Consider the following 69,710-nt stretch of genomic DNA (forward strand, 5'->3'; position numbering starts at 1 on the left):
GCGTAATGTCTAGCAGTAAACGTGTATAGTGTAGCTAGTAGATCCTAGTTGCGCGGAGTACCGTTTAGTAAAAGCCCTACGCGATACCTTAACAGTACAGAGGTGTAGGTCCTGCTGTTTGCAAAAGACCTTTGTAAGGAGGTGAGCAATAGCAGTTAAAGTCCTGTTAGTCCTCTAAGGTTTAAGGAACAGGCAACGACCCTGCGCAACAGCTAAATTGCAGCTAAGAAGCGAGCTGTCGTTAGAAGTCCTATTAGTCCTCTATTAAACGGGGCATAGGCCGCGATACTAAGTTAAAGTACTAACTAGTACGAGATCGCGAGCGTAAGGTTAAAGGAACTACTAAAAGTCGCGACCACAACGGCAATTAAAAGCCGTTTAGATAAGCCTTGCTATTAAGAGCAAGCTATAGAAGCTCTGTACAGTAATAGGCTACAGAAGCCCTACTAGTCCTTACCGTAGAGGAGTAGGCTACAACGCAGAAGCTTACAAGAAGCTTAGCTACTAGACTAGAGCGATCAAAGGAGAGAATACCGATCGGGAAGCCCTGCACGAGAAGCAGGCACATACAGAAACGAGCCCTCTAATAAAGAATCAGAACATAGAGGACAACTTGCCTAACCTTAACGCGGAGGAGCTGTCTGCCTACGCGTTAGCTAAGCACCTTGCTGGAGTACTAGGCGATAAAATAGAGCAGAGTATCGCTTAGATGCTTAGGAATAACGGATAGAAAGAAGCTGCGATAACGCTAATAATTAACGAGATTGCGTAGAGAGTAAAAAGCGTAGCGGGAAAGAAAGGGTCACCTAGGAGCTTACCAAAGACCCCTCAGAATGCTACGGCCGAGATAATAGCCTAACTAGTCTAACTACTTACCCTAATAACTGCTTAGTTAGAAGCCTTAGAACAACAAGGTTCCTAATTAACCCCGCAGTCGTCTAAGAGCTAATTAGGGCTAGGAACACCGCTAACAGAACACACTACGAGGACGAAGTACCCTTATCTAGAGCTGTTCGACGGGGACAGGTCTAAGTACTCTGCCTTTAGATACAAGACTAAGGCAAAGCTGTACAACGACTACTAGGGTACACCTAACAGGATAAAGATCGCGTACGTAGTTAGCCGTTGTTCTAAACGAGCTTCAGACGTTATCCTCCCCTAGGCAGAACAGCACTAAGAATACAGCTCTATTAAGGACTTGTAGAGTTTCCTTAACTAGCAGTACGACGACCTGCACCTAAAAGCTAAAGCACTAGACTAACTCTTAAACCTGTAATAAGGAAAACGTTTAATTTAAGATTACTACATAGAGTTTAATTAATTAGAACTCTAGGTAGAAGTACAGATTAGCGATGCGCAGAAGAAGAGTATGTTCTCTAAAGGATTGAGCGTAGAGGTTTCGAAGGCCTTAATCCTCGCAAAGGAGGACCTATCGTTCGAAGAATTCGCACGTAAAGCGACTCGTGTCTTAGACAACCTGTACTAAGTAAATATAGCTACTCGTAGTTGAAAGGAGTTTAGCGCTTACTATAACTATAACTCCTACTAACAAGTTAACTAAAACAGTACGAGAACTCCTTCTCTGCCTGAGAACATAGACTAGGAGCTAACGAAAGTTAGTAAGGTAAGCACGAGAGACAGGAAACTAAACAGTAATTAGATAGAGTGCTACTCGTGCGGCAAGAAAGGACATATAGCTAGGCACTGTAGGAAGGGTGTTAAGCTAAGGAACACTAAGGTAAGCAGAGCAGCTTAGCGCGAGCCTTCGCCTACCTGTAGGTGTCATGCGGAGACAGAGGATAGTAGCAATTCGGAAGATTTAGAAAAAGAGTAGCTCTAAACTAGAGTCTTAGCTTAGAGCTACTAAAGATAGATTAGCGAACACGTAGCGAATGGAACCAGTTTCAACAAAAGCACATAAACACGAAGCCGCTTACGGCACACCTAATCGTAGATACAGTGAACAACGCAACCGCGTTAATAGACAGCGGTTGTCTGTGCTACGCACTAGTTAGTAGGAAGTTCGCTCGCCGAAGCCGCCTTAAGCGCTTCTTAGTTGCCCCCTAGCTAATCGAAGGAATTAACGGGAAGTTGTCAAAGATTAACAAGGTCTCTTAATTTAAGTTTAATATGCACGGCCACTAAGAGGTTGCCTACGCATATGTAATTAACTACATAGACGAAGACGTCGTCCTAGGGAAAGGGTAGATAGACTACCTAGACGTAACGATAGCTCCAGCTAAAAGGAGCTTATTTATCTACTTAAAGGGCATTTAAGTAAGGTGTAACAAAGGCGTTGTAAACAGGAACGCACCCTAACAAGTGAACGCAGCTACGTTCGCGAGCCTCCTAAGGAAATCTAGAGATCTAGAGGCTAAAGTGCGAATATTCGCTGCCTCTATCGCAGACATTAATAAGGCGCTAGCACTAAAGAAATTAGTAGACGTAAGAGCATTGTTACTAAAACACTATTAGAGCTATTACGAGCTCTTTAACCCGAAAGAAGCTGTAAAGCTCCCTCTTTATAGAGGGCTAGGAGTATACTACTAAATCGAGCTTGAAACGAAAAACAGTTAACAGCCCTAGCCGCTGTAGGGCCTACTGTACGGCATGTTAAGAGGTAAGCTCCTAGTACTCTAAAAGGAACTTACGTCTTTGTTAGAGAAGGGGTTTATACGCGTAAGTAGCTCGCTAGCCTTAGCTCTAGTACTATTCGCGAAAAAGCTAAGAGGAGGGCTGCGCCTCTGTATCGACTACCGAGCGTTAAACGCGATCACTAAGAAGGACAGATACCCGCTGCCACTTATCCGAGAGACGCTTAACAACCTAAGCAAGGCGAAGTAGTTTACGAAACTAGACGTAATCGCAGCCTTCTACAAGATCCGTATAGCAGAAGGAGACGAATAGAAAACAGCCTTCTAAACGCGCTTCGGCCTCTTCGAGTGGTTAGTAACTCCGTTTAGCATAGCTAATTCCCTAAGTACCTTTTAACAGTATATTAACTAAACATTAAGGGAACACCTTAATAATTTCTGCTTAGCTTACCTCGACGACGTGTTAATCTACACAGATAGCAACCTGCAACAACACTAAGATCACGTCCAAAAAGTCCTTAGCAAGCTACAGGACGCAGGCCTCTACGTAGACATTAAGAAATACAAGTTCGAGGTAAAGTCTACTAAGTACCTTAGTTTTATTATCGACGCAGGGAAGAGTATTAGGATAGATCTAGACAAGGTTAAAGCTATTAAGGACTAGGAGGCACCTAAGACCGTAAAAGGAGTACGGTCGTTCCTTAGGTTTGCGAACTTCTACTGAAGGTTTATTAGAGACTTCGCAAAGATAGCTGCTCCTCTTACGCGCTTAACGGGCGACGTAAGCTTTACCTAGGGAGATAAAGAACAGCTAGCCTTTGATAAGCTAAAGGAGACCTTTATTATAGAACTAAACCTAGCGACGTTTAACTCTAAACGAGACACAGTTCTAGAATGCGACTCTTCTAGTTACGCTATAGGAGGAGTGTTGTCTTAGTACGACGACGAGGGGATACTGCGTCCTTGTGCGTACTTCTTGAAAAAGAACAACGCCCACGAATGCAACTACGAGATTTATAACAAGGAACTACTAGCGATTATCTGTTGCCTAGAAGAGTAGGACGCTAAACTGCGTTTAGTTAAGAGCTTTAAGGTAATTATAGATTACAAGAACCTAGAGTACTTTATAAAACTAAAGATGCTAAGCGAACGTTAAGTCCGCTAGGCAGCGATGTTGAGCCGGTTTAACATAGAGATCCTGTACAGACTAGGGAAGCAGAACGTACGAGCTGATGCACTCTCACGCAGAGAGCAGGACCTACCTAAGGATGCAGACGATAAGCGCCTCTAAAAGCGTATTATTTAGGTCCTAAAGCCGACCTCTTAGTGCTACAAAGAGAGTAGTAAGGAACAAGATAATCTACTAGTAAGCTAGGTAATGTCCGCGAGGATACGCGTAGGACGAACGGGAGTACGTCCTAACCTGACTAAGGAACAGTTAGAAGACCTAGTTCCTACTGTAAGCGAGAGCAGCGTAGAACAGGTAGAGCGCTACGGTAAGGCGCTTAGAGAACAAGTCGAGCCTAAGGGCCTAGCTAGCTAGGGAGACAAGCTAGAACAACCTAATAAGCTCGAAGAGCTATAGTTAGAAGCCCTAAAGGACGATCAGCAATACAGGAACGCTATGTAAGCAGTAATAGATTAGGAACAAAGGTTCCCTCCTAGCCTAGGCGTAAAATGCTTAATCTTAGAGTGCTTAGTTAACAACTAAGGAGAACTGTTATACTAAAGTAGGAAATAGGTGCCTAACAACGAGAAGTTGCGCACCTAAATTATTAGCGAAGCACACGATTCCCTTTTAGCCAGCTACCTAGGCAGGGAAATTACGTACAGGATAGTAGCTTAAGACTTCTTCTAGCCTAGTATGTTAGATAATATTAGACGCTACGTAAGGAACTGCAATACTTGCAGAAGGACGAAGCTATAGAGAGAGGGTACCTAGGGATTCCTAAAACTATTGCTACTACCTAATAGGATATAGAAAGAAATCTTAATAGACTTTATTAAAGGACTACTAGAGAGCGAAGGCATAACCTGCCTTCTAGTCGTTACTAACTGACTAAGCAAAGGGTCTATCTTTATCCTATTACTAGATATTAGAACAGAAACAGTAGTCTGAGCGTTTATTAGACAAGTAGTGGCTTACTACTAGTTGCCTAACGCGATCACGTCCAATAGAGGCAGCTAGTTCGTTAGCGTCCTGTAGGAACGTCTTTACAAGATCCTTAAGATTAACTAACAGCTTTCTACTACCTTCTACCTACAGACTAACAGAGCAATAGAACGAATAAACAGCGTGTAGGAAGCATACATCTAAGCGTTTATTAGCTAGTTACAAGAGGATTAGGTAAAGTACTGCCTTATAGCTTAGATCGCTATTAATAGGAGGGATGCAACATTAACAGGAGTTGCCTTGTTCTTCCTCTAACATAGGTACAACGTAGATCCTCTCTAGCTAGACACCCTGCTAGGAGCTAAAAAGAAAAGGTACACTGCTAAAGAACGTTTAGACCGTGACAAGGCTAAGGCTATCGTAGCTAAATTCTAAGACGTGTTTAAGCTAGCATAAGCAAGCATAGCTGCAGCACAAGCTAAATAAGAAAAGCAGACTAATAGGCACTAGAAGGAAGCAAGGAATTATAAGGTTAGCGATAAGGTTTAGCTAAAACTTAACAAGCAATACTAAACAGGCCGTCTGTTACGAAAATTAGACTAGAAAAGCGCTAAATACACAGTAATTAAAGTAGTTAATAGCTATTTAGTTAAGCTAGACACCCTAAAAGGTTATTACCCTGTTTTCTATGTTAACAGATTACGCCTAGCAAACTCCGACCCACTGCCTAGCTAGGTTTAGGACAACTACTAGCTACTACCGCTATAGATTAACGGTAAGGACAAGTAGGTAGTAGAAGAGATCTTAGAAGAGCAACTACGACGCTGTAGACGTAGATAGAAACTGTACTTCGACGTTAAGTAGAAAGGATACTACTAGACGACCCTCAAACTAGTAGAAATCCTAGAGAATACAGATGTAAGGAGTAGTTAGGCAGGCACTAAGATATTAGTATAGGCTTGTATTAAGACGAATCCTTAAGGAGCTATCAAGCCTCTTAGAGGGATAATATATACCTACGTCACGTGATTATAGCTAGTGTAAGCCGACGGTGCCCTAAAGGGTTCCTAGTAGCTTACTAGTCTGTAGCTAGAATCCTGTAGTAATAGAACATCGTAACAATAGCCCCCCCCCTTCTTAAGAGTCGTCCTAACTCTTACAACAGTTTTTACAATGTTAGCGCAATACTTTTACGCTTAGAGCCCGTCTGCGCTTTACGTTACTGTGTTGCTGTTAGCGTTAGTCCGATTACTGCCCGTTGTTATCCTGCGACCTAAACGCTAGGGGCATGTAAAAAACCTCTATAAGGAAAAAATCTTACTATGCTCTGCGCACTTTAGGTTACTATAGCCGCAGCCACATTACCTAGCTATCTCCTAGCTTTACCGCGGTAAATAATAGGGTGTTTAGCCTGTTTGTCTTGTAACTATCTAGCACGTAGCTTAGTGTTTACGTAGTATTGTTAAGGTATTAAGCGCATTTTACTATGTTTGCGACCCTATAGTAAGGTAAGTAGTAAGGCACCGCTGCGACTACAGAGACCCCTTAGGCATGTAAGAGCGCGAGGTAATAGGGTATAAGTTGCAGTGTTTTAGAATCTTTTCTACATCTAACCTTTATTACAACAACAATAACAGTCTACTGCATTAACACTACAATAACTATCTACGCTAGCACTATCTCTAGCGCTGTCCCTTCGAGCAGCATCCCGTCCTACATCTATAACCTGCCTTAGCACCTACAAGCCTAGCCTTAGCTAGTAAGGTTCGCCTACTAGTCTTGCCTTGTAGCGCTAGTTACCGTTAGTAAGCCTAGGGTTAGCGACAGGACTATAAAGGGATTTGCCTAGGCCTTTATAGAGGACGAGTTCTGCAAGCGCAACAGCTCCTATAGTGTCTGCAGTAGTTGTTATAAGGCTTATAAGTTAGGTTGTTCTCCTGTAAGTGCTAGTTGCTATCGTAATAGTCCTTACTAATGTCTTATAGGTTAATCCTCCCTTCCGCCGCGCTGTTAACCTGCTTATGTACCTTATTAATTACGCTGCCTGCAAGAGCATTAACGCTATAAGGGATAGTAGCTACTTAGAGGGATAAGAGCAGGAGATGTTTAACGCTAACGAGAACATCTGCGAGTACTAGAAGCGGGCCTTTGACTACGCGAAGGAGCTCCGTACTGCGTTCTCTAAACATGCCGCCTAGGTTAAGCGTAAGATTACCTACTCTAAGATGTCCGACGTTAAGTAGGCTAAGGCGCGTTAAGTCTCCTGCACCTTTAACCTTAAGCGCTATACTACTAGCTTAGGTTCTTAGGGTTTAAACGCGCCTTCTAATGTTATAGTAGACGCTAGCCTTAAGAGGGCTTTATTCTCTAAGGATAGTACCGCGTTAGAACGAGAGAAGCGCTAGTACTACTATAGTCGTAAGGTTCTAGGCGGTTATAAGGTTTAGGCGCTATATCTAAATGTAAGTAAGGCCAGCAGCTCCCTAACTAAGCGCCGTTACAACTCTAAACGTTGTTCCTCTAATACCCTAATAAGAGGAGCTAGTAACTTCCCTAAGGGTAACTAAGGTCTCTAGTAGTTCTTCTAGGGTTTGTAGTGTATTTGTAGAATAACATCTTCTTCTAAGAACTTAGTTTTGTTGTCCTAGTAATGCTTTCTACTTTGCGCATAACATAGGGTTGCTTACAGCTTCCCCTTGCGTCCCCTCCCTCTCTTAGACCCTTAGGTCTAGTAACGAGTTGTTAGCGTAGCTATAGGCCGTCCTTAGGCCGTACGGCTCCTACCGCGTGCCCGTGATACGTCCCTTAGGTTAGCTATGTATTCTGCAAGGATTTACTCGCAGTTGTCTAAGTAGTCTTCTAGTTCCTAGGTGCAATCCTAGGTTAGCTATCCTAGCTACTTAACCTTGTATTCCTAGCCTCTTGCTATAGTCTCCCTGTGTTCTAGGATGCCTTCTACCTCGTATCTATCTCTTATAGAGACATCTTTTAGTATCTAGATTAGTCCTAGTTTAAACTTAGTAAACTTAAAGGGTTTATTCTAGGGTTCTAGGAGTGCAATGTTAAAGACAGGGTGTATACGGGCTATCGACGGAGGGAGGTCGAGTCTGTATGCTAGCTTACCGATCTTCTTAGTAACTGTAAATAGTCCTAGGTACCTAGCATCTATCTTCTTAGAGGGTTAGCTTATAGTAATGTTCTTTAATTAAAGCAAGACTAAGTCGCCTTCCGCGAAGTAGAGTGGTAGTCTAGACGTGTTGTACTATTTTGCGTTTATACGCTAGGCCTTTTCTAAACTAGATTTAGCTGCGCTGCTTATATCTGCCTACTTAGTAAGTTAGTAGCTAACCTGCCGTCGCAGTTCTAGTGTTAGCCCGCCTTCTGCCTATAATATAGGTAGTTTTTGTAACTAATACTTATTAGGTACTCTATTAAACCCCTTAGGGTTTGTTCCGAAGGCTACTCTTATAGGCAATTGCCCGTGTGCAGAGTGTTCCTTTAAGTTGTATGCGTACTCTGCGTAGGGCAGCAGGCTAACCTAGTCGTCCTACTAGTATCCTATGTAGATGCAGAGGTAGGTTTCTAGTTCCTAATTCTGTTGTTTAGTCTGCCTGTCTGTCTAAGGGTAGAACGCAGTGCTTAGGCAGTAGTCTATCTTTAGGTAGAAGTATATGTCTAACTAGAACTAGCTAGTGAAGACTAAGCCTCTATCTAACACTAGTGTGTTAGGCAGACCTATCTTTAGGAAACATTGCCGTAGTAGGATGTTAGCAACGCCCTAGGCAGTTATTGTCTTTACTACAGGGAGGTAATAGACGTATTTTAAGAACCTGTCTACTAAGACAAGGATTGCATTAAAAGTGTTTCCTTAATTATCTTGTAACTTTAGCAGGTTAGTAACAAAGTCTAAGGAGTAATGCTGCTATGCAGTATCTAGCACTAGTAGAGGGACAAGTTGCCCCTATAGCTTATGCCTGCGGATCTTGTTTAGCTAATAGGCGGCGCACCGCTAGATGTATTTACTAACGTCGCGCTTCGCATGTAGCTACTAGTACTTTATTTTAAGGACAGCGACTGTCTTGTTAACGCCGTAGTGTCCGCCTATAGGATTATTGTAATTCCTTATAAGGAGGTTCGCGCGGAGTGCTGCGTCTTCGGGTATCCACACTTTCCTGTTCCTGCGCAAGATGCTAGTAAGGTTAACTTCCCACATATTAGCTGTCTTATTTGCCTTGCCCTCCGCTTAACGCGTTAGCGCTTTATTCCCGTAATAGGCCTAATTACGTTCCTAAACTAGTCTAATGTGTTAGAGTAGGAGGTCTAAGGGTTCTAGTGCGAAGGCGTTATCGCCTTGCGCAGCTTTATGCGCTAAGCTATTTAGCGAGAGGTATTTGCTATTAAGGCTTTAGAGGAGGCTTTAGGCTACATTAAATTTCTCTCCCCTAGCTTCGTAGGTTTCCTCCTTACACTAGCATTCTTTGCCTGTAAGTTAAGTGCGAGGTAGGACGGGCGACTTATTGCTAGGGTCTAACAACGTGTTAGGGAATTCTAGCTCTAGAGCAAGTGTTCTAGATAGTTAACGGGACCGCTCTAGTCCTCTATTAGGGGGTTCGCTGCCCCGTACTTCTAGAGTAGTACTAGAAGCTATAGACATCTAGATAGTCTATATTTAAAGCTTTTGCTAGAGGGTTAGCAGCATAGCATCTTGCAGTGCTTTTTACTTACTAACCTAGAGGCCTTGCGCGTAGTTAGGTCTCCTTAATAGGCCGTCCGCAGGGTTGTTAGCCCTAGGTTTATATTTAATTTTAAAATCGAACCTAGCTAGTTCTTCTGCCTAGCGCGCTTGCTTAGGGGAGAGTTCCTTCGTAGTTATAAAGTACCTTAGGTTGTTATAATTAGAGAGTACCTAGATCGTAGACAGAGCATGTTTAAGGTAGTGCCGCTACGTCTTAAACAACTTAACTATTGCAGATAGTTCTTTATCGTAGGTGTGCCACCTTAGTAACAGGCTAGTAAACTTCTTGCTCTAGAAGGCCACTAGTTTCTAGTGCTTCTCTGTAAAGACATCTATATCCGTAGGTTAGAGGAGGATTGCTGCTATAGCGAAGTTAGATGCGTTAGTTAGCACTATTACTAGCTTAGTTAGGTCGAAGTGTTAGAGTACAGGGGCCTCCGTAAACTTCTGTCGCAGTGTTCTAAAAGCCTCTTAGGCGTCCTTAGGCTATAACTAAGGGAGGTACTATTTAGTTAGCCCTTTGCAACTCTTTACCTTTTTCTTCTAAACTTCTCCCGCTTTAAGATTAGTATAGGGCGTTAGTAGTAATTAGGCGCGTGTTATAAGGTCTACTAGCGGGCAGACAATAGCAGAGTAATTATAGATAAACTGTCTGTAGAAGTTGCAGAACCCTAGGAAGACTTAGATGTCTTTGTATCCTGTTAGTTCTAGCTATTCTTGTATTATCTGCACTCTCGCTAGGTCTATTACGACGCTGCCTAGGGTAACAATAAAGCCTAAGAACTCTACTAACTTCGTTAAGAAGGCGCACTTGCTCGCCTTACAAAATAACCCCTATTAGACTAGTTAATCTAGCACCTCTTTAACGTGCTAGTCGTGTTCTGCCTTATTTTTAGAGTAGATAAGGATGTCGTCTAGGTATACTACGTAGGTACAGTTAACTAGGCCTCTAAGGGCTTAGTAGACATAGGACTAGAACGTTGCTAGGGCGTTCGCTAGACCGAACGGCATTACGTTGTACTCGTAATGCCCGTATCGGGTTTTAAAAGCTGTCTTCTATTTATCCCCCTCCTAGATCTAGAGCCTATAATAGGCGTCGCGAAGATCTAGCTTAGTGTAGATAGCAGCTTTTAACAACTAGTCTAACATCTCGCTAACGAGCAGGATAAGGTACTAGTCCTTAATCGTGACCTTGTTAAGGCTATAATAGTTAACGCACAATTGCATTATGCTATCTAACTTTAGGACGAAGAGGATAGGTGCTCCGACCGGCGACTTGCTAGGTCTAATCTATCCCTTCTCCTGCGCCGCAGCGAGGTATTCCCGTAGTATCTCTAGCTCCCTGCTAAAGAGGTTGTATATTAGGAGGTTTAGGATCTTCTTCCCCTCCTTAATCTTTATCGCGTAATCGTATTCGCTGTTTAGGCAGACTATACGTGTCTGCCGCTTACTAAAGGCTAGCTATCTGTGATGTAGCTTGCTTAGGACGTGCTTTAGTTCTTTAGGATCTAGTTTATCGTCTGCTAGGTAGGGTTCTAGTAGACTCTCCTCCCTATTAGAGAGAGAGCAGCCCTTGTGTAGAGGCACTGCAGCACGCTAAGGGTCTCCGTTAAATACCGCTGCTACAAGGCAGTAGGTAGCCTCCTTAGGGAGGCCAGCTAGATCTAGTGCGTTAGCAATGCACTTGTTAAGGTAGGCTTTTGTCCTGTCTACCTAGGTTTTAACCTAGAGGATGCCTTAATAGTCGTACTAGTTATTATCCCTAATCTCGTCGCCGCTTAGTCCTAGCTGCAGGGTTAGAGTTTTAGGCGTGTGTTGCTTTTTAGCGTCCTTAAGCAGTTTCCTAACTTATTCTAAGATCGTTAAGCATAACAGTCCCCTAGAGTGTAGCACGTAGGCTCGTTCTCCCTTAGCAATGTCGTGTAGCAGGTTGCTAGCGTTAGTAATTTAGATTTAGTCTGTGTCGCCCTTAGGCTACTATTAGAACGTCCCCTTTAAGAAACAGATCTGCGGATTAGCATCGCGCAGCTATAGGTACCCTAAAACTATGTTGTACCCCTTAAAGTCTGCTAACTAGAATCTTTAGGGCCCTACGGTTTTAGGAGTGCCTTCGTCGTCGCTGCATTTAACAGTAACATCGTACGGTTTTTAAAGCTGCAGTTCCTAGTTGTCTAGGAACCCCGCCGTTAGGCGGGAATAAAACAGTAAGTGTTCTATCTTATAGCGTTGTACGGCTTAGAGGCTAATAATATTAATCTTAGCTCTAGAGTTGTAAAGAGCTTAGAGAGGCACCGCAGTGCCGTTAGGGAGTTGTACCTCTACATCTACGGCGATGCAAAGCTGCCTCCTGTTAGAGTTCTTCCCTAGTAGCAATTAGGAGAGATTTGCAACTAGGGGTTAGCTTTTCCTAAGTCTTAGGATTTATTAGATCTGCCTTAGTTGTCTTAGTTGCGCTGTTTCTAATAAGGTTAAGGTTGCTTACTGTCTTAACAGTCCTCTTGCTTATTAGTGTTGCGTCTACTATTGTAACTACTATTACGGCAACGATCTCTATACCCTTAGTTAGAGGAATATTAGGGGGTAAATAGACGGTTACCCTTTAGCCTACTGTTAGAGCAGCCTAGGGAGGTTCAGCCTAGCTGTGTAGAAGGCTTACGATCTTGCCTCTTACTACCTTAGTTAGTTTAGGCATTTAGACGCTTACCTTAACGTCCGCTAAAGCTATTAGAGCTACCCTAGGATAGCGACAGGGCGATTACAGTACAATTAGCCGTCTCTGCGTTGCGCAGTGCTCGCTCGAAGTCTATCTAGGTGTAAATAGTCTCAAACCCGCCGTGCCGCTGCATTTTACGCCTTATAATGTCTAGGATCTTAGCTTAGACAAAGGCGATCTTAGCTTTATTATTATCCTTATTATCTAGTGTTTTAAAGAAGCTGCGTAGGAGCAAAGACTCTCTCTTGCTAAGCTGTAGTAAGAAAGTGTTTACTAAATTAGTGTCCTTCTAGACAAAGTTAAAGAACTTAGTATAGTTATTATACTTTGTAAAGAGGGGATCTTAAACGAGGTTGCGCTCCTCGTTCTTGACCTAATCCTATCCCTTTAGTAGTCTGTCCCTAAACCGTTGCATAAGGAGTTCTCAGTGCACTAAATAGGAGATAGTACCTAGGGCCTAAAGGGTCCTAGTATAGCTGTCCTCGTAAACGGTAGCTATCTTAAAGACGCCCTTAACGTCTCTAATCTATTAGTCTACCTGCTAAGGGGTAGCTAACTTACTAGTGTCCCCTAGTTTAGGCTAAGGAGTAGCCGCATTTAGGGCCCTTAGCAGTTTAGATGCGTTATCTGTAGTGCTACTAGGTTTGCCCGTTGTCTCTCTAACGACTGCCTAAGCCGTAAGGAGGAGGTTATTAGTAGCTACTCTTTCGCGGAGTCTTACTAGGCGCTCTTTAGGTTCGCCTCTGTCTTTAGCTTCCTAAAGGGCGTTTGTTACTTAGGCTACCTAATCTTAGGTGCTAGCGGCTAGTGTCTAGGCATGCGACAGCCCATAGGTAGAGCTATAGGTTGCGCTGTTGTTGTTATTGCCTATCCTATTATAGGAAGGTATAGTAGTACTAGACGCTGCAGCATTATCGTAGTGCATATGCGCAGTACAAAGCTCTATTACTAACTAGGTGCGGTAGAGGGATAGATCCCCTACCGCTAATCGATGCGATCTAATAGGTAAGGTGCTGCGCGCCTTCCCGTAGTTAAGTAAGGGGTTGCGCAAGGGCTGCCCTTCTTCGCTCCGAGGGGTCCCTAGAGGGTTTTCGGGGTCGGAGGCTTCCCCCTTAGAGGAGTCCTCGCTATTATCGCGACAGCCCTTAGGCTCGTTGCGGTAAACACCCTTAGGTGTCTCACGCTAGAGGAGTTCATCCTCTTACGTGGTGGTTTCGCGTTAAGCCTGTTGCTCAGTCGCAGATTAATTAGCAACGCTGCGGTCCTAGTCTAGGGAGGTGTCGGTTGCCCAACAGGCAGCTTACTTACCTCGTGTATTGCGTAAAGAGCTTATCTTTTCGCGGCTTTAATAGGAACACTTATAGCGAAGTGTTTAAAATAGAGTAAAAAGGATATCTTAACGACTGTCCGTCCGACAAGGAGTAAGAAGGATTCGAATTGTGAGGAGTAGTTGGGCAGGCACTAAGATATCAGTATAGGCTTGTATTGAGACGAATCCTTAAGGAGCTATCAAGCCTCTCAGAGGGATGATATATACCTACGTCACGTGATTGTGGCTAGTGTGAGCCGACGGTGCCCCGAAGGGTTCCCGGTAGCTCACTAGTCTGTGGCTGGAATCCTGTGGTGATGGAACATCGTGACACTTAGCCTTCGTATTCTGTACTAGGCGGAACCAGCCTTGTATAACCTCAGGATCCTCGCAGAGGGCTCTACTATAGTCGTACTTTCGATTAAACTTAACTTTAAGCTTAGGGCGACGCTTTACAAAGTTTGCAGCCTACCTCTTGCCAACTAGCTTCTAATTACAGATCTTAAGCAAAGAATTAGCTATCTCTTCAACGTCAGCAAGCCTAGGCGGATATCCTTGCTCTATTAGCTTAAGAACATGCCTAACAATCGCTACCTCTTTAGATCCTCGAAGAGCTATTAATTTAGGCTCACAATCGCGTCGATAGGGCGTTCCAGCGAGTCGTCTTCGTAGTGTGCTTTTAGAGACGTTGTAGGTAGCTGCAGCGCGTCGCGGCTTAAATGTCGCGTCTTGTTGGATAGCCTGTAAGGCAAGCTGTATATTTCTTTCGTTTAAGGTCTTTTTAACATTGTTGCGTTGAGACATTACAGGTAGGCTTCAAGTTTGGTTGGGTCTTGGCAAAAAGGTTCCACTCGCTTGAAGGTTCCACTCGCTTGAAGGTTCCACTCGCTTGTGACCTACGTTAGCTATATAAGATCGCTCTAGATCGCATACTAAACATGATTAAGAGCATTAATCTTTAATTAATTACGACTCTAAAACAGCTTTAATTAAGTTAATCTTAATCGCGACCTTATAAAACTTCAATCAAGCTCAATCGGCTGCCTTAGATTGATTGACTTGATTGATGGCATGTCTGCTTCTGCTATGCCTTCGGCCCAGCCGGTGCTTACAGCTTGTGGCTGCTTAATACTTGGTGATGACAAAGGTCTGTAGATCCTAAGAAGGGCGAAAAGGGCTAGTACTGGCTATTCCCGAGTACATGAGCCTCTTCCGCTCGAAATGAAAGGGGATCCGCAGTTCTAGGGGAGTTTGGCCAGGTTGTTCAGGTTCTTAGCTTAATCAGCGTCCAAGAGTATGCACTAAAGTGAGTACTGCAGAGTACTGCGTTTAGTGTACAAAGGATCGAATGTGTTGAACGTTTCGTTACCGAGATACGGGCTCTAAAGCGTATAAAGCACCGCTGCGGAGTAGAGTAAGATTTGTCGGGAACTACACCGACACGAAGTACATAGGTCTGATGATGTCGCCCGTTGCTGACATAGACCTGTCTACCTAGTAGAGCAAAGTTTGTTCTAGTCATACATCTCCTGCCAGCGTCAGCATCTAGGTCGAACTAGAGACTGTAGATCTTGTAGCGACACACCTGCACCAGTAACCACAGTTGTTTCATCAAGACGACGCCTACCCCTACGCTCCTACACAGACCAGACCCCTCTATTCAGTAGAGATACCTCTTTGCTGAAAGTTCGTTAGCTGTGCCTTTCAATCCGAGCATCCGTAGGTGCGACCAAGCGAGCAGAATGGTGTTTCTCAAAACCTTGAGTCTAGTTCTTGCCAGGCGGCTTTGGCGGGCGATCGGTCTAGGGTCGCTGGCAGGTGACGCAGAAAGCTAGGAAACGTATGTACTTAATGCGCACAGGCTGTCCGAGATCAGACAACTATGAGAGAAATAGACGAGAGCGTCCTCCTCGTACGGAGTAAGGTACTGTTAGCGTTCGGCCTTTTCTTCGATCGAGCGACGGGTTGCGCTAGCACACGGCTGGCCTTGTTCATCGCGGCGGACTTGTTAGCAATAGGAAAGGAAAGACGAGGAACGTCTGCGCAAACTCCAAACGGGGAACAGATCACCCTGCGCACAACGGCTCTGCATAAGCGCGGTCATAAATGCTTCTAGAAAGCCAGCAGCATGCGCTACGCCTATTTTGAGTGGCATACAGGACTTGCACAGCGCAGTATTCTTTACAATACAATACATTAGGCAATAAGGGCGCTGATGCTCCGCCACTGGGTGCCAAGTTTCACTACCGTCTCTGTGCGCGTAACGAGCCAGTTCGCGTTACGAGCTACCCCAACGATAAGTTGACGATAGCAAAATAAAGCTGTAGAGCCACAGCAAATCGTGATAATATTGCGATAACTTCGTGTTGCACTAATTACATGCTTGCGAACAATTCGTACTATTCATATTTAACCTCCCGTCCTATGTGACGAGAAACCCAGTGTGCAGCGAACGACCAATAAGAGCGCGAGGATAGCAAACATTCCAGCACCACTTCATCCTCAAAGCAAGCACAAGAAAACAGGTTTGTCTTTCAATTTAGCAATACGCTCATCATACTATTTGCATCAGTGCAGCGCTGGTAAAAGCTCAAGATCTGAACAGTTTCTCGTCACACTGGGTTTCTCGTAACGTAGGGCGGGACTTTAGCTGGTAATCTGCTGTTGCGGCCGCGCTTAGTGATTTGGGGTGGGGGAATCGCAGCTGGAGGTTCAGCGTCAACACCACTGCGTGCAGCTACAACACAACGACAGTTTGTTAGATCTTTTGCAGCACTGTGTGTAGCTTTTCGCTTGGGTCCTTTAGGTGTATTGTGATATTTTTGTGCGGTTGCAGCAGCGCGTTGCAGCTTTTTAAGCGCCCAGCAAACTGGCTCGTTTCGCGCACGGGCACGGTATTCCAAGGCCCGAGGGAACGCCTAATCAGCACTAACACTCTTTCTTGAAGTTCGCAGACTTGCGAATATCGCTACTATAACATTACGACCATGCCAGTCACAAGAAGACATGCATGTGGGAGGTATGATAGTTGCTGGACGTGCAAACTGCGCCGCAAGAAATGCGATAAGATACAACCAACATGCGGAGACTGCGATAGCCTAGAGATTACCTGCGTCTACGGACCGAAGCCCCACTGGATGGAAACTGACGGGCAACAACGACGGAAAGCCGCCTTGCTCAAGGAAGAAGTCAAACGCAAAGCAGCAATGAGGAGGGAGAAGTTCAACAAGTCCACGAGCCGAGTTGCGCAGGAAGACACTATGCATCAGTTCAACATCATTCCCGATATTGTGGTATCGAAGGATACATTGTCCATCGACCTCGTGGGTTCTGTCGTACCAAACAATCAGTCATCGGCCTCAACAAGCATTTCGGCATCTCCCACTGTCCCCGCGCCATTTCCTTTTTCCCTGCTACCTAACGCTCTACAACACTATCACTACTCGCAAACCGTAGGGCCATCCTCACCCATCGAAGCAGACTTCATCAACAAATACATCAGCTTTGCGTTCCCAGCACTATTCCCCTTCTACCGACCTTCCCTCTTCCACACAGGCCGGAGCTGGCTCCTACAATTACTTGGGAAGAGCCACATCGCACACCATGCCGCGCTCAGCATATCGTGCTACTTCTTGACCATGGCGCTCGTCGACCTGGAGGGTACTTCTGGCGATCATGCGGACTGTAGACTGTTGCGGTGGGATGAAGTCGAGCAATATACTCAAAATTGTTTCGATAGCATGAGAACGAATATACTAACTCTCGATCTGAACACACAAGGAACAGAGCAGATAGTAAGAGTCGAAGCCTTGGAGAACGTAGTTCATCTCCTCATCTTCGAGATGGTTTTGGGCCATGCCGCCCCTTGGAACTCCCATCTCCCTCCTGCATATGCTTTGCTCAGGGATATCATGACCTGCGATAGCTCGTCCCGCGAAGGTCACATGCAGTCTACACTCACAACAGCCCTTCTAGAAATCGAGCTCCCGCTATGGACTAACCCCACCGATGGCACTCACATCTGGTCGCCCTCGCAAGCTGGGTTCAGATTTTGTGCAGCGTTCCTGATCTTCATCGATATCATAGCAAGTATTACTCTCCAAGAACCCCCAACGCTTCGTTCTTATCATGCGAAACTCCTCGCTGAGATAGACGACGGAATCAGTCTCCCCAGCGATGTCGAGATTCACCTCTCCACTGTCATTGGATGCCGCAATGGCATCATGCGGTCCATTGCCGAAATATCGATGCTAAACAGTTGGAAAAATGAACAGGTCTCTACCAACAGCTTGAATGTCATGGACCTTGTTGATCGCGCCTCGCACATCGCCCATTCTCTCAAAAGCGACGTCTTTGGTATCCAAAACGAGAATACCACGAGATTTGTACCTCATTCTCACCTTGGTGGACCGCTTGATACAGCTCCCAACCCCTCAGCGTCTTCAATGTCAACGCTGATATGGGCTCATGCAGCACAACTGTACCTTACAGTTGTGGTATCTGGTTGGCAGTTGTCCAGTCTGGATATCAGGACCAACGTTGCCGAAATTATCGTATTGCTCAAAGACGTCCCGCCGTACCAGCTGCGCACTCTCGTTTGGCCGATATGCGTCGCGGGCTGTTTGGCACTGGAGGAAGAGGAGCCATTCTTCTTGGGGCTTCTCGCAGGCCTAGGCAAGGTTCATACAGCTGGGGCATTGGATGACGCACGCCAGATCATGGAGAAGGTGTGGCAGAGAAGAGGGTTTCTGAGAATGACGAACTGGGATCTGGCGTCTTGTTTCAGCATTTTGGGGTTACCAGTCCTACTAGTCTAGCCACTCTCGTAGCATCCTATGCAGTCGCTTGACGGTAGAGCAGGTAGGTCTAGATTATATCCGTTCTAGAGCCTACTGCACTCGTACTTACAAAGGGTTCGCAAGCCCAGTCGATATCGAAGTCGAAATTGAATGCCAGAGCATCTAGTGGCACCAGTCCAGTCATACTGGGTATCTCTACCTCCTCGTCTTTTAACGCCAGCATCTCCCGAGCAATAATACCCATGTCGTGGTACTCCCTCTTCCCTGAAGGCCAGAATTCACCTAGCAGTACGAGATTAGCATCTCCTTTAAGCTATGTGAGCAGAGATTTTGCTTACCTAGCATCTTTAACACGCCCATCTTGAGCCGAATCTTCTCACGCTCCAATGATAGCCTCGGCTCTTTGAAGATGTAACGACAGGCGGAAAGATGCGCAATGGTCATCAACGTGATCATACATATGATGAAGGGGGTATGCTCGCTGAAGCGTGTTGGAAGCGTAAGAAGACTGCTGAGCTTGTCGATAGAGAGCAGAACCTTGGCGGTGTGGATGTGGGCTTCGTCTTCAATGGCCTCGTTTGAATCTGGGGGTGGAGGCGGCACGCACCTTGAGACTGATTCTATTGGAAAGTACTTGAGTGTGGATAGCTGACGGTGCAGATCAACAATGTAACTACAATGAATCAGCTGACGTTGCTCTGTTTCAAAACAAATGTCAACATACGCATGCATCAGCATGTTGGCCTTGAACAGATGTTCATCTACGCTCCCATCATCTCGAAGAATTCTTCGCTTTGAGACAGGTAGAAGAGAGCACCATGCCATCATTGTATTATCCGCTGTCTCCGCCATCATTTTCGCATTTTCAATGCCGCCCATTCGCTGCGTCGCTAGTGCTTGATTGATGCCTCGGGTGAAGCCAATCAGCTCAGCGAATGACGAGAACTCTACGTCAGAGAATTCACGAATGTCATAACTACGCAACGTTGCTGGCGGGGGAATATCCTACAGATACTGGATAAGTCTTACGCTCATTCGTCCCAGCATTCAGGTGGTCTTACACCAGACTCATACTTGTGCTCCTCACAGGGCAGTCCAACTGTCATCTCCACAGCTCCGCTTTGTGTAGGAAAGGAGTGAGTACTCCCCGCGATATGTGCATCGGTAACGTAAATCATCCACCACGTGCGCCTCCAGCTTTCTTGTAGAACCGGATCACCTTGGCCATATTGTGATGCGAAATCCATCTTCTGCATTCCCAACGTAAGCGCCTTACAGATGACCTCGTTCAGCAGGTCTCGTCCTCTTTCTGGCTCACTACACCAGTACACTGCGATAGCGTACAGAAGTAATGCTTGGATATAATACGGGCTAAGTGGTCTCGAGCGTACTCGTGCCGAAGAGACAGCTTGGGAAGCAGCTTTTGCCAAAGGACCTGAGTCGACCATGTTGTTGTATATGGAACCGATGTATAGCAAAACTGGAAGTAAGGTATCGGATACAATTGGCTCGCTGTCAAGCCGTAGCAGAAGTGACCATCTGGGGAGCACGCATGGATGTGCGACGTGAAAAAAGACGTAATATTTGGTCAAAAGCTGGTCGACCTGCGCTTGCGTAAGATGAGTGTCGCCAAGTGTAACACCGTTGACGTTCGATGTGTTTATCGCAGTGTCAGGATCGCTTTGCGACGAGCTTCCCCCTGTTCCTGTGCCAAACGAGTTGCTAGCTAAGGGTTCATTAGCTGTCGCGGAGATGTTGTCCCATTGCGATTGATGGTGTTGTTCAGAAGTGGCTGCTGGCCGACGGGGCCGCCCACCACGTCGCGACATTTGATATTTGCACGTCTTCGTATCGGCGAGACAGCGGTTGCAGCTCGGCAGTGTAGCGTCGCACCGGACTTTTCGTGAACGACATTGTATGCACGCAAGCGCAACTCGGGAAACCGGTCGTTGCAAACGCGATGTGGGATGGAGCTCGAGCGGAGTTTGTTCCATTATAGTGTGTTTGACTAGAACAAGTGCAACGATATCACGCTGGCGGACTATCGAAAGCCATTTAAGCTCCGCTCTATCTTAACGTCGCAATCTCGGCGTCCGGCTAACCGACATTGTTGAGCGATGAGCGGGTGGGGCGTCCGCCGAATGCGCGCAATGGCCACCATCATCACCACGAAGGATAAGGCTGTAAAGCCACACAGAATTCCTATTATCATGGGGTCTGCTGGTGACGCACTTTGGAAACCTATGCGACAAACATTCCTGTTCATGCTTTCTTCATCGATTGATTTTGTGGCTGCGGGAATTCATTTGGGTGGAGGAGTCGGGGGCGCTTTGCGGTCGAAGGACCACCTGCATTACCTACAGCACAACGCGCACGCTTCTTCTGCCTCATAAGAGGCATTAGAACTTTGCACTTGCCTTCTTGGAACTGCGGTATAGCTCTTCTAAATTCGTAAGCTTGCTTCGAACGCTCTGTTTGTTCCGCGCCAGTCTACGCCGATGTAATGGAAGGGAGTAGGCGCCGACAAGTCAGCGGACTCTGACTGGCTGTCGGCGGAGCGATCGAATATAGCACTAGGGTTGAAGGTATGTATGCCTTTGTTTCGATGGGGTCCAAAATTCAAGTTACTGTGAAGGAGAAGGTCCAGACAACTTATAGTAGGCAGAAGAGATTGCCTTTGTCGACAGAAAGCGCTGGCTGCCGTGGATGCGAGCTGCGAGCTGTGAGCTGCTTCGACTACCCGGTTGCGAGAGCAGATAACGTCAAACGACTAAAGCGAATAAATCTAACGCGCGAGAGAGAATGGTTATTATCCCGCTGTCGTTGCAGTATCTAACAAAAGCATCGTCAGATGTAACATTGGAGTCTCTAAACCTACTCCTCCTCCTCATCACTAACTTTGAGCACAACTTTCCCCCTTGCATGTCCTGTCGCCGTCTTGCCAAACGCCTCACGAAATTCCTCAAGCTTCCACACACTATCCACACTTACCTTCAGCATACCCTTCTCAAAGAACCTGCTGATCCCCGCCAACTCCTCACTCCTCGGTTCCATGACGAACCACTCAGTTCTCACACCGACCGGCTTGCCGCCTTCAGGCTCTGTAAATCCCGGAACGACGGAAACGTAAACTCCGTTGTCTTTGATACCGCTCCAACCATCAAGCATTGATTTACCACCTACACAGTCGAAGACGATATCGAATTTGTCGTTGGAGGAAACATATTCGGCGATGGAAAGTTTTGTGTAGTCGATCACCGCATCGACATTCAAGCCCTTCAGAAAATCCTCATTCTTCGCACTTGCTGTGCCAGCGACAAATGCGCCTGCCAGCTTTGCGAACTGGACGCCTAATAGGCCTACGCCGCCCGCTGCACCAAGTACGAGGACCCGCTTTCCCCTTGCTTGGTTGAGGACTGTTTCGCCGACAGAGTTGACATGCGGTACGGAAGTTGGCGTGAAGGAGCCAGTCAGAAGGCCTTTCTCGAAAATCGCTTGCCATGCAGTGTGTGCACTCATTGGGACGCATGCAGCACTGTCCATATCGAGACCCTTGGGCACTAGCGCAGCCTCAGATGGTAGAATGCTGGCATACTCCTGGGCTGCGCCTCTGCGGTTCGCCATGATTCTTCCGAAGACCCTGTCACCTTCTTTAAAGCTGTGGGATGGACCAGACACAGTCGGTATAGAAAGTACTGTTCCGCTAACATCATAGCAGGGAATTTGCTCCTCTGGCCAGTTGATGAATGACCCCCAATTGAGCTCGCCGTTGGTGATAGCAGTGCTATGGACTTTGATCAACAGCTCGTCTGCAGCGATAACGATCGGAGCAGAATCAGTAAAAGAGAGGCTGTTTGTTTTGGTGTTGAAGACGATTGCTTTCTGCTGTTTAGGAACGTTCATCATATTGATGGTTGAATTGTTAAAACTGCAGAAAATGGTTTCGACAAGCACTTTGGAAGTGACCGTAGTGGTAATCTTGGTGAATAGTCGTTTCGATGAAATGTTTGCAGCGAAAGAACAACTCTCGACCTTGTTCTGCTACCTGAGATATACTGTTGAGCATGCTTCAGAGCCTGATGTCTCCTGTCTAGATGCACTGTCAATATACCGACCGAGAAGCCGACTGAAATGCCGACATCTAGAAACAGCAGCTTGGGGGTTAGTCTCGTGAACGTGGTCATACCAACTTACCCAATGCACTGTGATGGGTGTTATCTGTCATCGTCCGCCACGGACCTGCAGTAGCATAGGTGGTATGATTCGGAAGAGTGGATGTCATCGAGATCAGGCAAGTGAAGGAGGCACTAAGCATGACAGCACTTGATCTTTCCTCCCACGATACCGAAATTGGGCCGTTGCTAGTAGGGAAAGAAGCCGGCAATGGGGTGTATGAAAGTCGCTACAATTAGCCTCTCGGCTAGTTTTCGGTTTCTAGAAGGTGCACGGCTCAAAAAGAAAAGATGTTTCGGTACACTAAAAAAAACAAAGCGCAGTGAGGCCATTTGTAGCTCCTGCAGCACAGCTCCAGTCCTGTCGCCGCTTTCAAAACCATTGTTCTTGCAAAGTTAGGAAGAAGAGAGAATTGCCGAAACCGCGCTGTTGATCTTTGGTGGTGCAGCACGGTCATACCGGTAGAGCCTGCATGCGCTAGCGTGCACTACCTAGGTATCCTCTCTGACCTTGTGATCTAGAAGCGAGTTGCCAAGCATATCATCATCATCTCAACGCCGCCATCTTCGCCTTTGTTCTATCTTCTGCTCCCCACTACAAGCCTTACAGTCCTTCGTAGTAGTAAGTTGCACTCCTTCTCGAAATGTCTAGATCTCCTCCATAGTCCCCCGTTCTTTCGTGTAAATTATAGTGTGCAGCTGCCCTGACAACTGCCTGAAGATGAGCAACTTAAATGTGCAACAAAGTAGTAAGTGACTCGTCCATCATCTCCTCACCTTTAGCCCCACCCACCAAATGAGATCTACCCCGTAAGGTAGTAGGCGATAATCATGCCTCGGAATCCCCTTCAGAGGCCACTTTAATCCGAAATTCATTTTATTGGTGTCGGGGCGTAGCAACCAAGTTCGTGTTCTAACGTACAGCGATCCCTAGTACCTGTTGTCGCGCAGCGGCAGTTGCACGCAAACTGTAGACTCAGTGTCCTCATACCTGTCATGAATCGAGGCATGAGTCTTGATTGCACTTCGTCTTATTCATCGATAGTACACCAACGACTTCACTTTTCTAAGGGTCTCTCGGGCTTCACTTCTGTCCTCGCTGTTATATCTACCCAGTAACTTCCTTTCACGTCCTCTACATCGTGATCATCACTTGCTTGGGGCTTTCTCACCCATCTCGACCTCCTTATCTAGCACGAAGATGTTCCCATACTCCTCTCCAGTCTTTCCACCTAAAGTCTCGTCATCCACAATCAGAATAGCATAGAACTTCGCTGTTTCTGTCAAGCTGGGATTTTCAGACCGCTGGTGATGACAGCCAGGCCCTTCGTACCAGAATTCTCCCGGGCCAAAGGTTTGAGCGTCTTGATTGTTCATCTGATTGAGCGAAGTGCCAGAAAAAGGAATCGCGATGGCTGTCGCGCCACCATGACGATGCGATGGGGTGCCGCCGTTCGGTGGGATATCGATAAGGAGGACGAGGATTGTCTTTCCGGGAAGATTGGAAGGATTGTATCGAGCGCAGATTTTGAGGTCTTCGCGAGGCTTGCTGATATTTATGTTAGCAAATTGCTTCACTGTGTTGTTTCAAAGTGCAATGACATCAAATGTACGGGGGAAAGCCCATGTAGCAGTGGAAATGTTTCATGTAATACGTACCCTTCAATTTGCCAGACACCATTAATCTTCACGACTTTGGGGCTGACGAATGTTGCGGCCATGATCAACAAAGATGTGTGCTTCCCTGATTCTGACAAGTATGGTTACCCATGCTCACCATGTCTGCGTTATATAAGTTAGCAGATATTGCGATGCTAGATTAGGAACTTTGCAGTGTGGACGTTTGTTTACCGACTTCCAGTGACCGAGTGGCCGAGCGGCCGAAGTGGCGCTTTTCGTGGGACTGGATTGGATAGACTTCGTCCCAACATATGGTTCGCGGGGTCATATGCTCAACCCTATGCGCGAGACAGAGTAATAAGACCTCGCTGTATTAACATTGCAATGCATTTTCAAAAGGCTAGTGTGAATTGTACTTTCACTATTGACACATGTTCTTTCTTTCGAAATTTAGCCTGGTAGCTCCGGAACTCGAAGATAGGCAACCCTTCGCGACTTGCCAAGGGTAGGCGGTCGCAATAGCATAGTCGAACCGCTGCAATCGTTGATTGAAACGCACTAGCTAGTCTTATACATATAGTTGTGTTCGATGCATAGCAAATGCAGATAACCTCACCTCCCTTGTGCGCAACCGCCAACTTTGCAGCTCAACGCTTAGTCAGAACACACACTCCCTTTGAGAACGCAAGGCCTCCTTCACACTCTAATCTTGTTCGAAGCAATCGGACGCCTGTATTCCTCGGATTTGTCAGAGCCCTTGCGTTCCTCGGAGCCATCGGAATCGTCGGAATCACCGGGTTCCCCGAGGTTCACGGATTTCTCAAAGTTCATAGGTTTCTTCAAGTCCTTAAGGAGATCTAAGCTTAGCTGTAGCGGGATCGATTCAGATACCGAACCTTTCCGCCTTTGCTCCTCTCTGCGCACCACGAACGTCACACAGCTCGGCAGAATTCTAGCTAACACAGAATTGTCACATAATTGTGACGTAATCTAACGGAGGGGCTACTAGCCGTAAAGCGGGGTAGTAGCTATTATGTCTATAGCTGTGCTAATTTGCTAGCAAGAGTGCTAACTCTACCTATCATATGCAGTAGAGCGTAACTGTTGTGACCCTCAGCTGAGGCTGAATACAGGACAAATACTATAACTAGTTAACAAGCAAAGCTAGATATTCTAGAACTATGCTAGCAGGTCAGCACTAAATGTTGTTGCGGCTGCATGCAAGGGTAAAGCCGCATTCGCTAAGCACTGTAGACTCAAGCGACATTGTAGATTATAGCAAGCTGAATCATTCGCTCTCAGTGGAGCCACCTACCAACGCTAACCAAAGCCCTAATTACCCCTCTAGTAACGCCAACGACAGGAGCTTCTATCCGCGGTTCCTACAGCTTGATTAGAACAAGAAGTGTCTGTGAGACGCTAATCGCTAGTGCATTTAGTTCGGCGACCGTCACCAGAGATAGTTCCCGTAACGTTGGCCCTTTCTCGTCTTTGGTGTCAGCGCTTGCGTGTGTAATAGCAATGTTCTGTGCAATATTAGTTTTGTTTCTGTAAGCTTGATATAGCTTTTGAAGCCCTCCTCGAACAGCATAGGAATGTTTAGCCTTGTATATCTCTCTATACGGATGTTAGTCGTGTAGATAGCAAAAGAGTAGTATTTGTAGTAAATACACAACGAAAGGACTAATTTCGAATCAATTGAGCTGTATTATCAGTGCTAGAAAAAGTGCTCTGTAAGCTGGTATAAAGACTAGTTAGGATGTTTGTTGTGTAATAATGTCCTAACGTGTTGGATAAGCGAGTGACGCGGGCAAGCGAGCGACGCACCCCAAAACCTACCAAAAATCACGAACTGCAGGGGTCTAGATCTCTAGATCTACTTAATAGAAATCTCTAAAACTTCTATATTAGAGCTGTATCTAGACGAATAATCTATGTTTAGAATTTAAAGGTTCTAGCCTAAGTAGCTAAGTAGCTATTCAGAAAGTACTAGATTACAAGGATTATTTTAGCGTAGTTTGTTATATCTTAATAAATCCTAGAGCTAGAAGCTTAGAAATCTAAAAGAATACTCTTTATATCTAAAGTATTAAGCTATTAAGTTTTTAGAAAATTCTATTTGATAGATCTAGAGATCTAGACCCCTGCAGTTCGTGATTTTTGGTAGGTTTTGGGGTGCGTCGCTCGCTTGCCCGCGTTACTCGCTTATCCAACACGTTACTGAATTTCTAAGAGAATAACTTAAGGCATGTTCCTATAAGCAGCAGTTTAGTAGTAGGTAAGCAGTGTATTAAGCGGATAATCTATCACGACAACGACAAGATACTTATAGAACTCTAACTAGGGTACATCTAACGTACTCTACAAGCGAGTAGCACTATTTTGCTAAGACTTAGCTAAACTTCAAGCACAGCGTGATCCCGCAACGCAACAACGTAGAAAGGGCCTTAGACGAAAAGGACATACAGCTTGCCTTACAAACTACCTAACAAGATGCTACACTTAAGCCGCTACGCGCTGCAGCTATCTTAAGCGGTGCTAAGGATACACTACCAAGTGTCACGGCGCTGGCTGGTGAGGAACGCCAAGAGTGGCGCCTACGCTGATTGGCCGCACAGAATCCGGGTGCTGACTAGCGCACCCGGATTCTGCAACACTAAAATTCCTGCGCGCACACGTCCCGTCGTAAGCTCCTTGAGCTACGTCCTTGTCTAAGCCTAACCTAGTGCTGTTAGTTATACGTAGTGAATACACTGATCACGTGCACCTATCTTCCCTGCCTGCCGTCCCTATAAGACGAAGACGACTTACTAGAACACCTTAATAACGCGATTGCGCGCCTAGATTAATAGCCTTTTAAGGATTAGAAGAAGGGGCGATTGTTAGGCATATTCTAAAGCTATTGGGGCAAGGATACCCGCTTAGGGTTCAGCTCTAGGGATAACTAGACAAGCAAGCTAATAGGCAAAAAACGCCACTAGATCTAATACAAATGACGTCGAAAGTTTAGCTTAGCCCTCGTGAGAAAAGCTCTAGTACTACTCCGTATTGAAGTTAGACGTCTTAAAAGGTTTACCCTAGGAAATCACGAATATTTTAATAAATATGGTAAGTATAAAGAGAGCTGCTTAGGTTACACTAGCCCTAAGCGGAGCATGTTAGTAGCACTAATATTCTTGATAGAGTTTGTTAAACTGATTAGAGTCCAGTTCGTTGCCCTAGGCTTTTAGGAAGCGCATTACGCAACACTATAACATGGGTATCCCTGTTCCCTAGCTTCCTTTCCTCGTCGAACTATTGTCTTTCTGCATGTTCGCTTAGCAGGACTCCTTTGGGGCACATGATCAGACAGCAGCTCTCGCTTACTTAAACGCAGTGATAGGTTGGCTGGGATGCGTCGCTGTCAGAGCTGATAAATAGATGTGGGAGGGGTAGATGAGCATAAGAATAGCGGAATCGAAGGCAATCAGCGCTTCTACATGCTTCTTGCATCCTCCAAAAAGAACAGGTATCTCCACGCTTTCTCTCGAGTAGCTCTTCGCTCTTATCTCGTTTGAGATGCGTTCTCCATCCCTTGTAACGCTGCTGCTACTCGTCGCTCACGCCATCTGCGCTCCTGCTCCTAAAGAACAGGATACAGATCACAGCGAGACTGTCAAAGCGAGCCAGTCGATCCAGCACGCCATCAACAAGGCCAAACCAGGGGACAAGATTATCGTCGAAAAAGGGATCTACGCTGAGCAACTGGAGATCACGACGAGCGACATTACTCTGATCGGCAAGCCGGGAGCCATCCTAATGCCGCCCCAGAATTACACACCGAACTTCTGCACTGGGCTCAATTACGACTTCTCCGGCGCTCCCACTGATGCAGGTATCTGCGTCCATGGAAAGGGCGTTAAGCTTGCCGAATTCAAGCAAGAGCACAGGAAGGTCGAATCAGTCCACGAGTACATCAGGAATGTCCAAATCACTGGCTTCGAGGTGCACAGCTTCTCCGGCATGAACATTGTGCTTTACGCTGGAATCGACTGTGTATTCGCAAACAACAAGCTGGTCGATGGCGGACAGTACGGCTTGCTGACCGTCTACTCCATAAACACCCTAGCCAAGAGCAACATGGTTACCTCCACTACTCCCTTCCCTAACTACATCGCTATGTGCATGGACGACCAGTCGGGTGCTAAGTTCATAGGAAATGACATCTCTGACTACATCATCGCACTCTGTACCCAGACCTCCGGTGGTCTTGTTAAAGGCAATACAGTCAAGAGTTGCTGCATCGGGCCTTTCGTCGATCCTGGTGTTAATGGTGCGAAGCTCCTTAAAAACACTATTACAAGCCGCAATCCCGCCTGTCCCGATGAAGCTGCTGCTGGAATCATCTTATCGGGGTCTATCAACACTCTGGTTGATAGGAACACTATCCAGTTTATAAATTCTAAGGACAAGAAAGCAGTTGGCCTATACCTCACTGATGATAACACCACCGGGTCAAAGGTATCAGGTAACACTATCGAGAAGAATTACTTTAAGGAGAATGATGTTGACATCGTGAATAATTCGACAATCAAGCCGGATACGAATATTTTCAAGGGCAACATTTGCAAATCAGCGTTCACGGCTGCTGGGTCAACTTCCTATTGTGGTAGATTCTGAGTTAAGGCACTCAACGCAGAGCATTATGTGTAGCATCACGCGTCTATGCACATCACGAGCCCGTGCACGATATGAACTACGTTAGTAATGCGGTAGTTGCGAGCGTCTGTAGGGTTATGAATGTACCTTCTGAAATACCTCTTTAGTTATGCATAATATCTAATTAACAATGTAAGCTAGCGCAGTCTATACTATATGCCTAAACTGTACTCATAGTGTAGGGTTAGGTTGCCCCTAGGGGTAAGGAACGAAGAAGGCTACTATCAAGAGCAAGTAATAACAGCTACCTCTAGAGGTAAGGAATAAGGAGGCTACCTTAATAGGCAAAGAGTTCTGTACAACTAGTCTTGTACATTTAAGCTACCTGTAACTCTATTAGTAATGTATATGTGTAGGATAATATAAAGACGTAATCCCTACGAGCTAATTAGTTACTAGTATAGTAGGTAGTAGAGAAGTTAGTAAGATGCGTAACCTTATTTAAGCTTTAGGTACAAGAGAAGAGTGTTAACTCGAAATAAATATAAAACAATACATGCAAAAGGAGTAAGTGTGTAATTAATTAACCAAAAGAGATAGTGTTCGCAGGGTCAGGGATAATGCTAGTACTAGATAAGGTAGTGCTTTGTCTAGGTATTTATAATTGCACCTTAATGTAAGGGGCTACGCTTAGAGAGCTATCGCACAGGTATACTAGAGTTGTATTCGATAGAGAAGAGAACTACGGGTAGCTAGGGTTCTGAAGGTCGTTTAGGGGGCGGCAGCTCGGGATAACCTTCTGCCGGGCTCGCTTACGCAGAATCCGGGTGCTTAGGGGGGGCACCCGGAATCTGTGCACAGTGCGCCTCGCGCACGTAACCAAGATATTATCAAGGACTTACTAACTAGGCTCCAGCCCATTACATAGGCGCTTCTCTTTAGCGAGAATCCTAATAGCTTTAAGGAGGAGAATTAGGAGTCTATAGTTAAAATCATCGAATAACAGAAATAGTAGCAGGCGCTAGGGCCTATTAGGAAGCTTTATAATGTAGTTGTTTAGATCTAGTCCTCTACAAAGAGACAAAGAGAGTTCTAAAACCGCTAGCGGGCTAGTTATATTACTACAGGCAATCCTAATGCAGCCACGAAGCCTGTATACAACCTAATTCTTACAAACAACACCTAGTAGAATTCAAACCTAGCTAAGTGTTATCTATACATGGGCACAAGACCTTATTACGTTACACGCTAACCCTACTAGGTTAGAACGGCTTAACGCGTTATCTTATATCGTTAACGCGTTATAACGACTTTAACGATATAAGCGCAAAACTGCCAAGACCTGCTTATACCTATTCTATAAGGTCTGCTACATCGTCATCTATTGCCTCCGCATCGTCCTCTAGCTGTAGTTCTACTAGTAAACCTATTCTATTAAGAGATAAAGGTTTTATATAGCCCTCTCTAAACTAGCTGCCTATGCACTTAATCTTCTTAATGTTAAAACAAGTAAGCCTTAACCGATCCCATGAACACGTCCGTCTTGCACCTAAGAACGTCCTCTCTAGCTCTAATAACTCTGCAGGAATAGATAGAATTAAGATAGCTATATAACTTAGCCTAGGGTAGCGTTGCCGCTGTTCTAGTCGGCACTACTACTTAAGAGAGCTACAGTCAATTTGTACCGCTGCATTATTTGCAAAAGCTCTTAGATTATTAATGCTTGAAGTTACCTCTCCTAATCCTTTTAACTGCTTAAAGATTTAGTTAAGTACAGCACTATGCTGTTTTAGCGGTAGAGGCATTAGCTTAGGAGTTGTAGACTCGACTAAAGACGTGTTATATTTAAACTCGTTTAGCTAAAAAGTATTAGCAGCATTAATAGCTAGTTTATACTATTTAGCTAGCTAGTTCCTCTTAAGGTAGGCACCTCTACTTAAGGGGTCGAGTAAGATTGCAGCAGCGTACACTAGAACGTAATCAGTTATTTTATAGTACTTGTCGAGCACAAACTAGCCCATTTTAATTAATTAAATTATGCAGAGATCTTTGTGTTCAGGCTTCGAGTAATGTTTCTATACTTAGCATTAGTAAAAAGGACGTAAGGTAAGGATAAGGTATTAGCACTAACCTTCTGCTGCTTATAATAAAGTAGGAGGGAGTCTATAAGGAAGATAGACTGTAAGATAGATGCTCTTTTCTCCTCTGCGTATAGAGTCGCTAATGCGAATAGGTCTAGGAATGCATGTGTATTCTATAGTATAACCTAATCGTTATTAGTAAAACGGATGTCGTTAAGAGATCTCTCGTTGTCGTGCATAAAGAGTTTGATTTTAGTTATCTTTTTTAGGGCTTAATTAATAACAGCGTACTATAACGACTACCTAGTTTAATTATTAATGCCTAAGCAGAGGCCTACTTAGCAATCCTATACTGCTGCATGTACAGTTAAACTGCGCAGCTAGGCACAAAGTTAATAGAGTTTCCGGAGAGTAGGAATATTCTCTAAGCCCGAGAAGTCCTTATTACTAGATCCTCAGCTCTTAACACTACGTACCTAGCAAAACGGTCTTCGACTCTGTAATGTCTCTAATGCAGCTTCGTGCTGCGCTCTAGTACTCTCTCGCCGAGACGTAAGAGCACTTAAGAATTGTGCAAGAAGATCTTCCCCTGTAGCATTAGCTACAAACTTAAGAGCAGCTCTTAGAGCTTCCTTTAAAGACGCAAGCAAGAAGGCTTGCAAGGACAAATTAATAATATAACTAATGCATTAAATACGGCGCGTTTTAGCATTAAATGTGAGGAGTAGTTGGGCAGGCACTAAGATATCGGTATAGGCTTGTATTGAGACGAATCCTTAAGGAGCTATCAAGCCTCTTAGAGGGATGATATATACCTACGTTACGTGATTGTGGCTGGTGTGATCCGACGGTGCCCTAAAGGGTTCCCGGTAGCTTACTAGTCTGTAGCTGGAATCCTGTAGTGATGGAACATCGTGACATTAAATTAGACCTTTTAAGAGTTAGCATAAAGGCTGCGTTATTAAAGGCTTATACATCTAATGCTATAATATACGTTATGCTTGCTTTGGAGGAGAGACTTAAGATAGTCTAGACAGGTGTCGTTTAAGGTCGCGTTATCCCCTGTGTGCCAGCCAACTCTAGACTGTATCCTATATTCCTTAAGGGTTCTAAGAAGTAGTTGTGCTTACTGTTGTCTAGAGTAACTGTAACGACATTCTAGTAGACCTAGAAGAGCTCTCTAAAGCTTGTGTTCGTAATTAACCTACTATACGCATATAGTAAGGAGAGATAAGCGAAAAGGCGATGTCTATAGATCTGTTAATATATAGATAGGACTTATAGCTGTTAATAAGCTCTCCTTAATAACATAACCCTTGTAGAACTAATAGTTTAAGGCGATAAGACTACGGCTATACGCTAATTTGTTATTAGTTAGTCTTGCACGTATAGGTTGCAAGCAAGTGCAAGGTCTTTTATCTCGGCCTACTCGACTAATAAGAAGGGCATTCGACGTTAAGTAAGAAGACCTGCAAGTGCGTCGTAATACCCTTGTTAATTAAAGGCATTGCGAATAACGTTCTAGTCTATAGTCGTTCGGGATATAGAGGTAGTAGCTTGCAGTATTGTAACTAGTGTACAAGGGGTGTGCAGAAGCTAAGACGATTTAGGCTAAGCATAGTATCTTAGAACATAGGCAATAGTGTTACTACGATAAGTATTAGACTAGGAAGGACATTGTGTACAGACATACTAAATCCTTATACGCTTGCGCTTAGAGTTGCTAGTACTCTAAAAGGTCTCTATTTGTATAATAGCGTTAAAGTATAGAGGAGATATACTACGAGATAAATACTGTAGCGTTAGAGATAAGCTTTCAGACGAGGGATTGAATAACATTGCACTAGTATATGTGTAATACACGACATATTTAGTAGGGTTTTAGGTAAGGTCTAGAGCATCTAGACAGCAGATTCTCTGTTTCTCTATGCGCAATACTAGCGTACTTAGCGCTAAGACTCTTATCGCGTTATAACCGTTATAACGTAATAAGAGCTTACGTAACAATATAACGATTTAAGAACCTTAAACTGTTATACGCTATAACGGTTTAGCTTAACGCGTTAAGCTGCCTAAGTATAGTGTTATAGGCGGAAATAGGCCTGCTAACGAGTATGCATTTGCTCCTATGTACAGAAGAAGAAGGATAAGAAAAAGAAGAGTAGCGTCCTCCTTGTATAGTATTTATCCTCTGTACGTTAATACAAAGATAGATAAGCAGGAAGTTCTTCGGCGTAGCCTCTTGTAGTACTTAGGCGTAGCCCCTTACACTAAGATGCAGCGCGTAGTTAAGCTTCAAAACGTAATTAATAAAATAATAGCACTAGAAGTCTACAAATAGAACTTGCACTGCTCTGCGCAGAAGCTATTAATAGCCGAAGACTATCTAACTACTAATAACTAGGCTGTTATTGCGATCTACTTAGATATTCTAAAGCCTCTTAAAAAGGCCACCTTAAAGCTGCAAGGTAGACCTAGCCGCAGTTTAGATACTAGTATCTAGCATGTACTACCTACAATAGAGTAGCTACTCTATAGGTTCAAAAGCTTTAAGGATGTAATAGGCTAGAGCCTAGTTAGTAAGTCCTTGATAATATCTTGGTTACGTGCGCGAGGCGCACTGTGCACAGATTCCGGGTGCCCCCCCTAAGCACCCGGATTCTGCGTAAGCGAGCCCGGCAGAAGGTTATCCCGAGCCGCCGCCCCCTAAACGACCTTCAGAACCCTAGCTACCTGTAGTTCTCTTCTCTATCGAATACAACTCTAGTATACCTATGCGATAGCTCCCTAAGCGTAGCCCCTTACAAAGGAAGAGTATTAGTCCTATCCAGATCCTTATTTCTAACGCAGTATTACCTAAGCCTAGGCTAAGCTTAATAAATACTATCTGCTTACTAAGAAATTACCTATCTACGTTACTGCAGTAGTCTTAAACCTAAAGTAGAAGTAGAAGTACTTTAAGAAGTAATAGGCTAATTATAAGGACTAGATTAAGGACGCTAAGAAAGCAGTTAGAGAGCTTTAGACTGTTAACTATAGGAACTAGCTACTACTAGATAAACTTAAACTCTGCAAGCCCTAGTAACGCGATATAATCTTAAAATCAGATCTAGTGTTACGGGGTCGGCAGGCAGGGAAGGTAGGTGCACGTGATTAGTATATTTACTACGATATCGCTAATAGTACGGGGTTAGGCTAAGACAAGGACGTAGCTTAAGGAGCGTACGACAAGGCGCGTTCGCGCAGGAATTTCAGCGATCGCGCAGCTGCTCGCTTAGCAGCTTAGCGCGCTCTAATAGGCTATCTAGGTTAGCGCCGTAACATCTAGACGATTTTATTAATTCTGTTATAGGCCTATATTCCCTAGCCACGGATTAGCCTAACAACTACAAATTATACATATTACAAGGTGTTACACTTAAGGACTAGGCTTGTAACACCCCTATAGCATACTAGTTAGAGAAACAGCGTGTTTAGCCTTAGCTTGCGAAGATAGCGCTAGACATACTATCTATTCTACTAATAAGTGATAAACTAGAGCGCATCTTTAGCCTTAGCGGTCTTCTAACAGTAGCTAATTAGAGAAGGCTTAAGACAGATGTTATTAGTGCGTCTATCTGTCTAGCAAACTAGCAGAGATTAGGTATAGTTCCTAATAGCTTTTCTGTAAGCACCTCGTTAAGTTAATTACATTTTGCTAAGACTAGTTACTAAAATGTAATTAGTTCGCTTATATTGCATACCCCTGTCCGTATATCTTAGCAATATGTTGTTAATCAACACAGAGTTGCTTTAATTTAACTTAACTTAACTTATCTTTTTGCAATTACATAAGCAACTTAATTTAACTAGGACTGAAATTAAATTAAATTAATTAATTAGCAAGCCTGTTAACAACTAGAGTATCTCCCTTCTTCCTATAACACAGCTATTACAATACTCCCTTCTTGCAAGCTAAGGCATTAGACTGTACAACAGCGAACGCTACAACGACAATAAGCACACAGGACAAAGCTAAGGAAATCGTAAGAGTTATTACAAAGGCAGCTGACTAGGCGATCTCCGCAATGTCGTACGCACAACAAGAGCAAGAAAGGCAAGCGAATAAGTTAAGAAAACTAGCCCCTACCAACAAGGTAGGAGACTAGGTATAGCTTAACCTACGCGACGTACGGACTACAAGAACGAGTAAGAAACTTAACTAGAAATGTGAGAAATTCTAAGTATCGCGCGTACGAGACCCGTACTAGGTAGAGTTAGCAACCCTATAAGCAACAAAGACCTACTACGTCGACAAGTTAAGGCTAGCAGCGGAAGACCCCCTCCCTTCGCAACAAACTAACAACTTAAACCCTGCAGTAGTAGCTATACGAGATAAGGGCGAATAAGAGGAGCACCTTAAATAGCAAGTAGAGACTATTACACATAAGAGGACACGTTAAGGAGCAAGGTAGTATCTAGTAAAATAGGTTAGATTTTAGGAAGCTACTTAGGAACTAGAGAAGAACCTAGCTAATACAGCAGCCCTGCAGTTATAGCTAACTTGTACGCAAGCTGTATAGTTGCCTACAGGATCTTGTTAGAGAAAACAGAACTAGTAGTTACGCTAACTTAGTCGTTAGCATTAACAAACTACTCCGCATTAGCAGAAGGAGCGCGAACAGCACGACCGCCTGTACGAGAATAAGAACTAAGAAGAGCTCCTCTGCTGTTAGTAACTCTGTAACAGGGAAGCTAACACTATGCACTGTGCTTAGACTAAACGTAGTTAGAGCAAGCACTATTCTACTCCCCTGCAATAGATACGCAGCTAGCGAAAGCGGTAAAGGGCTTATTACTACGTACGGCCTAAGCGTAGTTATTAGAGCACAGGGAAGCGTTAAGAGCACTACGGGTATAGATAACAAAGGCCTTAAGGTAGGAGTCGCGTCTAGTTAAGATTTAGCGAGCGTAAAGAGTGCCGTAAGCAACGAGAGGAGACTAGTTGGTGTTGCCCGGGCCCTAATAAGCGTCGTACAGCAAGTTTCCTACAGAACGAAGGAAGAACTTAGCGACGCGGCGGATAGGAAGCTAAGAGACGTAAGTAAAAGGACAGGAGTAGAAACGTTAAGCAATACGTACGGAGGCCATTAAAAGAACACGGCGAAGCTCGCTAGCAACGTCCCTGTTAAGGATGTACTAGACCTAGTAGTTGTTTATGTTAATAGGACTAGTAACGTTAATAACAGGTACTACAGCACTAGGGTAGGTATGAGTAAGCAGACTATAAGCGACATTCTAAATATCAGCGGTAGCTGTAGCGTACGAGCTGTTAGCGTTACTACTAAGAGCGAAAGAGAGGTAGTTAACGCTACTAGTAGCCTAGGAGCCACAAGCAGGAGGGGGAGCAGGAGCGTTCTTTAGAGGTATTGTAACAAGTTGCTGTACAAGGAGTTATTATAACAAGACAAAAGACTAAGAAAGGGCAGAGGTGTAGCTCTTATATACCTTAGGAGGAGCCCTAGATTCTACCTTTACTACACGAGCAGAATTAGCGAGGCTAACAATCGTACAGTAAAGGACGAATTTACCGCTAATAACCCCACAACTAAGCAAACAAAACGCGAGGCTAGGAATAGGCAGCTACCTAATTACTAGTCTCGTACGATAGAAACTAGATTTACTTAGAACTTAACTAGCCGTAAGACCTAGGAAGAGGGAGAGGGGAGGTATTGTAAGGGGCTACGCCTAAGTACCACAAGAGGCTACGCCGAAGAACTTCCTGCTTATCTATCTTTGTATTAGCGTACGGAGGATAAATACCGTACAAGGAGGACGCTACTCTTCTTTTCCTTATCCTTCTTCTTCCGTACATAGGAGCAAATGCATACTCGTTAGCAGGCCTCTTTCCGCCTATAACACAGGCCTCTTTCTGCCTATAACAGGTAGAGTATATTGTGTGTGTTGTATGTGTGGTGTGTTATAGGTAACACAAAGGATTCTCTCCTTAACGAGGGATAGCGAGGTTAAAGACCAACTACGCCCACGTTAGAAGCTAGCAGCTATCGAGGGGCTTAGGGTCACGTGATGCGCTATCCCGCTAAGGCTAGCCATCTGGGATAGCAGCGCATAAAGGGATAGCAACGTCCTCCCAAACCTCCCGCTAAGATGGGTTAGTTAGGATAGTAGGTATAGATCGCAATAGGTATAAGAATGGGTTAGATTTCATTATTACATTCGTTGTGGTCAACTTAAATAGTTTATCTCTTACACAGATTGTTAACTAGTTATTCTATCGTTTATAGAATAGGATTGTCTTTACCTTTTAGTTAACTTTGATAACTCTTTTCTACTACGAATCGCCAGACAAACCTCACGGCTTACCGCTTAAGTCTACCTCGCCTTAGTACGGACCAAGAATAGAGAAGTATAGCCTAACCCCGTGTAACAGATACATTCATACTGCAAAGCTGCCTAACCACAACCACTCGGAATCGAGAGTACGTACCTCGGCACTTCTTTCTAGAAAAGCGTACACGCCTTGCGCACTAGTAGCGAATGTACAAAACTGTGTATATTCTCGCAAGTAATTAACATCTGCGCTAAATGCCGCTAACTCACCACGTGTAGATTGTGTTAAGTAGAGCCGCCCGCCCGCCCGTACGAGATATATACCTTATTGGAGACCCACTAAACCAAAGCTGGTAGAGCTCGAATTTAGTGAATTAAAAGCCCTTGTCCAGGCCATCGGACGTGAAGACACCCAGCACTGCACTTCTTTACCTCCGATAGAACATTTGCTTAGAAGTTAGTGCGTCTATCTGCTCGAAAAAGCGTAAAATTCGTAGGCTACGCTTCTAAGGCGTCATTGTACGTACCTAGGTACTTACCCCTTATCCGGCTCGAAAACTGGAAAGCTCAAGTATGTAGAGTTTTCCACCGAAGCTAACGAAGTGCATCAAGTGGGACAATTGGACCCTAGAATCTAGGCAAGCTAGCAGCGTCCTTGCTTCCGCTAGAGCTCTAGCTTTCAAAGTCCACGCCGTAGGAAAGTAGGACAATCGGACCCTAAAATCTAAGCAGCAAGCTAGTAGAGTCATTGCCTACGCCAGATATTTAACATTCTAAGTCTTCACTGTCGATAGCTTTCCGATTCCTAGCAAGCTCGTTTCGAGGTGACTTTAGGGCTTCAAGAATTTCGGAGAAGTGCTGTTTTAATGTGAATGTGGGTAAATATAAGCTCTCCTTTACAGGGAAGACTACCTTTTTTATAGGAGGGACCCAATTAAATTCTATGAGCCCTCGCCACACAGGGTTCAGTAACATCCATTGCCTTTTTCCTCGAAGCTGCCTTTGCAGGGATGGTTTAGAAAGTCCTAAACAGGTATGGCGAGGTGATTATCGCACCACCCCTTTCAATCCAATGCTTGGTAAATTAGTAGTCATCTCAGTCTGGATCGGTTTGGGTCGTTCCCCTTGTCTTCCCGGTCCAGCAAGAGAGCATTCGTGTTCCTCCTCATCTACTAGTAGTCCTCCTTACTCTCTCTGTCCCTTGACATCTTCCACCACAACCCGCATCATGAAGTTCTGGGCGCTCCTGGCACTCGCTGCCTCCGTTGCAGTCCAGGCCTTTCCCCTAGAAGACTACAAGGCTCAACTGCACACACGCGATGGTGATGTAAAGAAACACCTCGGATATCGTGTGGTCTCAAGGGTTTGTTCCCCATTTCATTCCACCCTCTACTCCATTCTATATTCCATTCCACATCCTCCGTAACCCGGCGACCAAACCAACTCACCTCCCAGGCCGAAGCCGAAGCCATTCATAAAAACGGCGGCAAAGCCGTGCAGTCCTCAGGCAACGGGGGCCGCCAGATTGGCCCGGGTCTTTACATCTTGAATTCATTCCAAGCCTGAGGCGACAATGACCCTAATTGGGACGTTCAATGGGATTGCGTGGTGACGGTTGACGCCGACGAATGTGACAAATGGAATAAGGTCTACCTCCCCGAGCTTTTCACGTTCCCCGAGGACGCGGAGAAAAAAAAGGACACGTGCAAGCCACTTGGGCTGTGGAACATGTTTCCAACAAGTAGTACGTGTTCAATTCCTTTTCTTCCTTTTGGGTTCGCTGTTGATACTGACGCATCGGACACCGCAGGGAAGAACCGCCTACGCTTCATCGGGTACGTCTCTCCGGGCGCGACGATCGAGAACACGGTGATTTTCGCCAAGGTGAAGGGCTATCTACACATGACCCAAGGATTGCTTCCGCCGGCCCTTATCGACACTGGTAAGGTGCATCTCGCGCAGTGTGCCGAGCGGGGGACCGAGGCCAACAAAAAGATTGGCAAAATGGGTGCCGCGGATTGGGGTTTCGTGGAATCCGTTCCAGGCTACGGAATGGGGGCATATAACGAGGAGAAGCGCTAGTTAGGAGGAATCAGTTGTTAGGGGGCGACAGGTGAGGGTACGTGGGGATCGAAAGGGAGGCTTCAGGGTAAACATGGGTGGTGAATCGAAAGGTAGACTTACTACGGTAGCCGAGTTCTTTGTACGCAGCTGGAATCCTCACCGAATTTAAGTCCTATGCCTGGAAATCAGAACGAACACGAATGGCACACGGTCAGCGGGTGATTCCTGGTCCAGGCACGATAGTTCCATACCCGTAACTACGCAGGCGTTCTGCATAGAACGCACGTTGCTTTACATAATAAGATGATTCATTTATGTGGTCGTCGGCCCGCTCGAGAGACAATTTCTAAGAGCTGGTTAATAATTCTATCTGACTAAGATATCGAGATTGCATAAACTAGTTGTGAGGGTACTCACGGTTCTAAGGTTCAGAAGATGTTCCCCCGATTACGTGCGCTTTAGCGCGATTAGGCCTAGCACGCTTCGGCATCTTGTATATAGACCGCGCGATCGCCGACTTTGCCTATCACTCAGTATTGTTACATTCCCAGCCCTGGAGGCAAATTTCAAAACATCAACTCCAGCAACTGCATTCTGCGTACGATGGGCACTACAATGGATGATGAAGCTGGGGAATTTCTGGCTAATGTGGAAGGCGGAATCGTGCCAGTGACATGTCACGATGATGTCTTGCGGATCGCATACATTTATATCGATGAGGGGCTGTGGGACGGCCAGGGCGTATTCGATGTTGTGGAGAAGCTGCACGCGCATGGCTGGTCTTTTGGTGAGGGCGAGCTCCGCTTCAATCGGTAAGCTACATCCTCATATGAGAATCCCTAATACCGACGTACCTAGCACTGCATGTGTGTGACTAAAATAAAACAGTACCTTGGATATATTTTATCTCGCCCAGATCGCAGCAGCCTACTACCGCTGGACCTCCCAACTAAATGGGAACGACCCCCTCACCTTCTCAGACTTCGACGCCTTCTACACTGCGCACCATGCCCTCCTGCACCCTACAGCCTGGCGCACCTATTACTCCACCACATTCCTTACTCAACCCACCACAGCACGCTTCTACCGCATGCCCGACCTCCAGGACCTCCCGGACTCGTCCTCCCCGCTGTGCCTGCCGCGCGATAATCCGGTATCCGAACACGTCCTAAAGCTCCCCCGCTGGGCTTATACTGTTGGGCGGACCCGCTACAGGCAACCGCTCCTTCCATTTGACACGATTACTAAAATAGCCCTCCGCACGCTTGACGCAGTCTTGACACGCCTACACGCGGCCTACCCTAGCACACCACCCTTTTCGGAATCACATGCGCGCTTCTGGCTAGACGAGTATTACGAACCTCCCATCGCAGAATCGAAACAAGAAGCATTGCCTACGAACACCAACACCCAGCTTGAGGGAGAGGAGAAGAAGATCCCTTCATCTCCAAGCCCTACATCTGACCTATCACCTCGCAAGGACAACCGCGAAGCATGGGGGCCCCATCACTTTGGGCTCAATGTCGCGTCAGGATTGTATGACATACACAGTTTGGAAGCACAGTACCTCGTACAGGTTTCTTCGGGTAAGGTTGTCGAACCAGAACCTAGCAAGCCGGTGTTTTTCTGGTGTGGGATACCGGATGGAGGGACTGCATTTCAAGCGTTGCAGAGGGGGTGGCAGGAAGAGATTGGGAGTGAGGAGGAGGTCGAGTTCCTAACCGCTGTTGCGATGGAGGAGACAGCTGGACTAGGAGCTGGAGCAATCAAGATGGATGAGTTGGACTGTTCAATCCGGTCACATATCCTACTAGCGGTCATGCAGGCTGCGTTGGTAAAGAACATGCAAGAGAGGGAGCATTTCTTGGGGGAGCTGGAGAGGCGGATGGTGCAAAAGGGGAGGATTGGCGAGGAAAGAGCAGGGAGGTGGGTTAGGGAGGCCTTGGAAATTATGGTGCCTTATGTACGCGTGTGGCAGGGCGAATGGCCTGATACAGAGGAGAGGGGGGAAATGCTGCGCCGGATCTTGGTGGAGAATCCGCTGCTCTTTGCACGCTGGAAGTTGTCGCCTGTTTTGAGGCAGTTCGCTTTTGACGACGCAAAAGTTGACTGTCTCGGCTGCCACACGGCGTACTGTTAACTACTGCCAAGATCCCTTCACCCGGGTAGTAACTAACTGCTGGCATACCCTACTGGTAGATATAGTTGACCATAGTGTGGCACCTACTGTTAGCAGCGCTGCCTTTAAGCTGGGTCCTAGGGGAGAGTACGGGATTCAAGCGGTTTATCTCAAGCAAAGTTAATTCCAGTCCCTCCAAGTATTTTTTCCGTCGCATGTTTTGCATCACTCGTCTTCCTTTCCCCAATCGTTCAAATTGAGCATCAACCCAGTCAGTATACAGATCCCCACTGTAGTTTACAACGCATTGTCAGTTATAGCAGCATCTGACCACAACTCACCTCGCAAGTCAGGCTCGATTACAGTAAACACCCATACTGCTATAATGCTTCCCCGCTTCCTCAAACGGGTGATCATCGAAGGTTTCGCTAAAAAGTCTCGTCGAGGAAGGCAACAACAGCACCTGTTGAATTCTTTCTCACTTCTCCTAGGAAGACTCAGTTTTCAGCACGGTTCCAACGAGGTCATATTCGATATTCTCCTAGATCGTCGTATCAAACAAGAAGTTTTTTCTAGTTAACCATCGAATTTGCCGACGTAGCCATTTCAAGTTGAGCTTTTCAATTTCAGCGCGTCAAGGAGATTCTGGCTCTGACCTAGCCAGGCTTGCTAATCAATTAATCTCTTGGCAACATTGTTTCAACATGTTGTTTTAATGTTAATTTAACTGGCCTACTACTGCTAACATAAGCAATCACAATTTAACTTAACTTTACCCCTAGTTAATTAATAATAAGTTAAGATAACTAGTGCGCTGCATGCTATTAGCTGCGTCGCTAACTAAGGACGTCTTAGCTTTCGTTTAGACGCGACACAACGCGACGTGTTAACTAGCGCATCTGCTAGCACATCTATCAAGCATCTCATACATTGTTATAGATTTAGATATCGTCGACGCCTCCTCTATCGACACCCACTTCCGTACCGTGCAGTCTAAGCTACCTACCTCTACAGAAGCCCAGTTCAAGCCGTCTAAGTCTACCAATTCTCTTGCAGATAATAACTACTACTAAGATATCGTCTAGGCGCGACTACCAGGCTATATACGTCCACCAACTAGCGACAAGTTGCGCGCTTAGTTTTTGTAAGGACATAGCCTCTCCTTAGCTACTACTTACTACGAGGTTTAGAGCTAAGGAGTAAAAGGCTACGTCTTACTACGAAGGCGCAAACTACTAGACCTTCGAAGGCGCAAACTACTAGACCTTCGAAGGCCTAAACTACTACACCTTCTACGGTCTAGTACGCCTTCGCTTCGCTTCTCTCTCTAGGCTATATAAGTACGCGTACGCTCTGCCTCTTCTAGGCTCTGCGTCTGCTATTTTCTCTACTCTGAATACAAGCTTCTACTTAACTAGTTCGCTCTTCTGCGCGTAAAGTCTGCCTTACAGAATTAGAGTTAGAATTATTACTAGCACTAGCACTAGCGCCCTAAAAGAAAAAGTTAGTTAAGAAAACAAGCTAGGAAAATAAGCATAAGCGCATACTATCCTAGCAGCATAACTAACAAGCTGCTCTAGCGTGTAAGGGGCTACGCTTAGGGAGCTATCGCACAGGTATACTAGAGTTGTATTCAATAGAGAAGAGAACTACAGATAGCTAGGGTTCTAAAGGTCGTTCAGGGGGCGGCGGCTCGGGATAACCTTCCACCGGGCTCGCTTGCACAGAATCCAGGTGCTTAGGGGGGCACCCGGAATCTGTGGACAGTGCGCCTCGCGCACGTGACCGAGATATTATCGAGGATTCACTAACTAGGCTCCAGCCTATCACATGCATAGCATTAAAGTCTACGATAATAGTAGTGTTGGTGGCCCGAGCGCATAGCGCGAACAGACTTCTGGCACCCGATTGTAGCTATTACTTTGTGTAGCTATATACTATATCCACATAGAACCTCTAACCTAACCCTAACCCAACGCTTTGACTACTATAACCTAACCTTAACCTACGCTAGGGTTAACCCTAACCCAACCTATATCTAAGGTCCGTGCGACCCCAACCCAACCTATACCCATGCTTGGGTATACCTAACCCATTTGCCAGCCTATCTAGATGCCTGTGCAGTGCTCTTTGCATACAAGCAGGTGATGCTGCTCTAGAAAAAGAAGCTGGTCTTGCACTTTGTTAAGTGTTACTGCAGTTGAAGAACGTAGTGGAGCACGTTGCTGCTGCGTTGCGTTTGATGTTGGCGTTGTTGGCGTTGAGCTTAGCGGTTCTACGGAGGTGCCTTTCAAAAGTTTTGTCTGCCAAGAATAATTTAGCCGACGTACGGCCGCCTTAGTTAAGGCTTGTCTCTTCCCTCTGTGTACTCATTACCGCCTTGTAGCTCAATTATCTTTTAGATATAAACAAGAATTCGCTCAATCTAAGCTTAGATCTTAAGTTACGAGAGATCTCTCCAGCAATTCTGCGAGATTCTAACTGCCTCAGCCCTTGACTGCGGAGCTCCTTTCTTCGTAGTCTCTCTCTTCATGTAAAACCAACACGGCTCAATAAAGTTACAGTCTGGCGAGTTGCTACACCAGAGTAGCCTCTTAACGTCGTACTAGCTATAGATCGTACTCTGATAGTAAAGGGCGTGGGCAGGTGCCTTATCCTCCATCACGACAGTCTAAGGTCTATCTTAGAGGCACTCTTTGGCGAAAGGAATCAGCTTTAGGATCAGAACGCAGGTCTGATATCTCCACCAGTCTACGCCACTTCCAGATGCATGCACTAGCTTGCCTGTCTTCTCTGTCCATCTCCATTGAGGCTTCCTGCCAGGCTTATTACGCAGCCCTGTCCTTCTTATAGACTCTGACAGCTCCCATTCCTCTCGCTGTAGAGGCTCAAGCTCAGCGTTTAGCTGCTCAATCTTCCGAGCAGCATCCTCTCTCTCTGCCTTCGTCTCTAGCTAGTAGACATAGCATGGACCTTTCTTATCGTACGAGAAGCAGCCCCAGAACATAAACTCAGAGTATCCCTTCCACCTCTCACGGATACAGCTCTTAACTACTCTCTCGTCTGCCCTCCTCCAGACCCTATAGCCTCCACGTCGGTAGTTAATCACCACAGACGTCTCGTCTGTCCAGATAACATTCTTCCAGTCCTCCAACGTCCAGTCTCTATAGTCGATCGCCCACTTAAGACGAGCACTCCTCATCTCCTGTGTCAACCCAGGCTTCCTCGTTAGCTTGGTCTTCTTGTATCCTGCTTCTCTCAATACCCTCCAGACGGTAGAGGTAGAGATTTCGACTCCTTTGAGACTGAGCCCACCAGCAACGTCAGCGCAGGTCTTCTCTCGTCCATGTCTATCGCGTCGTACTTGTTAGAATATCTGCTCCTTTACCTCTTCTGTCTGCTTAGCGGGTCTACCAGAGCGAGGAGCATCCTGAACGTGGTGTAGGAGGATCTTAAGAGGGAGGACGTTTGGCTCGAAGCCAGCAGCGATAGCTCTACTATAGATACAATCGACTGTACGTAGATTAACACCAGTCAGCTCTGAGATCTGTGACGTTGACTTGCGAACATGAGGTAACTTTAATGTTACAATTAAGGTGCGGGTATAAGAATCGGTGTTAGGAGCCATAGTAGATAGATAACTACGACTGATTAACAGCTCAGCTCAAAGGTGGGGAGTTACGCCAAGAAGAGTTGCGCCGAAGCGCCGAGATTAGCGTCAGACAAAACTTTTGAAAGGCACCTCCGTAGCTCTATACCGTTTCGAGCGGGCCTTGACACCGATCGGGCCCCCTCGGTGGCATCCTATAGGTTAGGTTGCAACCACTTCGGCAGTAGTTTCCGACGGATTCCAACACAGGTTTCAGGCATCCTCCGAGCGTTCGGCACGCAGCTTACGCTTAGGTGAGATTTCGCAATTGAGCCCCGCTTCAAGCTTCTTTCCAACAAAGTGGCACGCAGGACAGCTCCGTGTACTCAAATGCACTCGCTCAATAATCTCTCTACTCGCAACCTTCGACCAATATGCCCTCTAAGAATACTTACCCTGGCTCTGCCGATTTCAAACAGGAGAGCTCAATTGCCCGCTCAGACCTGCGCGATAACGTAAACCTTGCAACCCCGAAGAATCCAACAGCACCCCAAGAACCACAAACAACTGAGGAATCACAAGCGGCTAAAGAATCTTATGACGACTACATCAAGAATCTGCCACCGCCATTCTGGGAGACCAAGACACCACAAACGAAAGCAGCGAACGACGAGGTGATCGCGGCTAGAATCAACGCTGTATGCGCGCCAGTCACAGCCGAGCAGCGTGAACAAGATGAGCGTTTGAAGACCATGTCCTGGCGCGAGCGGTGGCGTGATCGCAAGGCGAGACGAGAGGCTAAAGAGAAGAATAAAGATCCCGATTCAAGGCCTGTAGAAAGGGGGAGCCGAGCACAGCTAAACGTCTTTGGTGTTAATATTCAGGAGAAGAAAGGGAAGCGGTGACGTATATACACAGCAAATGTACTGTAAATTGTACAGGATATTACATAACTACAAAAGATCATAACAGATATAGTATGTTCGTAACGCAAGCGGAAAGCCGGGAAGCCATGGTGTCGAGGCCGAGGTTCTGCACGCTTGCGGCACAGCAGATTCGAGAACATCGAGAACGGCCCTCGTGATTCCTTTGCGCATACTGCGCTTGAACTAACAATCGTCGCCTATTTTAATTGGGAGAGAGGTCTTGAGATAGTCGCACAATGGTTTGTCAGAAATGTAGCACAGATGTGATGCGTATGTTGACAGTGGATTTTCTCAGGTAACTGGACACAGGCACATGCTAGAATGGAGCTTCGACATATATTAGAATGTGAGAAGAAAAATGTATATCCATCGATGCTCTATCATGATTGAGTTATGTAGATTTTACAGGTATCTCTACCTATAGAATCCATTCGTAGAGTAGTGTGCGCAGTTGCAAGGTGAATACATAGCGGCCTTACAGATACAATGGGTGAATTGAAGCCAGCTAAGAGATACGGTTCTAGCAATAATGCTGACACATTAGAGAACTTCGATTAATATGCTAACGTGTTTTATAAGCGAGTCGTCCTTACAAGCGAGTCGTCTACCCTACTAACTTTAATTACCTTTAAAAATTAAATTAGTTAACGTACCTCACGGGCGAGTCGGACACACGGGCGAGTCGGACACTCTGCCAAGACCAGATCAAAATATAAACACACCCACATTCTACATACGATGAGCCAACAACACAGCAATTTACCTGCTTAAAAGAGGCTCGATTACAGCTTGCACTTCAGGCTATCAAACGTGACGCGACACTTACCCAGCGACGCGCTGCAGCCATCTACAACGTCTCGCGATCAACACTAAGTGATAGACTCTCTGGAAAGCCGTTTCGACGCGACTGCGTACCCAGCTCAATGAAACTGTTCAAGACAGAGGAGGACGTGATTGTCGCACATATCCTTAACCTAGATGAGAGAGGATAGGCGCCCCGGCTTGCTGCTGTTAAAGATATAGCTGATTGTCTGCTAGCTGAGCGCTACCGCGACCCGGTCGGTCAGAACTAGGCTGCATCCTTCGTTAAGCGTCGCCCTGAGGTCAAAGTTAAATTTAATCGAAAGTACGACTACAGGAGAGCCCTGTGTAAAGATCCTGAGGTGATACAAGGCTAGTTCCGCCTTGTACAGAACATGAAAGCCAAGTATGGTACCCTAGACGACGACATGTACGATTTTGACGAAGCTGGCTTCATGATGGGCGTAATATCGACTAGGGCAGTAGTAACAGGAGCTGATCGTCGAGGACGACCAAAGATGATCCAGCAGGGCAATCGAGAGTGGACTACGACTATCCAGGGCGTCAACGCGATGGGCTAGGCGATCCCACCCTTCATCATCTTCCAGGGCAAGCATCACCTCTCTGCCTAGTACGAGGAGGGCGACCTACCTCACGACTGGGTAGTTAGAGTCTCTAAGAACGGCTGGACAACAAATGAGCTTGGTCTAGCGTGGTTAAAGCACTTTAACACGCATACAAAGACGAGGGTTGTTAGCAGCCACCGCCTGCTTATTATTGACGGTCATAAGAGCCACGACTCGCTTAAATTCCAGCAATACTGCAAGGATAACAAGATTATTACCCTCTGCATGCCTCCTCACTCATCCCACCTCCTGCAGCCTCTTAATGTTAGTTGTTTTGCGCCTTTAAAGAAAGCCTATAGACGCCAAGCCGAGAATCTAATGCGCAACAAGATCACCCACATCACTCAAACAGAGTTCTTGCCGTGCTATATTGCCGCTTATAAGGCCTCAATTACTAAGAGCAATATGCAAGGAGGATTTCAAGGCGCTAGCTTAGTTCCACACGACCCAGAGGCGGTGCTATCAAAGATCGATGTTAAGTTGCGCACGCCTTCACCCCTCCCTGTCGAAGACCTCCCCTAGCTCTCCCAGACACCAAAAAATACCCTAGAATTCAGGTCGCAATCGACGCTCCTAAAGGATAAGCTTCAAAGGCATGTAGATAGCTCGCCAACATCAATCGTTGATGCGATAGAAAAGTTTAGCAAAGGCGCGGTAATAATAGCGCATTCAATAGTGTTGCTCACAAAGCGCAACGCTGAGCTTAAAGCAGCTAACGAGGCCGCCACGCAACGTAAATTACACAAAAGAAAGCGGATACAGCGAGAGGGTACCCTTATAGCTGGAGAGGGCCTGCGGCTAACTACTCTTAAGGAGTTTGCGGCGCGTAGTAATAGGAAGAAGGCGAAGAAGAGAGCGCGCGTTGAGGCAGGCAAACCGTCGCAAAGACGCTGTGGACGCTGCGGTGAGACAGGACACAACTCGCGCACATGTAAGCAAGAAGCAGCAGTTGATTCTGAGTAGAATAGCCTATTACGATTTTCTATAACTGTCCTTGATAGTGCTGCACTGTCGTGAATACTCGTGCTCTTTGGTGTGGTCTTGGCAGAGTGTCCGACTCGCCCGTGAGGTACGTTATACCTTAACGCTAATAAGCTCTATTGCGCTTATTTAAAGCTGTTATACAGCTTACTATATTTGTTATAGGCGGAAAGAGGCCTGCTAACGAGTATGCATTTGCTCCTATGTACAGAAGAAGAAGGATAAGGAAAAGAAGAGTAGCGTCCTCTTCGTACGGTATTTATCCTCCGTACGCTAATACAAAGATAGATAAGCGGGAAGTTCTTCGGCGTAGCCTCTTGTGGCACTTAGGCGTAGCCCCTTACACTCTTTTGTTTATCTAAAATATATACAATCTGCTCTAATAATTCTACAAACAAGATATTTCTAGCGCTATTGTATTTGTATAACTTAAAGTATCTTTACAAGGCGTTATCGTCTCTAGGATAAAAAACGTTAGTAGTAACCTGTTTCACCAGCGAGCGGCCCACCCTACCGAGCGGCCTAGTTCCCCTACTAACACGCGTACCTAGCAACAACACGTAATGTCTTAACAACTACAACCTCTTAAGGCTTATACTAAAGCTAATGTGCAGCTTGCCCTCTTAGACGTTAAACGTAACTAAATTCTAAGCCTGCGGCGTGCGGAGGCAGTCTACAAAGTCCTAAAGACGACGATACGACGGCGACGCGACGGGAAGCCCTCTAGACGCGACTGCGAGCTAAACTTAAAGAGCCTAACAAAGCTAGAAGAGGAGGTAATTGTACAACGTATACTTAATGAGAATCTGCGTGGAGTACCGCCCTTAAAGCTACACGTACGAGATATAGCTAATAGATTGCTGCGCGATCGCGGCGTTAAGTCTGTTGGCAAGAACTGGGTTGACAGGTTTATCCAGCGTACACCTGAGCTGCGCACGCGCTAGAGCCGTCTATACGATCGCCAGCGAGCTCTCTGCGAGGACCTAGCAATTATTAAGCCCTAGTTCATGCTAGTTTAGAACATAAAGGCGAAGTACGGCATTATAGACGACGACATGTACAACTTTGACGAGTCTGGCTTCCTGATAGGCAAGATATCGTCGCAACTTGTAGTGACAGGCATAGACAAGCCTAGGAAAGCAAAGAAGCTTCAGCCTAGTAATCGCGAGTAGACTACGTTAATACAGGGCGTTAGCGCAATAGGGCGCGTTATCCTACCCTTCCTTATCTTTGCTAGCAAGGTTCTTATCTCTAACTAGTTTACTAAGGACCTCCTACGCAACTAGGTTATTTAAGTAAGCCTAACAGGCTAGACAAACAACGATCTAGCGCTTGCTTAGCTTGAACACTTTAATACGCATGCGAGGCCTATAGGCAGACATAGGCATATCGATATCGATATAAAATAGCAGATTTCATATCGATATCAATTCGAAGTTTTTTATATCGATATCAACGTCGATATCGATTGTTATCGATAACATAAGCTATAAAAAATCAATTAGCTAGCTAAGTGTCCTTAAACTACGTTATCTTATTAATCACTTCATCTATCCAGCCCTAGATAGCCTTATTTTCGCCTAGTTTAAGTTAAAATCCCCTTCTAGACCTAGATAAAGGCGTAATTAATCCCTGATGAAGCCAACTACTAATACACTCGATTTTCTTGATATTAGCACACGATAGCCTAAGTCGATTGTATCTACAAGTCCTTCTTGCACCTAAAAACACCCTTTCTGCCTCTGCAGATTTAGCAGGGATTAAGAGTATATTAATAGCTATCTAGCTAAGCTTTAGATATTAGCGTCTCTAATCCTTGTAGCACTACTATTCTAAAGCTGTACAGCTAATCGCAATGGGTGTAGCCTTAATAAACACGCTAAAGTTATCCTTATCCTTATTAGCTGTCGTTACAGCTAAGTTGCGGCGTAAACGATTAAACCTAGAGAGATCTTAATGTTAGGGCTGTTAAACAGGTTCAGAACTAGGGATTAAAGCCGTTTTATAATCCTCTACCTAAAGTGTATAAGCTTTATTAATTGCTAGCGCTATCTAGCTTTAGGTCTAGTTCTTTTTAATATAGGCTAACTACTTTAAAGGATTAAGAAGAAGGGCTGCGGCGTATACAGGTGCTTCGTCTGTAAGGCCGTAGTACTTACTAAGGACATACTATCCTATGTTAATAGCGTAGAGCATCTAAGGATCTTCTTAACTAGGCGTAGAGTATCTTTCCTAATAACTTATTAGTAAAGATACCTAATAAGACGTCTACTTTACCTTCTCTTGTTTATAGTAGTAGAGGAGAACATCTATAATCTTAAGGCTCTGTCTAATTAATGACTTATCCCCTTCTGCGTATAGAGTTGCACCTGTAAACAGTTGCAAGAATAAGTAAGCTTTGCTAAGGATATCCTAATCCTTAGCAGTAAGCTTAATACTATTTAGGTCGTCTTTGTAATTAACGAGAAAGACCTTAATCTTACTCTATTTCCGCAGTGTTTTATTAATAAATAGATACTACGATAACTACCGCGTTATATTATCAATCCCTATCTATATCCTAATAGCCTTAAGCTAGTCCTTATCGCGTTGTAGTAAGCGATAGATCTAGATACCTAGGTCGTAAAGCTTTTCGAGTGCAGGTAATCGGCCTATCCTATCGAAATCCTAGTGTTAAGGATTCTCGCTCGCCTGTCGCGATCTACGGCTTTTCGCGGTTGCTTGCTAAGTTTTACAGCCGCGAGCGTCGTCTTTTAAGTTATTAGAACTTTAGATAAGGGAAAACCTATTAAAAAGTTCCTCTCTATTAACCTTAGCTGCTGCAGACAACGCGGCAATAAGAGCTTCTTTAGAAGACGCGAGGAGGAAGGCTTAAAGGGATAGGTTAATGATATAGGCTATACAGCGTATACAGCGCCTTTTAGGGTCGTACTTAACCTATATAGTGTTAGCAAGGTACCTAGAAAACGTAGAAAACAAACCTAATGCTCTTTAAGTAATCGAGATGCTAGAGATTCTAGACAAGTGTCGTTTAACGTCGCGTTGTCGCCTGTATACCACCTAAGGTTTAACGTGATCTCGTATTGTTTAAGAACCTAATAGATTAAGGATGCTTAAGATAATCCTAAGTAGTCTCCTAGTAACTTAACTAGGCCTAACAAGGCTTTTTAAAGCTTATATTCGTGATTAATCTATTGCCCGCAGATAGCAAGCATGCCCTTTCGATAGGGCGACGTCTAGATATCTGTTTGTAAGTAAATCAGGCTGCGAGCTATAGTAAGAGTATCTTAAAGCTAATCTTGGTATATAACGTAATTAGCAGCTATAAGACGTATAATAGTGCGTCAAGACTAAATAAGAAAATAGCCACTTTTAGGATTAGCGGCTAGAAGTAGAGCTTACATCTCTAGCCACTTAACACTGCTAAATAGTAGGCGCTGTTAGGTAAGTAATCTAACTACTGCTTCTTTGTAGGCTTCCCTATTAAACGTACGATGTAGGGCCGCAGTTGAAGGTAAAAGGCCTTAAGATAATAACGTATCTGCGTCGTTTAAACGCTGCTAACGTAGCTGTTACTAAGATAATAGGTGCTAGGTGCGACAATAATATAAAGTATTAGATTTTGATGTTTGAGGGCCCTATTAAGGATGCATCATGCATATAAACTCTTAAGTGCCTTAAGATCCACGTTTCTAGCTTGGTACGGTACGTCGTTCTATAACATCTTAGAAGTTACTAGGTAACTTAATTAGGTTGCTAGCAGAGCTAGATAGTACGACATCTGATAATAAAAAGGACTCTATAGTGTAATAGACAAGTAGTACTAATTAGGTTAAAAAACGGCTTGTTAATAGATATTAAGAGATAAAAGTACGTATCTGCAGAGATTTTTAGGTTGTAAGTGTGAGGGGTAGTTATAGGCAATAGTATTTGCTTCACACTACAAGAGAATAGTAGGGGAAAGCTCTTATATTACTACACTAGGTAGGGAGGTCGTGAGAATAATTCTTGTCCATCTCCTAACGCGCGGAGCGCAGGTTATGAGCAGGTTCAGAGGCTAAGGCGCGAGCGAGAGAAGCAAACATGTTGGGACCATAATCGTCCTCCTCGCTCAGCCTCTGCCGTCCCGTGTTACAGTAAGGGCTGCTAAGCTTTTTTATCGATATATCGATATATCGAAAACGGGTGAGTTTCGATATCGATATCGAAATCAGCCTTAAAATCTATATCGATATCGATATATCGATATATCAACGCTAAAGCATATCGATTTGCCTATGTATGCCTGTAGGAGCGTACAGGCTGCTTATTATTGACGGCCACGAGAGCCATTGCTTAATAGATTTTCAGGATCGCTGCAAGGAGAAGAAGATTATCGCCCTCTGTATGCCTCCACATTCGTCGCACCTCCTGCAGCCGCTTAACGTTACCTGCTTCTCGCCGTTAAAGCGCGCGTACGGCGATAAGATCTCAGCCTTAGCACGCGATCGCATCTACTACATTAACAAACAGACCTTCTTACTAGCCTTTAAAGTAGCTTTTAAGAAGGCATTTACAAGAGAGAATGCTTGCGCAGGGTTTTAAGGCGCTAGATTGTGTCTACATAATCTACAAGCCGTGTTATTAAAGCTGGATGTGCAGCTGCGTACGCAAACTCTACCACAGCAAGATGACGCCGCTTAGGAGGCGCAAACACCGCGCAACGCTAAAGAAATAGAGGCGCAATTAACGCTGATTTGAAACAAAATGCAAATCTATCGAGGGTCTCCAGCAAGTTTACTTGACGAGCAGGTGCAACAGCTAACAAAAGGCGCGCAGCAGATAGCTTATAAGATGGTGTTAATGCGCGCAGAGATAGGGCGCCTTTAAGACGCAACAGAGACGCTTACTAAGCGTAAGAGTCGCAAGAGACGCTACGTACGGGCAGAGGAGACACTAACAGTTGGCGAGGTATTAGACTTAATTGCTAAAAAGGAGGGTAGCAGTCGTAAGGAGGGTAAGGAGCCGGCGAAGAGGGTGCGCGCAGGGCGACGCTGCAGCCGTTGTGGCAAGATTGGGTATAACTCTCGTACGTGCAAGGTAGAAATTGAGGATGCGAATAATAGCGACGCTTCTGAATAATATTATACTGTTGCAAGAGTATAAAAATTGTGTTGTGGTGCTAAGCTACGTCGCTGCGCGTACGCTTCGCTAGTGTTCATAGGCCGCTCGGTGGGGTAGGCCGCTCGCTGGTGAAACAGGTTAAGCTTATTATTTAGAGTAAAGGGCTTTGCTCTTAAATATTATCCTGTGTACTTACGTCCGCTACTCTTAATAAGGCGATAAATAGTATCTAAGACGTAGTCACAATCTACTACAACTCTCTTTTTACAGAGGGATATTGCTTGTTAGGAGTTGTCTTAAAAGTGTGTATAGTTTCCTATTAGGTTATTACGCCTTATTAGTTAACACTCGTGCTTAGTCGTATAGATTTACTAGTAAGTTTATCTTTCTTGCTCTAAGAGTAACTCTAACTTTACCTTATTATACCTAGAGCCTAACTCTTTGTCTTGCGAAATTCTTAGGCCTCTCTATAATAACAACAACTATTTAGTGAACGTGAGTGTCGTCTAGCGCTTCTGTCGCCTCTCGCACGGCATCTTCGTCCTCTTCATCGCTATACACACCAAGAGCCGCTCGAAATGCCTCTCGGTCCCAGTCCCGTCCTTCCCCATCTCCCGGCCACCCAGCTCTTCTCATCTTGCGCACAAGCCCCTTGAACTCGTCGTCCGCGTCATCAAAGTCACAGTCCATTGGTACCGCCTCAACGACATCTGTCTGGAGGCCGATCCAGCGAAGCTCGTGGAACCGCTGTTTGCAGAGCGCAAAGAATTCGCCTGGGTGATAGACATTGAACCCCTCCCGCCAATGCTCGGTTTCGTTGCCAGCGTAGTGCTCTTGCACCACGGCGTTGAGCTCTGGTGCTGGCTCGTCGTGCTGACCGTTAGGATCCCCCCAGTAGATGTAGCCATCGGCCGTGTTGATCACGAGATTGTAGCCGTTACGCCCGTTGCTGTTACCGAAGGAGATGCATGACGACGGTAAGGGATCGCATATGGGCTCCACGTAGTATTCGAGATCCCCGTCGCGGATCCGCTTCTGCATCTCTTCGCTGCGGTAATCCTGGATCCGTGTGTTCACCATGACGACGTGCTTGCCATAGGCTTTGTCTGGCTCAACAAAGTCTACAAAAGGCATGTAGCGAAGCAAGTCGATGACTGCATCAGTCTTGTGCAGGTTGGCCATGGTGGATTGTGTGATCGATGGCCAGCCATTGCTGGGCGCTTCCGCGACGACCGAGTTATCCCAGAACACTCGATTGCAAAACTCGTAGTAGTTCGTCAACAGTGTGATAAACTCGGCTTGATCAAAGGCCATGGTAGGGGAAAGTGGAGAAGGACACTAATCAAACACGTTGGAGCGTGGGCAGGGTTGATGATTTATGTTGACGGTTAAATAGGGTCTTCCAAGGTTGTTACCCGCCGACACCGACGAACCCTGCCGCCCAGGGGAGTAAGCATCTGCGCCGCAGTCTGCAGAACATACAATCTCGCTACGGATGCGTCCACATCTCGGCGTGGTACAAGGAGGAAGATGTAGTGCGCTGTTACGAAGCAAGTACTCCCAGCGCGTCAGAAACTTTGCACGCCGAAACGTCTGCCACATTAGCAAGGAAGGCTTCCTTCCCGCCTTCAAGGACGCGCTTTTTGCCTTGGTTACAGAGCAGAAGCTTCGAATGGTCTTTGAAGCAGCAGGGCTAGTTCCCATCAATGCGCAGGCTGTGTTGGATCGCCTTAAAGTGCGGCTGCGTGCCCCGCCAGAACCCCTCCTCCCAAGAACACCGTGGCAGTCTAAGACTCCAAGCAATACTCATGGGTGCGGACCTCAGTCAAAGCTTGTACATAGTCTCTCTACTCGTTCGCCTGTTACAGCCTTGGCTGGCTTCTCTCTGCTTATAAAGGGTGGTGAACTGATGCTGCATCAAAACGCACTCCAAGCCTCGCAGATCCACGAGATTGAAGAACAGTCAGCAGCGATACCCAAGCGAAAATTGCGTAAGCGCAAGCGGATTCGGCAGCATGAGACTACAGGTTATGGGAATGCTGTAGCGCAGGGAGCAGCTTAGGCTTCTGCAGCACCGCAGCAATCTAAAAAAGCTCGTGGTGGTGGTAACCGAGAACCAGCCCAACCAGCTCTACGGCGCTGTTGAAACTGCAGCGGGACTGAGTACAACGCACGTACGCGCAAACAGAGGTGGCAATATCTTGGATTAGATGCAAGCACGACGTAATCAGGCTCCTTGTTCGATGCGACGAAATTGAGCATGCGTCACATGAGTTGGTCGTGCCAGATGAGCCTCACTGTAACGGTACGGGACTGTGGTAGAAGCCTCTAATTTAAGGTACGCTACAGGTACACTACATTTATTACTAATTCTATGCGCCCTACTTTGCTTGTAATAAATACAAAGGATACAAAAAGAATAATTGAGCGATTGCTTGGGCGTGTTGATTCTCTATACATGAAACAAGAAAGAACTCTGCCGTGGGTACAGTTCTCGTCCCTGCCTGGGACCCATCTGATAGACACCCGTTGGTAGCGCGTCAAAGCAGTTGATCCATTCCAGTTTGCATCCAGCCGAGAAATAGCGAAAAGTATTTGCTGTTAAGAACGTGCATTGCAACGAGGGTCTTGCCGTGATCTTTATACATCTGTTGGTTGTATTCCTAGAGAAATTGGGGATCCTGGTGTCGCGGGCTGTATGTATTCGACGGCGCCTACGAGAGAGGGCTGAGCCATCACCTCGCGAGGCGTGGCGGATGGTGAGCGCGTCACAATAGAAGCATTGCCCAAGGCTGCTGAAGATGGGGCTTCATCAACGTCGAGCGCACGCACTACCTGGTCAGACCCGTCTGGTCCCATAGTAGACGGAAGTGGGCCCAGCGCTACGGAAGTAGCATTACCCAGCATGATATCGAGCAAATGCATTGAGCGGGCTGCAATCCAGGGTCGGTTAGCCAGCGTGCGATACTTCGACTTGCCGCTTGTCACGGCGTTAGGAGGCGCTGCATTGTACAAGTATGTGCTGATAGCGGCTGCTGCGTGATTTGAGTACCATGGGTCGTCGGTAAGCAGTGCGAAGCCGGGATCGTTAGGTACCAGAGTGCTCGGCCAGCATCGATTGACACTCAATCCATCGTCAGCATGAGAGGTCAATCTTGTGTGTTCCCAGTGTCTGATCTCGAAAACAGCGTTCGGCACTTCGACACCAACGCTTGTAATGTATGCTTCATGGTATCTTAGCATGGCGACCATCATAGACGGATGTCGTTACTTACTTGTTGTACCTCCTCCGACCCTTTGTGAGACTGTCGAACTTGTTGTTGTGGCTGCGCCATTTCTCATTGTCCTTTTGGCCGCGTCTGTCCACGCATCGTGGCTGGGACAGAACGCACTCCAGATCTTACCCGCTCCGCCATTGTCAGGTTGAGGTATCAAGCGGATGAATTGCCCGGCCTTCTTCCTGGGACCCTGTGAATTCTTTCCCCAGAAGTAGCGTGGCGGCCATTCATCTCGTTCGCAATCGTCGAACTCGGTCCATTCTTTTGACCATTCCCAGTGATGCTGAGCTGTCCTGGGCACGCTTGGACGACTACCCCAGAGACCCCAGTCATCTGTTGCCTTGCCGTGTTGACTAGTACTTGAAGTCGCCCAACACGTGAATCGAACCATATCAGGCGTGTTTGTATGAACGCTCATCACCGAACTATAGTGATAGCATGCTTGTGACCACTTCTCTGAGCAGGTCATTGGAGGCGTCGTCATGAACGTAGAGATGCTTGTCGTTGTGGTTGAGTCTGTCCTTGTGATGGGTCCGTTGTTGCAGGAGGTAGCTCTTTGTTGCAACCGGGCAGTAACTTCTGTGTAATGAACTTCATGGATGATCTTCATCGGGGAAAGTCGTGAATCAAAGCGACCATTGCTTGTGTCAAAACTGAGCTCAAGCAAGCTTCTCTTTGGTCTGCATGTGTTGTTGTTGGTGTCGTCATCTTTAGAACCGTCTTTGCGACAATTGCCGAGTACTTTTTGCAAAGAGTCATCGTGCTTCTTGAATGTTGCACCCATCTTGCTGACGTCGTACTTGGTCTGCGCTCGCCGAGCGGCGCCCAATTCTGCGAAGTCTCGAGGTTTGCGGACGCGTCCAGCACCTAGCAGCCCCATAATAGCCATGGCCGCGTTTTCCGGATTAGCAACTACGTCTGCGATGGTGAAAGCGGCATTCCCAATCATTCCGGCCATAGCAATCATGCGAGCGACGGTGGCTGCGCCCGCCGCAATCGCTGCGATTTCGCCAACAAAAGGAATCAAGAAAAGAAGGGCCGAGATAATCGTGATGATGAGATTCTTCTTCTCCTCTTCTCTGATCTCTCCGCCTTTCTCTTTCGCTTCCTCCATCGAGTCCACAGCTTGCGCGAAGAGAAAGACTGGCACTGAGAGGACTTGAACCACATCGCCGTTGGAGCCATCCCATATACCTGCCACGATATCGAAGAAGCGAGCGGACATGGCATTTCTGGTGGCTTCAAGATCGATGCTCTTGATGATCTCCTTAGGGTCAGGAATGCCAAAATCCTTCTTGAGAACAGGTATACCAGTGACAGTGACGTCTTTGTAGATGCACAGGCAAGCGGGTTGCCCTTGGCAACTTGAGCAGTCGTTCACCTCCTCGTGGAATTCACCGAGTTCGATCCAATCAGAGATGATGCCCGCTTCTGCTTCGAGGGCATCATAGAAGCCATCGCTATCTCTGATCGTCATCTTCATAGTCATTTTACCCTGAAAGATCAAAGGATCATCTTTCATCAAGTCCTCGCAGGGACCATTGTACTTGTCTTTCCCGCCGGATCGCTGAAAGTCACAATCAGTGTACTTTCGGATGTTGCCAAACTCCCAGTCCGCGAACTTCTTGAAAGCCGCCTCGGCACTCTTCTTGATGACTCGTTGATAAGCCTCAAAGTTCTTGTCGTAGCCATTGTCTGCGTCGTTGTATTTGGTGATAGAACCATCCAGCATCTTCTCAAGAATGCTGACAGCGAGAACGGGCTTGCAGTCGTCCGATACATCACCATCGTTCGCCAGAGCTTCAAGATCTGCGTATTCCTTGGTGAGGGGGCAGTTCTTACCACCCATTTGGTTGTCGTCGTCTTCGTCGTTGTTACCAATGCCGCTATCGCCATAGTCCTTGTCGAGGTCGACAGCCCAGTCCGACACTCCCCCGAAATTGAGTTTCGTGTATCTGTTGATTCGGTTTTGCTTGGTCTCGTCGGTCATCCATGCTACCCACTCCGTGTCTTGGTACACGAGATAGTCGGTATCGGTGTCATCGCTCCATTCCTTGACTCCAAGAAGCTCTCTGTTCCACAAAATCTCTCGAATTTCTGCAGAAGATATGTAGCCGCCCGTTCCAGTGCAAGGTCCCGGCATCGCATCTGACACAGTCCTAGTGCCTGTGTATCTGCACATCTCGCTCGTGCAACCCTCTTCGGCCATTTTGAAGCTGCGTCCATAGCTAGCTATACCAACCACAACCTTGTACGAGGGAACGCCAGCCTTTGTAATCATAGCTAGTGCAGTAGTTGTCTCGGTCATATTGATATGCGAACGTAGGCAGTCGCCTTCAGGGCAGCCAGGATTTGACCATTTGTTGCCATAGTCCCATTGTCCGTGCAGGTCGTAGGTCATGTAAATGATATAGTCAATGACACTAGACATCTCTTTGATTGGAAACGCCTTCAAATACCAATACGAGGCAGGAGCCGCGATCGAGACTGATTTGCTTCCCATACGACGTTTGACCAATTTCAGAAACTCAAGGTAGTTAGTGCCTTCGTCGGCGGCGCCGGGAACGGGCGTGATATCCTGGGCACCAGGGTACTCCCAATCGAAGTCGATACCGTCAAGGCCATGCTCGTTTACGAAAGCAACCACATTGTCTGCAAATGTAGCACGGTTCGCTTGGCTGACAGCCTGACGAAAGATGGTGTAGGTTGGTGCATCCGCAGAGAAGGCCCAACCGCCAAGTGACACTATCCTTTTGATGCCAGTCATCTTCTTCAGCTTGTCGAACTGGTCCTTTAGCGTACCGACGTCGATTTTGAAATCTCCAGCAGTAACATCTGGAAACGCAAAGTGGATATGGGTATACTTCTTGGTGTCGATATCTGTGACGTCCATATGCAAACATGGGCGATCCTGATTCCAGGCCTCGAAGTAGGCGACGTGGGCGAAGCTCGCTGGCCCTTTGGCATTGTTGGTGATATTCATCCCACAATTAGATATGCATCCGTTCATGCCCGGCTTCGATGTACCGGGTGCGCCTGTATCAGCTGGATTCTCGATGCAGAAGTCCTTGTCCATTCCACACTGGCCCCAGACGTTACAACAGACATTCAGGGGGCATGGGTTCATATCGGCAAGCTTTTTGTTGCCCCGAAGTTCTCCATTTGGCTTCTGCGGCCCACAGACGGCATTTTCGATAGGATTTGGCATTGGAGGTTCGCCATCGGAAAGGCATATCTTCTGGCCAGGCTGAAGGTTGTCGCAGCCAGCAAAGCCCCACGTGTTCTTGTTGAGATCTTCTATGCCCTTCGTGGTGAGATAATTCGCATCGGCAAGGGCCCAGCAACCGTCACCATCCTTGATGTCGTACGAAAAACACGAGCCATCAGCATTTTTCTTTGGGCGGACTACGGATGAATGTTAGTCCTCAAGTCAAAAACCATGACAGCGTTTTCACTTACAGTCAAGGAGGTCGCCAGCCGAACAGCAGACAAACTGTTTAGGTTTGAGCTTGTTGCAGAAGTCTTCTCCAGGGTTGAACCCGTAGAACTTCGTTAAGCTGATACCACATCGTTCTGCTAACGCATAGCAATCGTCACCGCTGAATACCTCTTGATAGCTACAAGTAGCCCTTCGATGCAAGTTGAGAAACGAAGTAGCATTAGAAGAATGATTCGTGGAGTTATTCGCCGTCGCATTTGAGGAGCTGTTCATACTTTTGACCAGCCAGTATTTGATGTCGAAGTCTGACCACCCAGAAGTCGTATCAGCGCCGGAGGGGCTTCTACCCTGACTCCAGCTAGAAACCACTTCCTGGGCTGCGGTGATATTGTTCTGAAGGTCTGCAACGATGCCAAAACCCAAGGAAGATGAGTGTGTTTCCTTGTAGTTTTGTACGGTGAAGCGATTGGTTTCGCCACTTCCACTGGACTGTATTGCTGAAATGAGGCGCTCAACTACGGGGCTGAAGCCCTCTCGATCGACCGCGTGACCAACAAAAGCTCCCACAGTAGCCGATCCGACCTTAGCGAACATTGTAATGTGTCTACAGTCACCGGTCTTAGTGATGTAGCTTTTCAGCGTTCGAAGGGCCGCAGCGGCATCTTCATCACTGGCCGTGCTGTCCGTTCCGGTCGGGTTCGTGTGCCATTCATGGTAGTAAATCGAAGTCTGATTAGACTTCGGACCCATGTTTGCCGGACAGCCTGGAGACTGCAACCTTTCGGACCGCTTCTTCGGTGTACCAAAGGTGAACGGCACGGGATCATAGTCGGGTGCCTGTTTTGTGTCATCCTCGGAATCCGTACAGGCACGAATGGTAATGTGCTTGTCGAGAGAGTTGACGGGGATGTCCAGCATAGTGCTGAAAAGCAGGGGCTTTTCGCATCGATTGAGTGCGACGACACCATGAAGATACGTCCACTTCAGAGCATCCAATCCAGACTTGCTACATCGAACAGGACATGGATTTATAGGACTCGCAGCGTCGCTCTCAGCGTGCGATCGAACACCAAAAATGAGTGTAAAGAAGACAATGAAGAGAGCGGATGAGTACATGGTGCAAGGACGTGCCGAAAAGAATAACCAAAATATAATGAGTGTATACGGTTGAAAAAGAAGAGACGATAGATAAGGTCCGTAATCACGAACTAGCTTTGCAGCAAAAGGAATGAATGATGGGGAGAATGAAGGAGATGACCTTCTGTGCAGACTAAAGTCTCCTCAGTGATCAATATAAGTAACCGCTCTGACAAGACCCGCATCAGGGAATTGAGCGATTATGCTCAAGATGTGCCCCTTGGGAATGCGCTTCGTGAATTCGCCACATGTATCATGCACTTCTAGCGGGAGTAATCTATTGTCAGTCAGATTTTACGAGCGCTGGAGGATTGTGGTAATATTCTTGCAGGGCCGTGCGGAGCTAGCACGGGTGAACAATGTATTGGTCTGGGTGTAGGGTAACATTGCCAAGATGTTGGCACGAGACTGTTGACTAGGATCATAATTAAAAGATGACAAGCTCGGAAATAAGAGTGAAGAGCGGAATCATTACACCTCTCCTTCTTATTTCGGACCGCCCAACGTGATTTGCAAGTAGTCCCCTCAGTTGCTTCTGACTATTTGATTATTCTTGACAAGAAACCGCAGACCTCATTCATCAACATGAAGCTTTTGTACCTCCTTGCGCTGGCCTTTGGCCCCATCTTTGTTCTTGCCGAGCTCAACGCATACGAAATACTCATGTTCTTCGACATGTATCGTGTCGATTACGAAAAGGATAACAGCAACTTCAAACTTGCTAAAGGATGCAAAGATTGCAATTTTGAGGACTTCGTTATCCATATCGACCGACTTGGGATGACTTCGAATCTCGATGGTCGTTTCGGAGACCTTATGAACCCCAGTCTTGACGACGTAGAGGGTTGGGAGCAACGAGACGATCTTGTCTACGATGCAAAAAAGCTCCTTGGTGGATTATGGCGCGACGAGGACGCGAAATCCCGCCCCGGTCATGCTATTGTAATTGAGCGGCTTGTTGACTACATGTCGAGCCTTCGCTCGAGTGGAGATTCTGAACGCCTCAGCAGGATTGTCACTGGAATGCAAGCCGCGCAACTCAGCAGACGCAGCCTGCAGGCCAAAGCCATGCTCGACTACATAAACGGCCGACTTAGCAAAGCCCGCGTGGGTTCTGCGAAAACGCAGTCCATCTCCTGGCAAGGCGGAGACTTCGATGAATTCGATGCCATAGCCACTATTGAAGGAGTACAAACCACAAAGCGAGGGGTCATGCGCACGGAGATTGTCGCCATTGCCAAGTCCATCAACAACAACGATCTCGAAAGCAGCCTCAAGAGAGATATCGGGATGGGAAGCGGCCGTAGCATCCAGAAGCGCGAATTTGGCGAAGGGCTGGCTATCATGGCGCTGCAAAGAGGCATCGATTCGTTGAGTATGCCAGCGCGCAAGAAATGCTGAAAAGGGTCGCTCCGAGGAACTTCTGAGAGTGTCTCCAACACATGCTTCACAAGCCGCGGTTGCTGCGGATTGTGCAGGGGAAGTGGGTGCCAACCATCGCATAAGCAGCCTGGCAAAAGGAATGTCGAGCCATCTAGCGAGATAGTCTGGTACCGTAATTAGATAATCGAGGAATGCGATACACACGAATGAAAGAAGTGATTCGATAACGGCTAAATCGATGTATGGCCCAAGCTGTCTAGACCTCGGGAGCTAAACGACCCGTGCTGATGTGGACCCCTGCAGCAAATCCATATGTAAGGTACCCGAACTCTACCCAGGTGTTCTCAAGATAAATTAAGCGGCTTCATATTGGGTTCATGCAGAGCCCTGTATATCTAACCACAGAAAGGCGCATCCATCTCCCGAGCCTCGGCGAGTGCGACAGTGTAAGACGAGCGTAGGATCCGTCATGTAGGGCGTAACAGACTAGTTGCTGGCAAACAAGCTGTCAGCTTACGCAATAAATATGAAGTGTCGAGGCGAGTCTCCCACGCTTGGCCTCGGAAGCGAGGTGGACGTAATCCAAGTAGAATGGACGTTGAGAAGGGCATTGATTGCACTGCTCGCCTATTAGAGTGAGTTACGGAACGCCTTACAAGATCGTAGGGTTCTTCAAAGTGTGGTTCGTGTTGGTGGCCAAAATCGAGCATTAGGCCGTCAGTCATCGTAGAGTGACTACTACACTGCGGCCTTGGCTCCCAGGATCTTGAAATCAAGGTCGCCATCGGTCTGGGCAGCAATTCCTAGAATGGTAGGCCGCAATCAACGAGGATAACCGACGCAGAACCTACGCGACTCTCCTATACCAGTTGGTTACATTCATCCTTCGATACGGACACTAGAAGATGAAGTCTCGTGCTGCTAAGGCTAGCGCTGCTAGGATGCTGGGGGCCAACACTTCCACCACTGCAAGTACCCACAAGCACATCAGGGGCAATACAGAATCTACACATAAAATACGGGGACCAGTCAAGTCCATCAACTCAGTCCTCTACTCGACCTGAGCCTTGCTTTACTCTCTATCACTAGTCAGTCATGTTTGCCTTCACGCTCGGCAGTACCGTGACCACCCTCTCTGTGCTTGGCCTTTGTACAGGAGGGCTGTCGGCGACCTCACGTATCCAATCACGCAGCGGAAAAACACCGAGCCTGGCTTTCGATCCAGCAACCACGTCCTACTGCTCTTGGTGGATCGACTACGATGGTTCCATGACCTGTCAGGAAGTCCTCGACGACAATTGGATTGAGCTAGATGCATTTCGCCGCTGGGTATGTACAGACAAAACACCACCCTCGATCTGCATGAACTGACTGCTGCTTAAGAACCCTTCTATCGGCGCTGACTGCACTGGCCTTGTGTCCGGCAATAGCTTTTGCGTCGAGGCTGTCAAGGAGCCCGCACCAACAACGACCCAGAAAACGTCCGGCACACCTAGCTCATCGAGTTCCAAAGCCAAAACGCCCACTTCCAAGCCCACGTCGTCACCTTCTCCCGTTCAATCAACCCCTACCAGCGTCGTCACTAGCAGTGCCACTCCGACTTCTAGTAACGGCGTGGCTACACCCTCGCCCATTCGCCCTGGGATGGTGAGCAACTGCAAAACCTTCCACTTCGTCGAATCGGGAGACAACTGCGGCACAATGGCTGAAAAGTATGGCATAGGCACTGCCGACGTTATTGCGTGGAACGGACTCAATAATGCATGCACCAATTTATGGCAGGACACATATGCCTGCGTGGGCATAATCGGTGGCTCACCCAGCCCTTCTCCTACAACTTCAGTTCCGTCTGGCAATGGTGTTTCGACTCCGACGCCTGTGCAGCCACGGATCGTAAAGAACTGCAACAAATTTTTCTTCGTTGAATCAGGAGATACATGCGACGTAATCAACCAGAAGACTGGCGCGCGAGTAGCCGATATCGTTGCATGGAATGGACTGAACAGCGGATGCACCAACATCTGGGGCGACACGTATGCATGCATCGGTGTCATCGGCCAGTCCCCGACCACAACTACACCATCCCCGACGCAGACGTCCAGCGGACCCACAACACCTTCACCCATTCAATCCGGGATGACTAAAGGCTGCACCTTGTGGCACTTTATTGGCGGTTCTACAACATGTCAGCAGGTCCTGAGCTACCAGAAGATCACGATGGCGCAGTTCTACAAGTGGAATCCGGCTGTCAAGGCAGACTGCAGTGGCTTGTGGAAAGATACCTATGCTTGTGTCCGCGGACCATAGTCGTGAGGGAAGTCAGCCAGATAATAAGATCTTCAGCTTCGCGAGCATAGAGACTTGATCATGTACTTCAGAAGTCTCCGATTCTCAACAGTTTCGCAGTGGTTTGCACGTTGTCTTGTTTCGTAGAACCTTCACGCAATTGCCCTCGCTCCTCCTCAGGAATGTGTTACATTGCGGATCTGCCGCGACGCTCTGTGATTTTATGCTCTCCAGCCTTGGAACGTCTTCTTTGAGGAGTCAACTTGTTCTTCTTCCATTGTCGTGCCCAGAGTCACGTAGCTTGACTGTTGGTTCGATAGTACTTGTACATCTATTTCCTCTTCTGCGCGCTTAGCCTAGCCGCAGAGTGCCTTTATGTCTACCTCGACACGCCGTCTAGTCTTGCGCTCAAACAGAGATACAGATACGTAGACTGGTTCAGCGCGGCTCTGTTTACCGGCTGCATAACTAGTCTGCTAGTCGGGACGTCGTAGAGCACCTAGCACCACTGGCTGTCAGCCGTGTGGTTGGCATCGTCGCCTTCTTCTTGTGGCAGGGGTTCTTGTGGCTGCGCAGCTTACTGCTACTGTCACTTTTTACCACCTGGAGCGCGTTCATTGCCTTCTACTGCGCACCCGTGCATGGCTTCGTGGTGAGCACGCCTCCGCCGCTCAGGCATATCTTCGCTCACAGTCCGATAGCTCCTCGCTGTACTCTACTATCTACCGCTCTGCCTCATGGCTCTTCGAGGCTATTGTCCCGTGTGCGCGGGCATCAGGTTCTTTCCTGCCGTCTGCCTTCTCGTTCCAGCCTCTATAGTCATTATTGTACCCCACGTAGTGTAGGAGGTAGTACGCAAATGCTTAGCCTTAGCGCGCAATCCTCAGGCACAGAGAGCAGTGTCTATTGAATGCAAAATAACGCATGGCTTAGAGATTGAATCGAAGCAGCGAGCTGTCGTCGTGATTTCTCGTTCATGCCAGATCCGCGAGAGAAAAGTTGTCGTCGCTCGCTGGATGACTGGTGCAAACTCATCGACGTAATCTTTGACCGCCTGCAGTGTGCTAACGCGCGCTTCCGTACCTCTGACCTCAATGGCTGCTACTATGAACGGTAGCGTGACGAATCGTAGCGGTTGCTTCGTCATATGCTTCGTAAGCTCAAGCTCCCTCATTACTTCCTTCGACCAGACATCAGCCTTGTCATATTCGCTCCCAAAGTCGTGTCTCAACCGATGGGCCACCAATAATGCAGCTAGTCGGTAAACCTTAGCTTGCGCAAGAAGATGAACGAGCTCAGTGGAGTCGAAGTCGTCAAGGATCTGACGTGCGTGCGACGGGTACCATTCATCCACGGCGGTGTGGATTTTTTCCAGCTGAGCATGGATGCGGGCTACGCAATTCACATCGGTCTCGTTTGACAGGGAATGGCTGATGAGGCAGAGATCCTGATAATGTGGCAGTAAAGGCAGGCAGAGGCCAAGCTTTCTGTCCACGCGCTCTTGTAGCTGCTGCGGAGCTCTTAGTGTTGGCGGCCGGCGATGTATCAAACATTCCATCACCTCCAGAAGTTCAAGGAAGCTTTTCCATGACTCCAGAGGCAAACTTGGTGGCGTAGAAGTTATGATTGGGTTCACTGCACTGATGCAGTAGTGGCAGATATCTGCGACGCCGTAGCCAATGCTCGAGTAGACGAACAATGTCAATGTGTTTCCGAGAGCAAGGCACAGAGTGGCGTCCTGCTCGGTCGTGACAGAGAGTGTACGCAATGTGCTCATGGCGGAGGACGCAAAAAGGGCTCCCGCATTTCTAGCGACTTCTTCGCCAGTGCCGTAATTGAGCGATTTGAGCCAGACAGCGCATGCAAGGTAAGCATGCTTGAGTATTGGCAGTGCAAAAGGTAGTAAAGCTACTAGTGTTTGTTGTTCGATGACCGCAAAACTTCGGAGCACGACTAGCGACCGAACCCTCTCAGGCTTATCCAGCAAGAATGTTAACAGCTCTTTCTCCTCTGCGCAAAGATCATAGTCGGGAACATATTGCAACTTGGTGCTCACATCATTCGACGCCGGTTCCGATCTGTTGAGTAACGTCAAGCTTCTCTGCGGAGCCTTTCGCTTACCATGATGCGGTCGACGGCCTGATGGTCGCACTGGCCGGTCAGTTGAGCAGTTCAAGCGCAACCTCTCGCATCTGACGCGATTCGCTGTAATGCAATCGCGACCACATCGCTCCTTGAGATCATAACATCGGTCGCATGCGATCCGGAGCTTCCGTGTATTTGCTGTGTCCTTCGCTATTCAAGCTCGCGTTCAACCCTATCCCAGGGCGCTAACTAGAGTTAGGGCTGACTCTAGTTATTTCGGTGCTAAGATGTACAGATTTCCCTGCGTAGGCGACATCACGTAGGCTAATTCCAGTAAATTTCGCAGGCTAGTCCAGTTAGGTTCCCGCAGGCTAATAGCTCTAAAATTTAGATATATTAATTAGAGCACCATTTGAGAAAAGTCTACTACAACACGAACACTCAACGTTGGAACAAAGAAAATCAAACCTCGAGGGTATATACTTACAACGATTTATCTTTATTTCCTGCAAGCAGAATATCCTAACTTTGGGTTGTTGTTGCGTTATGGTGCTCTAAAGGTTAAGTTGTTGCGGTTGCGAGGAGGGCGCTATGCCGTTTTTAATTTTAACGACAAAACTAAGCCTAATCTAAATTTCAACGACAAGACTAGGCCTAATTTAGATTTCAACGACAGTTATCTCTTAGCTTGTTATAGTGTGACTATAACGGTCCTGCTATTTGGCGATCCGGTGTAAGGGGCTACGCTCAGGGAGCTATCGCACAGGTATACTGGAGTTGTATTCGATAGAGAAGAGAACTACAGGTAGCTAGGGTTCTAAAGGTCGTTCAGGGGGCGGCGGCTTGGGATAACCTTCTGCTAGGCTCGCTTACGCAGAATCCGGGTGCTCAGGGGGGGCACCCGGAATCTGTGGACAGTGCGCCTCGCGCACGTGACCAAGATATCATCGAGGACTCACTAACTAGGCTCCAGCCCATTACATTACCCCCCTCCTCCCCTCCTTTTTAGGGGGTATCTCGTCGAAACCCTTCTAGTAGGCGTCCTTCTTCGTCTCGATATTCTCTCGTATATTCTTCCTATCGGTCTAGGGCTTCTGTATTCTCTAGGATTTCTACTAGTTCGAGGGTCGTCTAGTAGTATCCTTTCCACTTAACGTCGAAGTACAGTTTCTATCCACGTCTACAGCGTCGCAGTTGCTCTTCCAAGATCTCCTCCACTACCTACTCGTCCTTACCGTCAATCTGTAGCGGTAGTAGCTAGTAGTTGTCCTAAACCTAGCTAGGCAGTGGGTCGGAGTTTGCTAGGCGTAATCTGTCGACATAGAAAACAGGGTGATAGCCTCTTAGCACAGTTGCCAACAAGCAAGTCAAGCAAGTTACTGCCTTAAACTTAACTTGCTTGGTTAGAGAGTAGGCGTAACTTGACTTGCTTAGGAGCAATTTGTTGCTTGCTTAACTTGCTTAGTTTGCTTCTAAGTACTTAATTTACTTAACTGCTAAGGGACTAAACACTACTACATTACTAAGCTAACTGTCCCACTCAAGTATATTGTAATTATCTAAAAGTTCCTTGTCTGAAAGCTTAGCCTCACTATAAATAGTTAGTTTATAGCTAGCTCGCACCTAGGATCTCACTAGTTAAAGAGCTGCGAGTAGCTCACTGACTAGAGCTCGTCGCTTTAGCTTAAGTAGGTCGCTAAGCTCGCTAAAGAGGCGCTCGCAGTCGCTGCTCAATGCTAGGATAGTTATAATATCGATGGCAAACTGCGCTAAATGCGGGTATTTTAGCAGTAATTGAATCTAGTATTAGACTAGATTACCATTCGCTATATACTGCTCCTGCGTCCACTGCGGCTCCTGCATTTTCTAGCGCTCAAACTCGTCTAGCAGAGCTTCTTAGCCGACGTTTCTGCTAAGTATAGCGCTAATTGCCTCGTCTATATTGTTGCTACTCGTTACAGCCGTGTACGACTAGCGTAGGCGCTAAGGTTTGTACGCCGCCTAGAGCTGCTGAAACGCCACGTTAGCACTGCTAAGCCACCTAGCTTTGTCAGCCCAGGCCACATCGTAGTAAGTTTTATAGTACGGGTAGAGGCACACGGCGGCGTAGTAGGCGGGCGAAGCGTTAAGCTTGTTGTAGTAGTCGTTGGCCTTAGCCCATGCGGTAAGGAGGTTAACCTTAAGGTAATCCTTAGGGGCCTCTAGGTAAGCGTTAAAATCGACCTGCTTAAATAGGCGTGCCTGGTCCTTAAGCTGGCTAAGTACATACTCAAAAACTAGTATAACCTTATATATTGCCCTAAATTTGCTATCTTTGCTGCGGCCCTCGAGCTGTTTTGTAGCGTACTTAAGTGGCGTTAAGCAGTCCTAATACTCTGCAATTACTGCCTAATTAGCAGCTCGCAGGCTAGTTAATCTCATCTAGCTTAGAGCTTTAGGCCGCTTATTATTCTGCTTGTTAGCGTGCGCGTCTTTAAGGATAATCCTATTAATGTAATGCTTAGCGTACAAGTTATAAGCAGCCGAAAGCTTAGTAGCTCGCTCAAAAGCGGCATAGTAGGAGTTCTAGCGAGTAACAACAGGCTTAACAGGCTTAAGTACTTTAAGACGCTCCTTAGTAGGCAGGTTGTCGTTAGCGCGGCGCTAGAAACTGCGAAAAAGCTCGTACTACTGCGGCGTTTTAATATAGTTAATAACGTTAACTAGGACGCCTATAGGGCTATCTTTCTGCTACTCTTGCATGTACTGCTCCTCAGTACTGTACTGCTCTCGAGTGTTACCGTAGGCGT

General features: G+C 46.5%; 12 protein-coding genes across 12 annotated transcripts; 6 read left to right on the forward strand and 6 right to left on the reverse strand.

Moving 5' to 3' along the window:
• Nucleotides 1-16,601: 16,601 nt before the first annotated feature.
• Nucleotides 16,602-18,281, forward strand: ALTATR162_LOCUS4969 (uncharacterized protein; the record flags this gene model as incomplete). Its single annotated transcript, XM_043312585.1, has 1 exon — nt 16,602-18,281. One exon carries the CDS (start codon nt 16,602-16,604, stop codon nt 18,279-18,281), a length of 1,680 nt encoding a protein of 559 aa, XP_043168520.1.
• A 16-nt stretch (nt 18,282-18,297) lies between these two features.
• Nucleotides 18,298-19,711, reverse strand: ALTATR162_LOCUS4970 (uncharacterized protein; the record flags this gene model as incomplete). Its single annotated transcript, XM_043312586.1, has 5 exons — nt 18,298-18,330; nt 18,373-18,545; nt 18,602-18,936; nt 18,988-19,268; nt 19,325-19,711. The coding sequence occupies 5 exons, from the start codon at nt 19,709-19,711 to the stop codon at nt 18,298-18,300; spliced, it is 1,209 nt and encodes a 402-aa protein (XP_043168521.1).
• A 1,426-nt stretch (nt 19,712-21,137) lies between these two features.
• On the reverse strand, nt 21,138-22,169 carry ALTATR162_LOCUS4971 (uncharacterized protein; the record flags this gene model as incomplete). Its single annotated transcript, XM_043312587.1, has 1 exon — nt 21,138-22,169. One exon carries the CDS (start codon nt 22,167-22,169, stop codon nt 21,138-21,140), a length of 1,032 nt encoding a protein of 343 aa, XP_043168522.1.
• A 1,415-nt stretch (nt 22,170-23,584) lies between these two features.
• Nucleotides 23,585-24,156, reverse strand: ALTATR162_LOCUS4972 (uncharacterized protein; the record flags this gene model as incomplete). The annotated part of the gene is made up of 2 exons (XM_043312588.1): nt 23,585-23,984; nt 24,095-24,156. 2 exons carry the CDS (start codon nt 24,154-24,156, stop codon nt 23,585-23,587), a joined length of 462 nt encoding a protein of 153 aa, XP_043168523.1.
• Nucleotides 24,157-27,613: 3,457 nt separating this feature from the next.
• On the forward strand, nt 27,614-28,714 carry ALTATR162_LOCUS4973 (uncharacterized protein; the record flags this gene model as incomplete). Its single annotated transcript, XM_043312589.1, has 1 exon — nt 27,614-28,714. The coding sequence occupies one exon, from the start codon at nt 27,614-27,616 to the stop codon at nt 28,712-28,714; it is 1,101 nt and encodes a 366-aa protein (XP_043168524.1).
• An 11,069-nt stretch (nt 28,715-39,783) lies between these two features.
• Nucleotides 39,784-41,308, forward strand: ALTATR162_LOCUS4974 (uncharacterized protein; the record flags this gene model as incomplete). The annotated part of the gene is made up of 2 exons (XM_043312590.1): nt 39,784-39,980; nt 40,057-41,308. The coding sequence occupies 2 exons, from the start codon at nt 39,784-39,786 to the stop codon at nt 41,306-41,308; spliced, it is 1,449 nt and encodes a 482-aa protein (XP_043168525.1).
• A 2,932-nt stretch (nt 41,309-44,240) lies between these two features.
• On the reverse strand, nt 44,241-44,915 carry ALTATR162_LOCUS4975 (uncharacterized protein; the record flags this gene model as incomplete). The annotated part of the gene is made up of 3 exons (XM_043312591.1): nt 44,241-44,592; nt 44,652-44,663; nt 44,866-44,915. 3 exons carry the CDS (start codon nt 44,913-44,915, stop codon nt 44,241-44,243), a joined length of 414 nt encoding a protein of 137 aa, XP_043168526.1.
• Nucleotides 44,916-45,310: 395 nt separating this feature from the next.
• On the forward strand, nt 45,311-45,781 carry ALTATR162_LOCUS4976 (uncharacterized protein; the record flags this gene model as incomplete). Its single annotated transcript, XM_043312592.1, has 1 exon — nt 45,311-45,781. The coding sequence occupies one exon, from the start codon at nt 45,311-45,313 to the stop codon at nt 45,779-45,781; it is 471 nt and encodes a 156-aa protein (XP_043168527.1).
• An 8,018-nt stretch (nt 45,782-53,799) lies between these two features.
• ALTATR162_LOCUS4977 (uncharacterized protein) lies at nt 53,800-54,627 on the reverse strand (the record flags this gene model as incomplete). The annotated part of the gene is made up of 1 exon (XM_043312593.1): nt 53,800-54,627. The coding sequence occupies one exon, from the start codon at nt 54,625-54,627 to the stop codon at nt 53,800-53,802; it is 828 nt and encodes a 275-aa protein (XP_043168528.1).
• A 1,326-nt stretch (nt 54,628-55,953) lies between these two features.
• On the reverse strand, nt 55,954-61,146 carry ALTATR162_LOCUS4978 (uncharacterized protein; the record flags this gene model as incomplete). Its single annotated transcript, XM_043312594.1, has 3 exons — nt 55,954-56,537; nt 56,589-59,996; nt 60,051-61,146. 3 exons carry the CDS (start codon nt 61,144-61,146, stop codon nt 55,954-55,956), a joined length of 5,088 nt encoding a protein of 1,695 aa, XP_043168529.1.
• A 606-nt stretch (nt 61,147-61,752) lies between these two features.
• On the forward strand, nt 61,753-62,568 carry ALTATR162_LOCUS4979 (uncharacterized protein; the record flags this gene model as incomplete). Its single annotated transcript, XM_043312595.1, has 1 exon — nt 61,753-62,568. The coding sequence occupies one exon, from the start codon at nt 61,753-61,755 to the stop codon at nt 62,566-62,568; it is 816 nt and encodes a 271-aa protein (XP_043168530.1).
• Nucleotides 62,569-63,645: 1,077 nt separating this feature from the next.
• ALTATR162_LOCUS4980 (uncharacterized protein) lies at nt 63,646-64,857 on the forward strand (the record flags this gene model as incomplete). The annotated part of the gene is made up of 2 exons (XM_043312596.1): nt 63,646-63,879; nt 63,934-64,857. 2 exons carry the CDS (start codon nt 63,646-63,648, stop codon nt 64,855-64,857), a joined length of 1,158 nt encoding a protein of 385 aa, XP_043168531.1.
• Nucleotides 64,858-69,710: the final 4,853 nt, after the last annotated feature.

This window comes from Alternaria atra (assembly GCF_907166805.1).
Source record: "Alternaria atra isolate CS162 genome assembly, contig: 23, whole genome shotgun sequence".
In the NCBI taxonomy this organism is placed as follows: Eukaryota; Fungi; Ascomycota; class Dothideomycetes; order Pleosporales; family Pleosporaceae; genus Alternaria; species Alternaria atra.